This window comes from Prosopis cineraria, unplaced genomic scaffold, assembly GCF_029017545.1.
Source record: "Prosopis cineraria cultivar Desert tree isolate PC_DT_omini unplaced genomic scaffold, ASM2901754v1 PC8, whole genome shotgun sequence".
Classification (NCBI taxonomy): Eukaryota; Viridiplantae; Streptophyta; class Magnoliopsida; order Fabales; family Fabaceae; genus Prosopis; species Prosopis cineraria.
In genome coordinates, this window is record NW_026555339.1 from 27,506,972 (window position 1) to 27,579,060 (window position 72,089).

Sequence of the window (72,089 nt, forward strand, 5' to 3'; positions counted from 1 at the left end):
AATAGCCTACTGGTTCGATCGACAGTATTGGAGGACTGGATGGTTAGGGATCATGCATGCAATTTGTGGTGATCTTATATGATGTGATTATGTTACTAATTTTAATGCTTGTTTATAACTTAGCTTGTTAATCAATAATGTAGATTATCTTAGTTACTGAGATTTTTATCTCACCCCGTGGTTATCATTTTTTAGGTGCTACCAGTGAGATTGAGCTAGGGAGGGAATCGAGCAGGGGCTAGCATATCTGCTACACTCTTTGTAAAGCCCGATTTCAATTTGAGTGGTTTACATAAACTTATATGAATCATATTATATGTTGCCAACTAGGAATGCATATCATTGTAATTGGTTGCACTTGTTTCATACTATGTTGTTTTGTATTTTAGCCTAATATTGTATATGATGTGAATATGTGAGAATTTTTATGGTGATGGGCGAAAATGCTAATACAAGTGCAAGGAATATTTTATCTATGTGGTGACAATGTATTTGTGGTGTATTATGTGGCAATAGAGGCCAAATAGTTTATATTGTGTTGTTTTGATATTTTGGCCATATCGGGTGAAATAGCCATTGAGTGGCTAAATTTTATGTTTGGTATGTTCTTATGTGTTTGATTGGTCACTCAAGTATATTTTAGTCCATTGAACTTGGTTCAAGCCTCACAATGAGTTAATAGTATTAGTTATGAGTTTTAGGTACTTAGATGTTTGAAAATTTCTTTAAAAAACTGACTTTTGCATCCGAGTGTCTAAAATTCTCATACGGTGTCAAATCGTAACGAAACTTATATCATTAGTTAGCTTATTAAATAAATAAGCTTCACGTGAGAGCTTAAATTACTCCAATCGAACATCGGATGTGAAAATGATGCGTGTTTGAAGTTCGTTCAAAAATGCTGTCATGACAGCATTGGACATGTGCGCTGCAGTACACGGTACAATAAGCAAACTTGGCTTTTTGTGTTATATGCCATGGCGCATGGACCATAAGCCGCGGTGCAAAGACCAAAACACTCAAAAATGACATTTTTGGCCCTGTTTTGAAGTGGTTTGCTTCCTAAAACTTTTCCATGCTTCAAATACCTTTATAAATCATTAAGTTTGAGCTCAAACTATCAATTTAAAGGGTTTTTATAGGATCCCAATTATTCCACAATTATTTTTAAAAAGATTATTAGTTTTAACCCTTATACGGATAATGTGAGCTTAGGAGCAATCCTTACTCCTAATTATAATTGTTTATTGTGATTGTGTAGTGAATTTTGGTAATGTCAAGATGGACATTACAATTTCTAATTAAGCAAACACCAAATCTCTTGCCTTCAATTAACTTGAATAACATCATAATTTCTAAATTACCCATAATAGTTCTTACAATCAAATTCTTCTATTTGACATACCAATCATGCAATATCATTCTAGATGTACCCAAGTTATGCTTAAATACAATAACAAACCTCCTTAGCTTTAAGAGCCAAAAAGAAATTGGACAGAACATGAAGCTTCGATACTCAGCATTTAACCTTGCCTTTCTTTAAGGGCTCTCCTCATGGGTAAGCAAGACTCAAAACATGATTATTTCTCAATAATTATTTTATAAGAATGATTTTCATTTATTCGCCATAACAAAATATGGTGTTTGGTTACCTTTATGCTAAAACCTCTATCATTCTAGAGAGTAGGAAGTTTGACCTTCGGTGTAGCTTTTCCTTCATTAATAAACTTCAATTTCTATCTACACATAGAGGTTAACATGTCATCGTTAATGACTAATTGTCATTAATTAATCTTTAACTATGATTAAGGCCTAACCCTTCATTACACACGATTAAGCATATTCAGCACCAAAACTAATTTTCATTAGTCTATTTAACTTTCAATAAGCCCAATAATCACTACCACTAATTCTTATTAGGCTAAACTTATTTGATTTAGGGTTAATTCCAAACCCCTCTCTAATGACATTAAATGTTGCCAACCTCTAAAATCAAATATAAAAGCATTAAATAACCCAAAAACAACCCATTTAAATCACCTTGATAGCATAACTTAGCCATAAACTTAGATATTGCATCCCTAAGGCTATACGCTAGAAAAACAATGTGAAAAGAGGTAGGAGAAGGAGTAGTAAGGCTTACCTAAGGTTGTAAAAGCTTCAAAACACCTCCAAGGTAGCAGAGCCCAAACGTTTTCTCTCAACCTCACTCTCAAATTCTCTCTTGAAATGAAATCTAATTGTGTTTTATAAGTTTTGAAAATTCTAACGCCCTTACCACAATATGTAACCCAAAATAGGCAACTCCACTTAAGCCCAATTTATGAACTCAATTTGGCCCAACAGCCTATTGATTCCTATTTCTAACCTTTTAGAGGGTTTAATAAGCCTACATGACTATTCTGACTTGACTATTAACTCTACATTAACCTCATTCAACTAATTTATCACCTCATTAATTCATTTAAATTCTTAAATAGATTTCAGGATGTTGCAAAAATTGAGCAACTACAAGGTTAATGCTCGAAGGGAGAGGATGATTGGAAAGAAGATGACCAATGCTAGTAGATGACTTTAAGCTTCATGTCTTTCATTTTTTGGTGTCTACTCTTAGAATTGTTTTGTTTTGTAGACATATGGTATGGCAAAACACATATTTAAGCCAATACTTGTCTTGCATATGGCATAATGCATGTATATGGTAGACTAGTACATAGCTGCCTTTTCTTATGAATATTTGTAACTTGGAAATATGCTTAATCAAAGTACTTCATGATAGAGTATGATTGCCTTCTTGCATGTTGCATTAAATTAGTGATATGATTAGTTTATGGTATATTTTTATATGTTTTCCATGACAAAATCTTTCACAAAGAGAATGGCAATCAAATCTATTTAATAAAAAAACCTTGTTTACATATAAATAGGGTAATTGGTCTACAACTATCACATACAACCTCCTAAACATACTTGCTATTTGGAATTAATATACCTAATGTAACCATTAAATACAATCTCCTAAATAAATTTTCAAATTAAAAAGGCTTAGCTTAGAAGCAACATTGCCATTACTAACTTGAGTTTCTTCTTCGGTACATGAACATGGGTATGATGCCTTCTAACTTAGTATATATACCATCAATCTCTATATCAACCATGCAATAAGCACACTATTGTCATGTTGTCTATGATGCCTTCCAACTTAGTATATATACCATCAATCTCTACATTAACCTATGCAATAAGCACACTATTGTCATGTTTTTTGTGATATCTTCCATTCCTATCAATAGCTTATCAACATGATTAAGTAGCTCATTGATCACCTTCTAATTGGAATTAGTTACTTGCCTTTAAAATTAAACTAAATCTAACCCTAATGCAATATAAGGCCAACACTAGGTCATCTTCTAAGGAATGGTTTTAAGTCTAATTAAAGTTATCTAGTGAAATAAATCATCCAAAGTTTGAAGTTGATTATCTATTTGCTAACCTAATTATCTAAGTGAATTAAACTAGCAAACTAAATCTAATTATGAATAAAGTAGCTTCCTAATTAAAATAGGGACCTTAGAGTGTTGTTAATGGAAGATTTTTAGTCCTTTAATTGATTATAGCAGCTCACTTAACTCCTCTTCCTTATCTGAAAAATGTATTTCTAGCTTCACTAATTCAATTTCCTAAGTGTTATTACAAGCTTCCTAGGCAACCTCACTAGCTTAGATCTAAAATTAACCAAGGGTTTAGTTAAAATTCATTCCTAAAGGCCACTACCCAAAGCTGTACCTAAGCTCAAAAATATGAAAACTCAAGCAACTCATTAAGTATTCACCACACAATTACGTGCTAGGTTAATACAAGATATTCTCCAAGTGAAATCACATATTACCATACAAAAACACTAAGAGGTCGAAATTCTAGCAGGAAGAATTTGAAGTTCAACTAAACAATCTTGTTTCAACATTACAAATTATAAATAACTATAAAACTAAAGTCAAATTGAACCATAATTAACATTAGTCATAGTATTCTAATGAAGTTGAAACAAGATGAAGAAATAGTTAAGCTTAGCCACGTGAAAACTTCAAGACTCCTCTTCCATCAACTCTCCCCTAGTATTCCATGAAGAATCTAGATAGAAAACATCAAGAAAATCTTGCTTCCTCCATGAACACATGCTGGCCGTGAGGTTTGCTCTATGAATCTTGATAAATTGAGCTTCAATTCTTCCTCTAGATGCTTGGGTTGAGTTCAGCCATGATAGGGAAAGAGAATGGTGGAAGATTTAAGTGGATTTAATGGAGCAATGGTGGAGTCATGGGTGCTGGATAGGCTGGAGGTGTAGAGAGAAGGAGGAGAAAATGAAAAACACCAAGAACAAGAGAGAAAAAATGTAGAAGATGAAATGAAATGATGAATGATCTAAATTGGGAACTGAATGGCGTGAATAATGTGGTTTGGCATCAGCTAAATATCAATTAAAAAAATAGGAAAATAAATTAAAATGGAAATGGGAGCCTCGTCACACTTACAAGGTGTCACCCTCCTATTGGTTTGTTGATAATTCCATTGTATGCCTAATTTTTCATGTGTCATCCACATCATTAAGGCTGATTTAATCCCTCAAATGAATTAGAAATCATGCCCCAAGTGCTCAGCCATTGACCTCAAAGAGTGTTGATCTCAATTGCCTAATTGATACACAAGTCATATGCCACTTATGTCACATAAATCACATAATTCAATTAAATAGCATGTCACATAATGAAATCTAATTAATGTGAAAAACTAAATTTATAATTAGAAGGAAAATTTTATTAAAATAACTAACTTCTAGGCTGCATAAAATTATATAAGAATTTTCACACAAAAGCAAACTGAAAACTAGGTCAAACTAAGACACTTTAAAAAGTATTAACTTTTTATTTAATTACTCCCAAACTAAAATAAATTTTAAAAATATAATTCCACCACTCATCAACTGGACATAAAATGCACTTTATCAATTTTTCTTGTACATTTTCTCAAAAGTTTATTTTTTTAGACCAAAATGGCCATAGTGTACTAAACTTAAAAACTCAGGAAAAATTTTAAATCTAATGTAATGTGTGCTCTTTGAAGTGATAAATCATTAATAAAAGGGTCCTGATTGATAAATAAAAGTATGTAATAAATGTGTTCTATCACCTTCCTAGACCTCGCACCCATTTCATCATCAGGTTAAATAAAAAACCCACAACCCCGTCCTTGTAAATCACCCAAAATTTACAATGGAATATTGAATAAGAAAGTACAAAAAAGATCAAACACTCACATGGTAATATTTGAGCAACAATAAAATATCCTCCCTAGGTTCATCTTGCCCCATGCAATCCACTAAAGATCTTTAAGCCGATAGTGACAACATTGTTCAACCTTCATAATCGAGCTCTCTACCACATCGTCTTAAGAAAATGACCCTCTTCCTGCTTCTCATTGTTGAAGAACTCGTTAACTTAACCGTTATTGTTGAGGAGACAGGAAGCTGAGAAGCATTCAATTAGGTATGATCAAATTTCTAAAGAGGGTAGGGTTTACATGGCACAATAGATGACTAAGACACATAGATGGCATTTAATAAGGCTCACATGGCACTCAAAATATGTCCTCTGGCATGTGTTCAATGTCCATCTAGTTTGTTAACAAAGTAGGGTGACATTACTCTACTTTTTATGCCTAGTAAAAAGGGGCTCAGGCAGCCCATAAAAATCTTATTCTTTTTTTTTAGAGTCATATTCAAGGGCTTAGGAAGACAGTTATTTGTAGATAAGAACAAATATAGAATGGATTGTTATTAAAATAGGAACATCACTTTTTTTTCTTGAATAGAACTTGTTATTGATCCTTATTTGCAAATAATTTTTCCCTAACTCCTTGAATGTGACTTTCCTTTTTTGTTTTGGCAACTTGATCAATTGTCCAAGGAACCCAAACTATGTGCTTGGTAAGAGAGAAAAGTGAAACAAAAAAAAAGGTAAAATTACTTTCTTTTTTTTTTGGCTTGGCTAAGGAGAAAAAAATGGGAGGGGGAGGAAATTGAGAGTAAATAATATGTGGGACTTACATTCTTTTTCCAATTTTCTCTTTAAATAGTGGGAGATTTTGCAGAGATTTCAAATTTAACCAAACCTTTTCATTTCTCACCTATTGCCTCTCTCCCTTCTTATCCTAACTACCTCCCCCATTCTAAATTTTCAAGTCAATTTTCTCATAAATGCTCTATATTTGGTTGTAGATGTAGTTTGGAATTTCTAGATTATTATATATTTAATAATTCAGGAAATAAAATTTAAATTAGATAAAATATTTTATGCCAATAGTGGATAAAATAATTGGCAATTATGATTTTACTCAATTAGTAATATATAATAAAAATTATACAAATAATAGGGAGAATTTCAACTAAGGACTAAGGGAGAGAAATATTTACCAGTGGGTTCCACAAACATATGAAAATTCTTCATAGGTTTTTTGAATTGAACTGAAATAAAATTGGTGGCTGAGAAGGCTAAAATGTCCTTCTACAAAAGAAAGAAAAAATGATTGATAGCTGATATTGGTAAATTAACAAGTAAAGTTAAAGAATTAAGAACTAATAATTCTACATTTTGGACAAAATGATTGAACTAGTATGATTATTAATAAGTGAAGTGATGTAATTTACAACTGGTATTGATAAATTAATAAGTAAAATTTAAATAATTTATAGCTAATGATTTAACATTTCGGACAAAAAGATTAAAATAGTATAATTATTAACAAATGAAGTCAGGTAATTTACAACTAATATTGATAAATTAATAAGTAAAGTAAAAAATTAATAACTAATAATGGTGTTTTTTGGTCAAATTGAGTGAACAAGTCTTGTAAATCATTCATAAATTAAGTTAAGTAGTAAACAAGTTATGTTGGCAAATTAACAAATAAAATTATAAAAATAATAAGTAATGTTCTTAAGATTATGAAATCTTATGGAGTCATGAAACTAACTAGTTAAATATTTAACAAGTACTATTTACAATTAACAAGTATAAGTAAGCAATTGACAAGTAAAGTTTGTAAAAAACTGCCCAAAAGGGGGTGAATTGGGCTAATTAAAATTTAAAGTGAGAAATGCATAAAAAAGATTAGTAAAGAACAATATCACAAAATAAAATTGAGTGAAGGGAAGAGAAGTTTTGCATAGATATTTTATCTAATTTAGCTATAACCACTTGAGCCTACATTCAATACCTAAGGTACCCTTTAGATTTCTTACTACATCCATAAGATTGAACCGAGCTCTTGGTTGCCTCAATACAACATAGACTTCTTATTAAGTCTAAAACTCTCCTCCTTATGACAGTGATTATAAATCCCCTTAAGCTCCCGAGTTTAAGTTAGTCGCTTTCATATGAGAAATACAGAGAAGTATAGAGTGAATTCAATAATGAATCACTACTATAATGAAAACTCTCTCTTAGAGTGAACATACAATCAATGAAACTCTCAAAGTAATGATTGTATTAGTAAAAGGTTGGTAGACAATAAATGTGTTTATTTGGCTCAATCACTTCACTCATCTTCCATTTCATAAATGAGTTGTTTTTATAGTTGATTCTTAGAAATAAATTTGTCAGACTCAAAACTTAACCGTTAGAGTCTTCATCTTCACTACTCTATGATATACACTTTTTGAGGAAGTAAAATAGTGCTTTTTCAGTGGGCTTGTGTGTTGTTGGCGCCTTAAGAAAAATAAAAACTATATGCATTAAATGCTATGATAGAAAAGTAAAAAGATTACTTCTGGTAGGATAAACTTGATATATGTATGGGAAAAGATCAAAGAGATGACAAAGTATAATTCAAACCCGTTGTCAAGTTTAAAATAGTTTCAGGAAAGTAAAATGATGAACACGGTTAAGTGGAACTGAAAGAATTGAGGATTGAGTGAAATATGAATTGAAATACTTTGTTTTGGTATGTGAAAAATAGAGTAGAAAACTTTAAGTTCATACCATAAGGAAAGTTTTAATACCGGTATGAATATGAATATGAGATAGAGGAAGGTTTGAAACTCATTAAGGTATTAAGTAAATCACACCGTAATGAATATCATAAAAGACGATGTTTGTATAAGATTGATATGAGTAGGAAGTGTTCATGCTAAGATGAATGATGCAACATAGGGTCAAAGGGCAACATTTATATTAGTATGAACAAGTACAACTCATACACAGGCATCGGTATTAAGACAGTTGATACAAATATGAAGAACTTGAAGAAGCAAAATTGATATGACCATGAAGATAAGAGTATGAGATCCTTGATACTAATATTAGATAGTTCATACCATTATGAACAAGAAAAGCTGATAAAAAAAATTAAATGCACTATAACCACAACTGATCTTGTTCAAAACAATCGAAGTAAGTCAAATACTTATTTCAAGACACATAATGACATGGGATAAAGTTTGAGAAGAAAAGCAAAGATTTAAGGTTGTAGTCCCAATTTTCTTAAGTCTTCAAATATAAAATTTTCTGCAAAAAAAAATTCTCTATTTTGATATTATTAAAACTAGGGTTTAACGAAGTTAGGTAGTAGCCAAGTAATGTAGTTGAGTTTAGGCAATTCTAAAATGAACTTGTCACATCTATTACTAAAATATCACTTCAAATTTTTTAGAGTTAAGGTGCGATTTTAACCCTAAACTATTCTTAGAGAAGTAATGTTGTCCCTAAATTACTCATTGTAGCAATGTTCCACCCTAAACTAATTAAATTGGAACAATATTGCCTCACTGTTTTAAAATCATAAACTTTCATTAACTAGAAAGAGATAATGAAAAGTGGATCTCATTAGCTACAATTAACAGATGTTTATGATTTTTATAAAAATTAATTTTCTGTTAAAATTTAGAATACAAGTTGCAAATTCATCACAATGAAGTTTCAAAATTAAGGTATTGAGTTGTAAATTCTTAAATTTTGATACTTAAGACCTAACTTAAATTAATTGATCCTTTTGGGTCCTCTTTGTCATTCTCCCTTTAAATTTTAACATGACGTGATACATTTTATATTGTACTCCCTCTGGTTCAATTTATAAGTCATTTCTATCAACTTTGTCAATACCAATATAACGAAAGTACAAAAAATAAAATTTAGTAAAATTACAAACATAACCCTCAAAAAGTAAATAAACTATATCATGGGGTCATTTGTTTTAGCTTCTTTTACTAAGAAAGTTCTTTTTTTTATAAAAATAATCACTTTTAATAAGTTTTTAAGTATTTTTTAAAATTTTAAAAATAATCAGAATATGAAAAAAAATCAGAAACTAATTATTTAGAGAAGCTAATTAGAGCAGCTTTTGGAAATAAGTTACATGCTAGAAGAGAGAGAAAGAAGTCACAGACATGCCACTTTTCATGGAAGCACCAAAAAACATTCATCAGCATCTCTGCAATATCTTCGTTTTCTCTCTATCTCCTTCTCTCTCTTCTACACCTATTGCCATCTCGCAAGTGACTGCAATATCCGTTCCCTTAAGGAGAATAACTAGCAAACTTAGTCCTCCTTTACCCCTATCAAACCCTCTGCTCCTTCTCCTTTCCACCACCTTCTCTAAAACCAGCAGCAATAGCTTCAAATGTTCTGGTCTTACTAGTGCCAAGTAATCAAGCATATCTATGATTTCAAGAATAACCACTAGCTCCCTCTTGCTTGAATCAAAAGATATCATCTTCCTAATCATATCTATTGTCTATATTTTGGGTTTTGCTTATAATTTTGCCCAGTAGAGAGAAAGCACACTTGAGCAATTAATGACTTTGAAGATTTTAATGAATGGTTGCTCTTTTACAAATCCAAAAGCCATGCAATTCCCTGTGCTAAAAGCAGCTATGTGGGTTTTCTATCTTTCTTTTTTGCCTTTGAAGTTTGTACATCGAAAGAAGTCTGGAGAGAATGATAAAAAAACTAAAATATTTCTTAAAATTGTTGAAGAGATAGTGCAAATAATATGCCAAATACGAATATACATTTTAATACAAATGGATAGAAGAATCTAATTTAAGAAAAAAAGTGATTTTGTATGATTTTAAACACAAAATAATTTCTAATTTTTTTAAAATTTCTATAAAATAAATCATTTTTCATAAAATTTTTAAACTATATAAAAATCACTTAATTTTTAATCTTAAACAAATGGGTTCAATATTATTTTTTTGTCTCCCTCTCTTTCTCTTTAAGGATAATTTATACATTTTATTTGAAATAAAATATTATTGTTAATTTAATAATTTATAAAATGAATCAGTTCACTCTTTAGAATGTGACTAATAAAGTGGATAAGAGGGAGTATGATTTATTCCTCATGTATTTGAAAAAGGAAAAATGACAATTAAGGACCCCCTAAGGACATTAATTCCAGTTGGAGACCATCAAATTTAGAAATCCCATGGTCCTTAATTAAGATAAAAAAATAATCAAAATTATCAAAAATGCCCCTGAGGTCAAAACAAATGTACCCGTGTACATGAGAAAGCCCTATTTGTGCTCTATTTCAGTGTCTTCCTTAGTTGCTACTTCTCATCGTGGCTCGATCGTCTTCTTTGTCGTTCATCGAGTTCTCCATATCAGCTCCAGGGGTACGCAGTTGCTAGTGAAAGGTCCTCTTTATTGCTCCCATTTTTGTCAGTGGTGGTCCAGTGTGCATGCTCTGTGGTCGGTGCCCTCTCTTCTCTTATTCTAGGATTGATGCCTCTCTCTTCCTCCCTCCCTCCCTCCCTCTGTTCTTCGGTAGGGGCGAGACTGTTTCTGTGATTTTTGTTGATTCTGCATTTTTTTCTAGTGTCATTCCAGCAAGCCATAGCAATGTTCATTTGTGATCCCAAAATGGTTCCAAATTTCTTTAAATTTTTATGATATTCAAAGCTAATTGTTATTTTATTCTATGATTTTTCCATGAATTTGAGAAGAAAGACTGAGAAACCTTTTATTCATCAAGGCATCATGGTCTTTTTATATTTTAAAATCAATTTATTTTCCTCTATTCTTTTGCTAGCTGAGCACATATATTGGCAATGAACTGGAAATTTGTAACATTTAGTTCACTTGGTTCCTCTTGGTTTCTCTTTTGTTGGCCGAGCTCATATCTTGGTTCCTCTTGTTTGTGCTCTATGTCCATCTTATTGCATCACTTGGTTCCTCTTATTTTGCTATAAATTTTTAACATTGTTTGAGCTCAGATACAAGCTCAAATACTGCATGTTGAGCTCAGATATTCTGTTTATACAATAGAAGTTGCAACTCTTTGTTGATGAAGTATGATAAGCTAGGATAGATAATTAACTACTTATGATATTTGTTTATGCAACTCTTTGCCAAGCTAAACATTCTTTTGATGCTCGAGTTGCTCTGACCTAAATTGATTTATTTTTAGAACAATTATTGATGTTGAATTGATGGATGATATAACTGAGATTGATATATTTTAGCCAATCCTTTTAGGATCCCATTGGAAATAAATATTGTTTTAGTGATGTCAACTAAGCTATGGTTATTTAAATTCTTTGTACTATTTATGGAGGAAGAGGTTAGGGAGGCTGTGACTGTGACTTTCCTTAAACCTCCCCTATTATATGGAGAAAATTCAGATTTCATATTTAGTAAATTCAACAGTGTTATTATGTGTATTCATTAGTGATGTTAGATACATCCAATAGTAGTTTATTTTTTACCCTTATTGTTTGTGTGCAAGATAATGACTAAAACAAAAGGAAATTCTTTAAGGCAAAAAAGTTGTTATGGCTTAAGCAAGTTTAAAGAGGTGTATCATGGCAAGTATACAACCTAAGGAAATGATTTGAAGAAACTCAATGTAAAAGCAATTGCAGTATGGAAAAAGTTGTCATCAGAAAAACAAGATCACTATAAGCCTCTAGCTAAGGAGGAAAATGCTGGTGTAAAAGCTTATGAGGTATGTTATTTTTGATCTCAAGCATGAAAAATGTGATGAATTCAAGTAATGGTATTGACTTATTTTTCTTGGACAGATTCCATTTGAGACAAGGTGTTCTCCGACAAAGATAAAAGAAGTTTTTAATTATATCAAAATGTGAAAATCCTTGAGGGAAAGGTTAATAGAAGAGGTTTTGGTAAGCTTTTAAATATTAAATGTCACAAGTTGCCTAGAGATTTATGCAACAAAGTGATGAAGGCATTTGATCCTCCTACATCATCCCTTTTCATTAGAGGTCAAAGGAAAGTCATCAATGGCAAAGCAATTCATACCTTACTTGGCTTGCCTAATGATAGGAAGATGGTTGATATGAATGGGGATAAAAATAAGTTAAAGTCCTTAAACAAGGACTTTAAAAGAGTATCCTATAATGTAATAAAGGACAGGATACTCTCGGAAAAAGAAAATGATAGATTTTAGTTTCTCTTCGTTCTCTATTACTTAGGGAATTTTCTTTGTCCAAGTTCGAGTTCTAAGATAAGTGATAAACTATTGAAAGTCATGTCTGGATTAAATTTGGGAATTGTATTTTATGATTGGCCATCCTTTATACTATCTGAGCTTGGAAAGGAGGTAGCTGAATATAAAGCATGGAAGAAGAAGGATAGGCATAAAAAAACTGTTGGAGGATACTTATTTCTTCTTGTAGTATGTGGATGCATTAAGATATAACTTGTTATAAGTTAATTATTTTGAACAAAAATCTGTGGGTTATATGATATAGATGTAAATATGCAGATTTTCTACTTTCAAATGTTTCCATTGGAGCCAATTGAGGTGCCATTACAAAAAGATGCTTTAGAACATTGGATAGAGGAGAGAGCGATAGCACGAGTTCAACTTGAGAAGGCAAGTGATCATGGCATTTTATATCACCCTTCTTGAGGACATGACAGCTTCTCAGTAGAGCTTCTAAAAATGAATTCATTTTATGATCCAGTAAGGGCAAAATGATGGTTGTTAATTAGGAAAGTTATGTTTTATGTAATTTTAAACATATAATATTTTAAATGGTACAGGACATAAAAGAGATATATAGAGATGTTGTGACCTTTACATGCAGAATTATACAAAGACTCCTTGAGCTCCAAGGTAAAAGAAGAGGAAAGGAAGTTATTCAAAAGCATGATGGTGAAGAGGAAGAGGAGGAAGAGTTGGACATGATGGCAAAGAAGAAGGAGGAGAAGAGACAAGAGATGAAAATGAAGAGGATGGAGAATCCAGAGAAGATGAGAAGGAAGAAGAGGAAGGACAAGCAGAAGGAAATGAAAATGAAGAGGAAGGGGGATCCAGAGAAGATGAAAAAGAAGAAGAGGAAGGACAAGCAAAATGAGATGAAAATGAAGAGGAGGGAGAATCGAGTGCACAAGAAGAAGAAGTAGAAAAGCAAATTAGAAAACAAGGTTCTAAGGGTGAAATGACACTAAGAAGGTCATAACGAAAAATAGTCAGCACTATTCGTTGACCCTTTTTGGATGATAGAGGGAAGGCAAAAAGAGTACGTGAAGAAAGAGGACAATGCATAAAGAAAGAGGTTTATCAATACTGCATAAAGTCTATTCCACAAAATGAAGGACATGAGTTTGATATTCAACCTTACTAGTTAATATAGTCATAAGCGATTGGTTGATATAATTTTGTTTTCTTTAATAGGAAAATTGTGGAGATTGAATAGTATTATCTACAAGATATGAATGTAAGTATCTAGGTCCTAGACAATGGATCAATAGTTTGGTGAGAAAGTATGCTAGTTAAAATAGATCAAGTTATAGTAAAATTTTAATGTAACTATTATTTTTTATGTAGGTTGTTATATTGATTGGAAGACTTTTGGTCAATGAGCAAAAGGAAAAGGATCAAGTTATGCGGCGACACATTTTTTATCCAGATTTTGCGGTTTGTTTGACGATTTAATTCCTTTATTTTATTAGGTGCTTATAAGTTATAAGTATTTAATTTTCCAATTCAAGGAACCATAATTCACTAATAAAAAAGATAGGACTTGGATATCTATTTGAAGGACTTTATGCCAACTAACATCGGGTATAACATAGGAGATTATGATTTCATTTTTTTCCTATAGTGTTTGCATTGCATTGCATTGATTTTGCTATATTGTGGAGCCAAAAATAGCCACAATTTATATGCTAGGCTCGATACTACCATCTGATAAATAATCAAAGAAGAAAAAGAAGAATATAAAGAAAGCAAAGGAAGCTCTGTTACCTAAAGAGAAGGAAAAAATGGCATATTTTATGGTGTGCCTTTTTCTAGATAATGATATATAAAATTTCGTTGGTGAAAGCTTCTCATTTACTTTGTTATTATTCTCAAAAAAAAAAAAGGTTTGTAGAAATATTAATGAAACTAAAACCTGAACTTATTGATGACAATTATAACCTAGAGTTGACAGTGGTGCCTATAGAACAACAACTAATGACGTGAGTAAAAAAGTTGAAATTGTATACATGTAATTATGTGTATATTTCCTAACTAAGTGCTGACAGCTTTTATATTTTTTGTAGATCTAATTGTAGAACGTATGTCATATTTTGCCTTAGACAATGGAATAATATTGCATGAGAGGAATGGGGTGGCCTAACTATGCCTTCATTAACAATGGTAAGAACAAATGTTAAAGTTAAGATATAATTCTTATGTGTGACAATTTTGTGTCTTATGAGTTGACTTTATCTGATTGTGTGAGAACAATTGAGTGAAATGAAGAGTGAGGTATTGTATTGGCTGATGACTCATCCACACAACAAAGTGAGCTCTCAAGTCATGACGTCCATTTCGAATCCTGGGCATGCAAAATCCAAAAGATTGAAATCATAGTGTAGACAATTGTGATATGTAAATTACATCTTTATGTAATCAAGTATTTTTCTGTAGCTTCATGTATATGATACAACAATTAATTCAAAAAATCGTTGGCTACATGTACAAGAAATTTGACAAACCGTGCTTGATTTTCATTGACTCACATTACTTTCAAAATTGACATTCGATTTTTTCACAAGATATGTTATGGAATTTTCAAGTGAGGTTAATGGAACATAAATCGTGCCTAGTGACTTATCCTTACATAATGAATTTCCAATACACGTTAGGCTCTTTCAAAATATACATTCACCTTTTTCCCAAGTTAGGTTAGGACAATCCCAAGTGACTTTGCTAGAATCCAACTTGTGCCACGTCAGTTTTCATCAAATAATAAATTCCCAAGTCACGTTAGGAACTTTCACAACATATGTTAGTTGCTTTCGCAACTTATATTACCAAATTCCCAAAAGAGGTTGTTGGAACAAAACTTGGGCCAAATGGCTTATCCTTAAGCAGTGGATTCCCAAGTCACGTTAGGCTCTTTCAAAACATACATTCAGCTTTTTCTCAAGTTAGGTTAGGACATTTGTAAGTGACTTTGCTGGAACCCAATTTGTGTCACGTCAGTTTTTATCAAATAATAAATTCCCAAGTCACATTAGGAACTTTCACAACATATATTAGTTACTTTCCCAACTTATGTTACCAAATTTCTTAGTGAGGTTGCTGGAACAAAACTTGTGCCAAATGGCTTTTCCTTACGTAGTGAATTCCCAAGTCACGTTAGTCTCTTTCAAAACATCTGTTCAGCTTTTTCCCAAGGAAAAGTTAGGACATTCCCTAGTGACTTTGTTGGAACCCAACTTGTGGTGAGACTTATTCTTAAACAATAAATTCCTAAATCACTTTAAGCACGTTCACAACATACGTTAGTTACTTTTCTAAGGTAAGGTAGGTTAGGAAATTCTCAAATGAGGTTCCTGGAACCCAATCTGTGGTAAAACTTACCCTTAAACAAAAGGTTCCCAAGTCATGTTAGGACATTTCACATTATATTTTAGCTACTTTTCTAACTCAGGTTAAGGAATTCTCAGGTAAGATTGTTGGATCTCGATTTCTGATAAGTATCTTCTGATAAACAATGATACCCAAGTAGGGTTATTCATTTCACAACATATGGTATGAATTTCTCTTACTTCAGATATGAAATTCCCAACTAACATTATTAGACCCCATTATCTGACAAGTGTTTTAAATGTCTGAAATACTGTGAAAAAATTTAATCCCAAGTGAGGTTCTATATTGTTAGTAGTTACATTAGCAATATCCCTATGCTATGTTAGTGAATTCAGTAGTCTTATGTTATTACATCATTTACACTTATACAAATTTAGACCTAAAATTTTCATCAGCATTATATTATACTGATTTCAATGCATTTACATCATATTTGCATCCCTTTTTACACAAAAAATATTCTATCTACCTAAATGATACCTATGCAGTTTGCTTACCTAAAAAAATATAGACTGCAATCTCATTTACATAACTTATTACCTCCACAAGTACAAAAAAAATATGAAGTAGGTGTCTGTAAAAAAGGTCATTTAACAGTAACATACATAAAATAAATAAAAACTATATGCATTCCAATATGGTTTTCAACCCCTTTCAATCCTTACATTGGATTGGGATTCCTACATATATTCTTGGTATGTCTAGCTTGATTATATCTTGAGCAATGATACACCTTTTGATTCTGAAACTGTGACTCTGTTCGCTTGATAGGTGGTTACTCTGAGGGACATGTAGTTAGTGGTGGTTTCAAAAAGGTATTGTTTTCATAATCTTCATAATGTAGCTCGATTAACTGAGGCATGTCAATGATTTCCACCAAAATCATTGTGGAGCTGTAAAATTTTTCTTATGCCCGGATAGTGTAGCATCTTTCAACATATGAATACACATTACCATGAACTAATTTTATTGCTGTGCATGCATGTGCACAAGGAATTCCTATCATTTTCCATTCTTGACAAGAGCATTCTCGCAATGTTAGATTTACTTTCAAGTTATTGTTTTCTACCTTCACTAGTATCATATTCACACTATAATGTTTAGCCACCATAATTTCAGCTCTTAATACATTCTCCCTTAACTTCACTTCAACACGTGGTCCAACTCTATTTAACCAATCCACCATTTCTATCTTGTTATTATATAGCTTTCTCGCTAATTTTGTTCGGTGCTTATTTATCAATGCACATATATAATGTTTTCTCTCTTTCACAAGCCAAGCATTGAAAGATTTAGCATGGTTTGTTGTTATGTTGTCCCATTTTTTGCATGAAAATCTTGCTAAGGCCCAATGATCTATATCTCTATTTGTTTCTAACCATCTTGCCAATTGTAGGGAGAAAACCATCAAATAACCCACAGCAACATAAACTTCTGTTTCCAACCTTGCATCTGTAATATTATCCAACAACTTGAGTGCATCTTCCTTAGTTATACCATCAATCCTTTGCATGCCTCTATTAATTTTTGTAAATTTAAAGTTGTAATTTTCTTTGATATGATGATGAAAAAAGCATGTCAATTGCCATCAAATATTGCACGCACTGCACCAATAATAACATTATACCTGTCTGACACTATGGTCAATTGAACTCGATGTGTGATCTCTGTCACATTTTTAAAAAACCAAGCCTAATTATCATATGTTTCTCCACCCACTATTGCATGAGCCAAAGGGAATAAGTCATTATTTGCATCAATTGCAGAAGCTGCTAGCAAAGTCCCCTTATATAGACCACTTAAATGACTTCCATCAATAAACAAAATTGGACGAGCATCTTGAAGAAACCTTTTGATGTAGCATCCATATGCAATAAAAAGTTTATCAAATCTATAATTTGTCGAGGCAACCCACTTTGCAACTATGTCTGGGTCTATCTCCTTCAATTTCTCACAAAGCCATGGAATCAACATGTATGATTGTTATGGAAGCCTATATATTTCCTCCAAGGCTCTATTTTTTCCCCTCAAAGCTTGCCGACATGTGATATTTAACCCATACTCTTTGTACAGGTCTTGTCTAATCTCATTTAAAGTTTTTTCCACATTTCCCTTCACAGTATCAATGATGATTGATGATGTCAATCTTGAGCTAACCTTTTACTTTAATAGGAGGTTATCTTGAGTAGAATGCATGTGTTCTTTGTGCAATTTTTTGACACACAATATAGAGGTTGTCTTTCTAAGAGCATAAGCTGATATCTTTCATTTACAACCATTAATATTGCATTTGACAATAATCTTTTTAGGGCTGTTTCTCACAAATATGTAACCAAACCTATAAGCAAGGCTGTATTTATATAGTGCTTTTCTGAATACAATTGCATCATCAAATGTCTAGCCAATACCCATAAATAAATCCTTCCATTTTACCGAATTAACCTCAATCAATGATGCAAGAGCATTTTGTGTTGAACATGGCAAAGAGTGTGATATACTTTGAAGCTCTTGCCTATAGGGAGATCCTAGCAGTGACCATGGTAACAAATCCTCCATCCTACATTCACAATTACTCACAGGTCAATATAAATGGTGATTAAACTAATTAAACACACAAATAACTAAGAACAACTTACTTCACCGAATAATCCATTACTTCATGTATTTCATTATCATTTGTCTCAACATACACATGTGCTGACTCATTATTGTACTTTATCAAATGTTGTACTTTCTCATAATCTAACAAATTTATGTATGTATTTTCACTAAACTTCACTGTAAATTTCAAGTCAGCTGCACCACTTTCAACTTCTGTCACTAATGACACCATCCTCAACAACTTTTCATGATTTACGCCTTCTCTAATCAATTTAAAAATTAATCTCGCACCTTCATAGGTCATTTTTCCTTAGGAATCTTTTACAAAATGTCCATCAACATAAAGATAATAAAATACTTCTTTTGCTGAAGTACTTGTCATATGGGAAATAAACTTGGAACAATTACGAGCAACATACAAACTTAGTACTTCACAACTATCCATTCCATGATCTCAACCTCGACTACATAAATTTAGCTTCCATGTTACATTTTTCAACATTCACCCACTTTTCAACACAGATCAGAAAAATTCAGCATCCATGTTACATCTTTCTTGTTTTTCACTCCTAAACTTTTTCAATTGTGTGGTTTTCAGAAATCATTTATTGTGGATGTTTATATATATAGTCTATTAATCATTGAGAAGATTACTTTTTTCCTAAATATAAAAGAAAGAGAAATGGTGCAAGATAGTATTTGCAAAGAGTAAAACATTCTTTGTATACGTGCATGATAAAGGACATGTGTAAAAGAAGAAAACAAAACAATGGAAGAGAAATGGAAGAAGAAGATGCAGATTTCTTTTGCGTGCATGACTGAGGACAAAATATAAAAGAAGCAATGAATGTAATTACCTATTAGAAGATGATTATGCACTCTATTAATTTTTCCCTAACATTTTCAATGGATGAGAGAATATCTAATCAAAATTTTTCTCGTCGAAAAACAAGAAAAGAGAGCACACGATATGATATGAGCTTCTTTCCTGTTATGTTTCAGTATTTAGTGAGGAGGTAATTTTATAAAGTAAAATTTATTTTTTATCTCAATTAAAGATAATAAAATTTTTATTTTTTATCTTTCCTGTTATCGTCATTTTGCTTTAAAAAAATTATCTTTCCTTCTTGTTCATGCCAAGCACAAGTCCCTTGGCCACGCACGCATGACTCACCTTCCCGCTCCTCAGACAACCATAGCGGCGACACCGGAGAAGACTCTTCTCTCAGCCTCTCACTCTCTCAGGCGCTCGACTGTCTTGGCGACTAGAGAGTGAAGTCTAAGTAACCCACCAGTCTGACGGAACCCTCCAGTTCGACGCACTCCAGTCCGTCAGGTATGCTTCAAGCATTTAATTGGTTTCTGGGGTATGAAGTTTCTTGATTCCGGTAGGGTTTGGGATCGCTTCTAGTATTGTGTAAAGCAATATGTCTCATTAGAGGAAAGGACCTTTGGGTTCCTGCTCTTATTGTTTACTCGTTCTGATGTATTTTGGCTTTGGAGGAGCTTAATTATAAATTTTGATTAATTTGTCTAGAATGCCAAAGCTTTGATGCATTGGGGTTGGTTCAGTGGTCTGATATATGACAGATTGCACTTTAGAATAGCTGCTACCGGTTCAGCTGATTTATTGAGCCTGGTACTGTGTTTTCTTTTATTAGTTGCCCCATATTGAGGGCCTCTCATATAGAACTGGTACTCTGTTTATTCCATGTTCTAAAGTAAAGGCTGTATTGTAAATTTTGCATGATTAAAAAATTATACAATACAGTATCTGTATTTTAAAAATTTTACATAAATTTTGTATGATTAAAAAATTATACAATACATTATCTGTATTTTAAAAATTTTACACTGCATTTGTTCATTGCCAGATGTTGGAAAGTTGCTGACCTTCATGTAATCTAAAAGCAATCGATAAAGAAGTAAAGCAAAGTTCATTTCAGTTTAAAAGTAGAATTAATGCACTACACCGACAAATAACTTGGCTTGAGAGTACTATAGGCTCCCTCAAGTTCACACCTCATACAACAGTTAATAATCCAAACTCACAAAGCTCCTGGTTTTGGAGCTTCTGTCCCATGATTAAAAGTAACATGAGAAAAAACTACGTTATTTTTTAAAGAGTTAACAATGTGGTCCAAGCTTGAAAAGTTCTCCATTAAAAATTGAATTTAAGGCTCTAACATTCTATTTCTAGATGATGACAAGGAGGATCTGGATTGATAAATATTTTTATCTTCATCTTAAATTTAGACTTCAAAATTTGTTTTATTTATTTTCTAGATGATGATGCGGATATGTATTTGTTTTATTTATTTTGAATTTTAGAAGATTTTAATTAATTTATAATATTATAATATTGAACATTATTTTTTTTTTTTTTAAAAAAGAGTTCACAGGCTTGAGCTCTTTGAATAAGAGTCAGGCTTGCCAATTGTCATGGCTGATTTGTTTTTTGCATGGCCAAATTTAGCTCAATGGTGCCATGGTCACTGGGGCGAGTTTTGTTGCATTGCTTCTTTGCTAGTTTGGTTTATGAGCGTGAATTTAGTATGCATATTTTATAGCTTGGCCTTCTGCAAATCACCACTCGATTTACCCTTATTCTCACAAACAGTTGGGATGTATCCTTTACTGGTGAGATAGTTTCGATGTTATGTGCATGGATTTTACTGCAAAAGAACTTTTTCAGTTGTTATCCGTCAATGGAGTATTAATTTATAAATATTTTGGGCATGCTATATGCGTCTTTTCTATTTTATGATGCATTCTAATTTCAATTTATGATGTTAATATGTATATATATCTACATTTCAATCAATAGTCAGTGAGATAAGTTCATTAATTTGACGACTTGTGTCCATAAACTGTTTTTACTTTCATATGTTATTTTATTTTTAGTAACGTGTATCCTTTGTGTACACATTACATATTTTCTGACTCATTATTATGACTCAAGTAGAATTATCTAATCAATACATCTTTTGTTGAATGATTTTGCTATGCTTTTGAAATTCTAATACCAGGTCATGGTTTTTATATTGCACTATATTCTTCTCCATCCTTTCAACCCGACATATTCTGGTGCAATTCCCTATCTTGCCATGGTTTAAACTCACATTTTATCCGTTTTTTTCCTCCCTTTTGGTTGCAACAGAAAATTGGTGACAAAGATGAAGGTGGTAGCACTTATTAGTGGTGGAAAGGACAGTTGTTATGCCATGATGATGTGTATTAAATATGGCCATGAGGTTTTTTTTTTTTTTTAAATCTTTAGACATGAAAATCTTCTGTTTTACTCACTTGGTTTCTGGTCCTAATTATCATTACCCTTTTTTTTTTTTGGGTACCTGGTTCATTGCTGGTATTGCAATAGATTGTTGCACTGGCAAATTTGATGCCTGATGATGGGTCTGTGGACGAGCTTGATAGCTACATGTACCAAACTGTAAGCCTTATCTGCCTTTTCCTCTTGGCTTGTGACATAAAACGATTCTAAGGTTTGATACATTTAATAGAGTTGAAAGGATTCTATTTAAAAAAGAAAAGAAGAGAAAAACATTGAAAATGTAATTTTCTTCAGCATTTTGGGCGTCAAAAGACGTCTGGAAAAACTAGTGTCATGGATATCGTACACTCTTTGGAACAAGCAACCATTATTCCATAAAGGTAGATTATAGATAGTATTTTTCCATAACTCTCAGATAAGCTTAATTAGTGCTGTTCTATCTTCTTGTAATGTGTTATTAGCTTTGTTTTGGATATATAATTTGCAGAATGTGGGGTGGCCTAGAAAATATATAATACTGACAACAGGCTTAGGAGTTTTCTGGACCGAACTGAAGATTAGCAAGTGGAGATTTGGAAATTTTCCTGTGCTGTCTAGAAATTTTACTTATCCAACCATCTTTCTCTTTGATGTTATCGTCCTGATTGTACAATAAATTACATTAGCCTATTCTAGAAATAAAATTGAAATTCAATATTTTTAATTTCTTTTGACAATTACTCTTTTGTGTAAACTCAAGGCTAACACATATTCCCCCTTGCTCTTAAAAGATGAAAGATTAATATGACAGGAGGTCTTTGTATGACATGAAACTGGAAGGTAGTTTGTTTAGACTTCAGAAAACCCACAAGAGTTCAGCGTTAATCATGGTATTACAAGCCAACTTGGTTGTTGAACTGGTCAAGGCTTAGTAGTCTGGCGGGGGTCGAACTAGTCCTAAATAAATCAATATATTTTAGAATATATACCAGGTATTTTAAATAAGAAAGATAAGTAATGACAAAAATATATTAAAAACTTATTCCAAAATAAAAAAAGACAATTAAAAGGAGTAAAAATGGGAATTGGAAACATAATTTAAAATGTTAATAAATGTTTTATAATTTAAAAAAATAAAAAATAATTTTAAGATATAAGATATCTGTAATATTGTATAATGTATGTACTTATTTTACAATTTATTCTTTTGGTATAGATGTGCATATTTCTTGCCTATTATTCTTCCTTTTCTAATGCTTATCGAGTGGAGATATACATAGATAATAGCTTAGAAACAATTATTAATTTTTCTAAAAACATAAAAAATTCTTGTGGTAAGAGTCTAACTGATAAAGAAAATAGATGAAGTAGAGAAATTCCAATAAGAAATTATCAAGAAAGAAACTCACTTTATAACTCCTTAGTAGCCAAAAGGTTGGAGAATCTCCAATGGGTAAAACTGAGTTTGCTTCTAACATGACTAGCCTTCAGCGTAGCTAGCATATATAAAATGCTGATTACAATAACTGAATGTCTGAAACAGAATGAAATCTCCTAAAATAACTCAAACAGCTAGACATCACTAACTAACCACAACAGAGGTTATGGTCCCTTATTCTGCTCTTGAAATCTCTCTAACTGAACAATTCAAAATTCAAATGAATAACGATAAAAAATAATTTAATTCAGTTTTTTTTTCCTCCTAGAATAAGTCAGCATGGGTTTCTTATCAGCATGACCAGTTCGACTAGTTGACCCATTGGTTTTACTAGTTTTGCCTGGTTCAACATAAGATTGAGCTGCACTTCACTGGTTTGATATTTCCCCAGTTTGGTGACTGGCTTAGCGGTCTGACCAGCCAGTTCAGACAGGTTTTTAATACATTGATGTATATAATTGCAACTTTGTTCTAGTCTTTGGTCTAATGATAATCTGACAGGAATTTCACCTATTAAGGAAGCCTTTATGGCATCATCTCAAGATTTTGTGGACATTTGTTTGCTAGTTGTGTGTATTTTCCTCACATGTGTGACAATGACGATGGGCTACTCAATGTTTTCTTCAGGTTGGCCACCAAATAGTCATCAGCTATGCAGAATGCATGGGATTGCCATTGTTCCGAAGGCAAATAAAAGGATCCACAAGGCAAGTCTTATCATTGAAATGATGTGATTAAACTTGTTATTTTATTTTTAGGAAGATAGAATTGTTCAATTTTATTAGCAGAAGGAGGAGAACAACCTCTTTAACATATGATATAACCACCATGCATGATGCATATGTGAATCTGGGATCAATTTTCTTTGGGAAAATTAATTTGCAAGGCCTTATAGTTTTCCTCAATTTTGAATGTAGTCTCTATAGTTTATTATAGTTTGATCTATTAGATTTGTTATTTCCTAGAGGTTAAAATCTTTGAATTTTTCCTCTAAAAAAGTGAAATTAAGCACTTTTATATTTTTTTAAAATGTATAACTTTAGAATTAATTAAGTAATAGGTCATTTTTATCATTCAAAATGTATATAATTTGGTTATGTATTCTAAATAATTTTTATACATATAATCTTTTCATAAAAATTAATAAAAAATATAAACGTTGTATTAAATCAATCTTTTTGAGCCCAAAGTATTGAATCAAATTTTCTACAAACTTCAAAAGCGTTTTTGTTTTGAAAAAAATAATCATTTATTAATAATTCTAACGTTCATGGATTAACTTATCTAATGGATCAAGCTATAAAGGATTGATTCAAACAAAATAAACTATAGGGACTTAATTTAAAATTGAAGAAAATTATAAGGACTTGCAAATTAATTTCCCTATTTCTTTTAATGTTAGATTCCCGCATTGTGTAGGGGATTTGCTACATACCGCTATAATGATATTATCTTATTGTGTGTGTATTTGAACTACTGTGAAATATTACTTTTTGACATTTAGTTAAACTTTATAGTTTTACTTGGTTTTTATTTTATTAGTAAATTATTAAATAGTAAATAGCAATATAGGCTTTTCCTTTAAACTTTGAAAAACCAGATTGGCCATTGAACTACTATAGGGAGAACCTGATGTGGTGGTATTTATTTCTTTTAAATTTATATTTATTCAAATTTCTAAATATATATGTTGACAAACCCAATTGATGTGATGTCTAATGGATTAGGATTTTGTTATTATCTCAGTTCGAAGGTATTATTGCATAGGAGCTTTAATTATTTATTGTCATTATCTTTAAGACTGTATCTTGCAGTTTATTTCAACCTTCAGAGTATTTTTGTAGTCGTTGAGGAGGAGGAATGAGGATGGGTCTCATGTGAGAAAGAGTTCTGTGTCCTAAATTATATTAAATTGTACTTGGCTTCAAAGCCAGGTTAGAGGGTAACAAACAACAACAAACAATAACAAGCCTTTATCCCACTAGGCGGGGTTGGCTACATGGATTGCAATACACTAATATGCTCTATCATTTATCAAGTTTTTAGGAATATTATTAATTAAGAGATCGTGTTCAACAACTTCTAAAAGTGTTCTCTTAAGCCTTCCTCTACCTCTCTTAACAGGGTTCAAATTTATATGTTCCACTCTTCTCACCGGTGCCTCCCGCGATCTTCTATGTATATGTCCAAACCATCTTAAATGATTTTCTACCATTTTTTCCTCAATAGGTGCTACCTTCACTTTTTCGCGTATGTGCTTATTTCGAATTTTATCTTTACGTATATATCTGCACATTCATTGTAACATTCTCATCTTTGTCACTCCAACTTAATGCTTTTGCTGTCTCGTTAGAGCCCAACATTCATTACCATATAACATAGCCGGTCTGATAGCAATATGATAAAGCTTTCCTTTAAGTTTGTTAGGTACCTTACGATTGCAAATAACTCCTTTAGCTTTTTTCCAATTAAACCACCCAGCTTGAATTCTATATGAAATATCCCACTGATTTCATTATCATTTTGAATAATGGCTCCTAAATATCTAAATTTTTTCACTTGAGGTATAATTTGATTTTCTAATTTCACTTTCAAATTATTGTCGACTAGTTTCTTACCAAATTTACAATATAAATATTTCGTCTCACTCCTAATCAAAGGAAATCTTTCGATTCTAATGTCTTCCTCCATAACTCAAGTTTACAATTAACCTCTTCTCTTGTCTCTGCTATAAGAACTAAATCATCTGCGAAGAGCATATAATTGGGAATTTTCTTTTGAATATGTCCTGTCAAAACATTTAGGATCAAGTTAAATAGATAAGAACTCAACGATGATCCCTGATGTAGTCCAATCTTTATAGGAAAGTCCTTTGTTTGACCACTGGACGTTCTTATACTAGTTTTTACCCTCTCATGCATATCTTGTATGATTTTAATATAAGCAATCTGTACTCCCTTTTTTTTCAAGGCTTTTCAAAGCACTTATTTTGATATACGGTCATAAGTTTTTTCCAAATCAATGAAAACCATGTATAAATTTTTATCTTTACAACGATACTTTTTCATTAATTCTCGTAGTAGATAAATCGTCTCTATAGTCAATCTACCTGGCATAAAACCAAACTGATTCTCAAAAATACTTGTCTCCAATCTCAACCTGTGCTCAATTACTTTCTCCCATAATTACATTGTGTGGCTCATGAGTTTAATCCTTCTATAGTTAGTACAATTCTGAATATCTCTTTTATTTTTATAAATAGGAGTTAATGTACTTCTCCTCCACTCGTCAGGCATTTTCTTGGACCATAAAATTACATTAAATAACTTAGTTAACCATCTCACCCCTTCTTCATCTAAACATTTCCACACTTCAATAGATATACAATCAGGTCCGTTGGTTCTATCATTTGCCATTTTTTTAAGAGCTTCCTTTACCTCCTTATCACATATTATTCGATAGAATGACAAATTTTGTTCTCCTTTATGGGTTGCTAAATCCTCCAAGTTACTAGATGAACCTTCTCCATCATTGAAAAGTTTGGAAAAGTAAGTTTCTCATTTATTTTTAATTTCATCATCTGTAACTAAAATTTTTCTCTATTCATCCTTTATACACCTTATCTATTCTAGATCTCTTGATTTTCTTTCCTTACTCTTAGCAATCTTATAAGTGTTTCATTTTCCTTCCTTTATCTCAAGGTCTTTATAAAATTCTTCAAAAGCTTTAGAACGAGTTTTACTTACAGCTCTCTTAGTTTCCTTCTCAGCCATATAGTACCTCTCCCAATTTTCCTCATTGTTACATAAATGTATGGCTTTAAAACAGTTCTTCTTATATTTGATTTTGTCCTGTACACTATTATTCTACCACCAAGACTCATTATCTCTCGGATCAGAACCTTTTGATTCCCTCAAAACTACTTTTGCAACCTCCTTTGTTTTTTTAGCCATATGCTCTCATATGATGTTAACACTTCCCTGAGATTCCCAAATTCCTTTGTCCAAAAGATTCTGCTTGAAAATATCTTGCTTCTCACCTTTTAATTGCCACCACCTAATCCTTGGTGCTACTACTTGTCGACGTTTTTGAATTTTACTCATAATACACACATCAAAGACAAGGGCCCTATGTTATGTCGTTACAGCATCCCCGAGAATTACTTTGCAATTTTTGCAGAGTCTTCTATCTGTGTTCCTAACCAAAAGAAAATCAATCTGTGACCTTAAGGTTCCACTTTTGTAAGTGATGAGATGCTCATCTCTCTTCTTGAAACAAGTGTTGGCAATTTTAAACTCATATACCTATGAGAAATTAAGAAGAGTTTGTCCTTTATTGTTTAGCTCTCTAAAACCAAAACCACCATGCACCCTTGCATACGGACCAACCTCCCTTCCGACATGCCCATTAAAGTCTCCTCAAATAAAAATCTTTTCACTCTGTGGTATGTGTTGAATCAATCCCTCTAGATCCTCCTAAAATAATTCCTTAAGATTGGCTTCTGTCCTAACTTGAGGCGTATAAGTGCTAACAATATTAACAGTCTCATGTCCAACTATCATTTTTAAGGAAATAATTCTGTCTCCAATCCACTAACTTCTACAACGTACTTCTTTCACTTCTTATTAATAATGATGCCTACTCTATTGCGTGCGTTTACTTTTCCTGTACTTACTTTTCCTGTATATCAAAGTTTGAAACCTTGAATATCCCTAGCTTCTTCTCCATGCCATTTTGTTTCTTGCAGGCATAAGATATTGATTTTTCTTTAAATCATAACCCTTACAACCTCTACAGATTTACAATTCAATGTTCCAACATTTCAAGTACCAAATCTAATCTTGCTCTTATGGACTAACCTCTTTAGCCGCGCACGTCCAGAATGACGTAGTAGCCTTTGCTTATTTAACACTACATCCAGGCGCCGATGCAGTGGCTCTAACTCACTTATCACTATATTCGAGCTAGCAACGCATTACTTACGGGCAACGACTTAGCATTAACATTATAATGTCTATTGTTCATGTTCATGATAGATTCAACAAAGTTTTATGTTGGCTGTTAATGGCCTAACACAACCCTTCTCTTTTACCCGGGCTTGGGACTGACTATAAACATAGGCGGAGTTGAAGATTAGAGTTGACATTTAATATTGATGGAACCCTCTACTCTATTAAGCTTAAAAATAAGCAAAACCAGAAAATACACTGTAAATGTAACTAACAATTACTCTTGCTGAACAATAGAGTGGGATTACAATCAAAATAAAGACAGAAATTACACTGAGATGGCAATTATAGAGCATGAAACAACATAAACTATGCCCTCTGAGCAGCAACACGAACACTGGTCTCTCACAAATACAAACTGAAGTAGAAAGATAAAATGATGAAGAAAAGATGATCTTCTCCACCCCTAATCTGGCATTCGAGAGGCCAGAACTCTCCTCATTTGACCACAATTCTCCAATAGTCCCCTCCTCATCCCTCATCACAGAAGTACATATTTAAAGAGTCAAAAAGTAGTCGTTACCCATGCTGACACTACCCATACCCTAGGCTACACCTACCCTGACTTTTCTTTTATCATTTGAATCTTACAGTTATAAACCTTCAAATAAGCCTCTTGACTACTGGTCTTAGTCTTCTCTAAATCACCTCCCTGGCTAGATTGTCCACTGTAAGCCTTAGGAAATGACAAGAAAATCTTTTGGGAATCACCAGCTCTATCATTACCCTCCCCCTGAAGCTTCACCTTTTCCTCAAGGTGAGAATTAGAAAGTATTGGCAATTTCCTCCCCAAACAGCTCAGCTTCTCTTGTGTTCTTGAAGAATCTCTAGCCAATGGTATATCTGATTGCCACTGTTGTGAAACCACTCTTGCTGAGTTCTCTCCATTATAAGGTTTCTCGATAAAACTATATTTGTATGGACTTTGAATCCTTTGGGAACTTGGAACACAAAAAACCATGCTAGAATTTGGACCGCCAAGAACTGTGATATTATTAATATTGCAGCACTTCATCCCTTTTTCTGCACTAGTTGCCCTCTTTGTTGTAGCAAAATGTAGAATGTCTGAAGATGGTGTTGTATGACCCAAGTATATTCTTTTTATAGCTCCTCCACTTCCTTTTTGTTCAACAAGAGAATAATGTTCAGCCTCATGCTTAAACACTAAAGCTGAAATGTGACTTTTGCCTGGGTAGTTTTCACCTCTGCTACCTTCTTCCCAAGTGAAAAGAATCACAAGCTGCCAAACAAAAGTTTGCTGCAAATCTGGAAAATTTTCAGACTCATAAGCAGGGGGCCAAGTCTTCAATACTGAGATCAAGGATTCTGTGCCTAGAAAATTTTCTCGTCCCTGAAATTCCCTTGTTGCTGCCATTCTTGCTTTTGAGTGAGTGGTGACAGCGTCTAAGTGAAGCAATATAGAAATAGCACCTAGAAGCGAGGCCACCCTCTCTTTCTCTAATATTCTTCCCTTGTTATCTTCAGTTTCAGTCATTAACCGTAATTCTAGAGCCCTGATTTGCCTGTTCTGCTGGTCTCTACTGCTCAACCAAAACAGTCTTCTAGTGCCAATAGTTGTCTCCATCTGGCCCCTCGTTGCTGAATTGGTGCCACTTATGAGAGAAAATTTAGCCCTCTTGCCCCTCACTTCCAACTAGTGGGTAATTTCAACCATGAAAAAGCACACAAATAGAATATAGGTACACATGTTCACTTGGAGCCTTGTTAGTGCTTCAATGTGCTCAAATGAAAAAGCCCAGTAATTAGTCCTGAGCATCTTTTTGTACTTGGACAGAATGGAAGATGCTCTTGGCTTGCTCACTTTTGCTTTTCCTCTGCGAGAAAATTGCAGAGGTATTTGCTCTCTCCAACATGTGTCTTCAAAAATCTCAATAACCCAGAAATTTTCTCTAAACAAACCCAAACCCTTGAGCAGATAAGTGGGACGTGCAGAAACTATGGCGCTCGGCACCCAATCATGATAAAGAACAACCTTATGCCCACCGTTTCTTGCTGTGTTGACATCAAAGAGGTATGAAAATTTCTCTTGATGGTTTGATGCTGTATTGAATGAAGACTCTCTCGCTATCCTCTGATGGTGTGTTTTGGCAAGCAGTTTAGTGTAGGTATCTCTAGGGTTAAAAAATTGAATGGACATTTGGGCCTTGCTTATGTTAACTGGCCCATCAATATTTATTTTCTCATCAAATTGAGGGTGTCTTCCCTAACCAATGTGCATTTGGGCCTCAAGTATGTTGCAAACAGGTCCATTAATTTTTATCCTCTTGTCAAATTTAGGGCTTCTACCCCAACTAATTTGACCTACCCGATCCAAGGCCCATTTATTTTTTTCCCTACCTTGCTCGCTTTCTTCTTCAACTGATTGCAATGACTGGCCTAACAGTCGTTGGCTTCTCTTTTCTGCACCATATGTCTCTTCTCGAGCCTCCTTGCCATCATCATCTTCGGCCTTCACCCAGATGCTTCCATGCCCATAATTTTTCCAGTGCTGGGCTGGAGCCTTCTCAACATTCCATGCTCTCTTTATTTCCTCCTTTGTTTCTTCTGCTGCAGCATATGCTTGCTGGACATCTATGGGAATTTTTGGCATAGTTTTGACAGCATCCCAGACTTGAGATTCTACATGTTTCATGACTTTCATATCTTCTTTTGGGTTGTCAACAAAAGCACCTTCAAGCTTCTCTTTTTGTGAAAAAGGTGATGAATTTAACTGTTGTTTTGCACTAGACTCTTTCGCTCCTCCTCCTCCTTCAACCTCCATAACTCCCTCTGTTTCTTGCTCAACTGGTTTCTTCTCATCTTTTTTCTCACTTACAGCATCTTTCTCTGATTTCTTCTCTTCAACACGCATTTCCATTCTATCTAAAATCTTTGTGCACTTCTCTAATTTCTTCTGCATTTCCTCTGTTCTTTCCCCTATATTTTTCAACAATTTTGACATCTCAGCTGCTGTAACTACAAGTTCTTCTCGCAAGTTTGCCATTTTTTTTTTCCTCTCCCTCAAATCAACCGCTCTAATACCAAATGATGGAACCCTCTACTCTATTAAGCTTACAAATAAGCAAAACCAGAAAATACACTGTAAATGTAACTAACAATTACTCTTGCTGAACAATAGAGTGGGATTACAATCAAAATAAAGACAGAAATTACACTGAGATGGCAATTACAGAGCATGAAACAACATAAACTATACCCTCTGAGCAGCAACACAAACACTGGTCTCTCACAAATACAAATTGAAGTAGAAAGATAAAGTGATGAAGAAAAGATGATCTTCTCCACCCTTAATCTGGCATTCGAGAGGCCAAAACTCTCCTCACTTGACCACAATTCTCCAATAGTCCCCTCCTCATCCCTTATCACGGAAGTACATATTTAAAGAGTCAAAAAGTAGTCATTACCCCTGCTGACACTACCCATACCCTAGGCTACACCTAACGTGACTTTCTTTTATCATTTGAATCTTACAGTTATAAACCTTCAAATAAACCTCTTGACCACTGGTCTTAGTCTTCTCTAAATCACCTCCCTGGCTAGATTGTCCACTGTAAGCCTTAGGAAATGATAGGAAAATCTTTTGGGAATCACCAGCTCTATCAAATATCTTGTTTTTAGGGTTTAATATTGGACATTCAACCACTTCTCCATGGGAACTTGGCCCCTTTAGCATAGCTCTAACCTCCTTCTCAACCTGCTCCCAACATTTCCACCCTATCTCAGCCACAATTTTAATCGCATTCACACTTCCTAGTGACACAAGGGAGATATGACCTCGCCATCAGAATCAGATCCCCAAAATTGTTTGGAACCAAGAGTTGCATCTTCACCCTCCCCGTGTGGGCAGTCACAGCCTCTGTTGTCTCAGCATCTGTTATTGGTAGACGTATTGCTTTGCCGTCAGAAAGGGACAAATTATCTTCTTAATATCTTCTTTGACCTCTAACATGAGTTGAGTTGCTTTGCAATGATTTGATCATGTAGTAGCTTTTCCAGTATATTTTTTAACCCAGTACTTTGTCCTGTATATTTTTGCCTTTTCTGGTGTCTGCATCCTTGTCACTGTAAGCTGTATCTCAAAATTTGAACTTCTTTGGTCTCTTCTCTCGTTATCATCAGGTGCTCTCTAGCTTTGCATTGTTCCTGCTACTTGCTGTGCATCGTAGAGGCAGTTCTTTTCTCTAATTGGACATTTTTCCTACTGTGGTTTCATGGTCTGCTTTCAACTAGCTTGTTTATCAGCTGACTTTCCACCCCACCTGCTTAACTGTGTTTTTTTTTTTAACGGTTTTTCAGCATTTCCTTTTTATCACTTTCTTTTTAGTAGTGTTCTATTTGGTCTTTTCCAGTGACTCTAGGTCTTTATCCCATCATAGGTCTTTCTTGGCTCTGGTTTGACCTTCTTAGTGATGTTACAATTCAGATCTTGCCTATATACGCTTTTCCTTTTTTTTTTTTCCTTTGGCTGCACATTTTACCAGCAAAACTTTCTTGATGGCGTGAAATATTTCAGATTCTTTCAAACTGTGTTGTGACTCTTCCTGCGTTTTCTTGTTCATTTTTCTGTCTGCTTTCTGTTCAAAAAGTTAACATGATGCCTATAGAACTTTATCATCCAAGGGGAGTGTTGATCTCGCCCTACTATCAGCTAGTTCCTGTTATTAGCATGTCATGGCTATCAAATTCTTTTATCAGCGTGTCTCACTAGGGCCTTCTCTGTAACAAGATGAATATTGAATAATCTTTTGCTTGAGAGGCGTATTAAGAAATCCTATTATAGTGGATCCTAGTGGAATTGGACTTAGGAATTTACTATTATTTAGACTCGTTTATATTCATCAAGATATCTTTAGCAGTCCTGATTATCGATTATCATTATCTAGTTAGTCTCTATCTTTGAAGTATTATTATAAAAAGAAAAGGAAAAAAAAGAAGGGGGGGCCATGTGAATGTAAGTCTCCATTCACCATAATTATGTTTTTATCCTCAACTTTATAATATATAACATTTTACAATCAAGTTGATGATGCAAAACTAGATAAAATTTTTGCACAAGATAATTTTTATTTATTACAATTTTTCTCAAATATGTTTAGTATTTCTTAAAAAGCTTTTTTTAGTAATGCAGATCATCTGGCAGCTTCTGCCACATCATCTGTGCTTGAAAAGCTGGCTGGTTTAGTGGCATCTCAGAACTGAACTGGACCTGGGTCAGGTTAGCTGTTGAACCAGCCAATCTGGTCACATGTTAAGAACGCTACTATCATTCATGTTCTCATTGTATATGTAGTAAACTAATTCCAAAAGGGGGAAAAACAGGAAAGAAAAACTAGAACATTGTATCTTTGTCAGCTCATTCATCTTTTTTGGAGTCTGTATTCTGTATGACCAATTGTGGGTGGGCCGATAACGTTTAAATCAAAGATCTCTCTTCAACAATGCATCTAACTGCATTTTTCTTAAAGCAGAATGTTCTTGTCATAAAAAAGAAAAGCTGAATGTTCTTTAAATTTCATACTTCAAGTATCATGAAATATTTGGATTGATATAATTATATCGTGCTTAATCTAAAAATGGTATTTTTTGGATAGGCATCAGGAGCTTGGATACAGACCAACTCCGGGTGATGAAGTGGAAGACATGTTTATTTTGTTAAGTGAAGTAAAAAGACAGATACCCTCAGTTACAGCAGTTTCCTCCGGAGCCATTGCATCTGACTATCAGAGGTTGCGGGTGGAAAGTGTTTGTTCAAGGTTAGGCCTTGTTTCTCTGGCGTACTTGTGGAAACAAGATCAATCATTGCTTCTCCAGGAAATGGTAAATTGCGTTTTGGCAAATATAATTTTACACATGCATCATGTATTAATTTGTGTATTTAAATTTGCCTTATTCTTCGCATAACTGTAATTACAATTTTTTTTTTTGGGTGACCAGATTGCTAATGGAATTGTGGCTGTAACAGTGAAGGTATAACTTCTTGGTTAGCTTTGCTTCTAAAGTTTTAACTGTCCCTTCTTAAATAAGAGGCAATTACTGTGTTCTTCCCATTTTGGTCTTACTTGTCAGCTACTTAGGGAGATCTTAAATTCTTTTGATTTCATTGAATATTTTGTGCGATGTCAATTGACAATGTTCCAAGGTTATGCTGCATATAGTAACATCAAATTCATGCCAGTTTTACCCTGATATTGTGCTCGTTCAGCCTGTTCCAATTGGGTGCTTGGAACGTTTCCTTGAAGACCAACAACATGTCTGTTAGTTGCTGGTTGAGGTGGTCTGTTTTGCCTAGAATATAGTTTCTATTTACTTCTTACAAGCCTCAGCTTGCCTTTGTAATTTTTTTCTTAAAAAAAAAAAAAAAAAGGCATGCTGGTTTTGGCTTTGATCGTGTGGCAGCCACTTATACAAGTGATATACGGCCTAGAAAGAAAACAAAACCCTCCCCATCTAATTTTTTTTTTTATGTACTGTATGGAACTTTTATGTCATGTTGGGCTTTCCAACAAGCGGGGCCGTGTATGCAAACAGAAGCCAACGAAAATACCCAAGAACATGGGAGACAAGGGCAGAGTGGGGAAAACACAGTAAATAACAGTGCCTGACACTGTCAGTGTAGTGGAAGGGGGTAAAAAGGGAGCGGGGAGTGAAAGAGAAGGTAGTTAGTCGCATCATCTTAGTGGAAAGGGCCTGGTCTCTTGAAAACCAGGTTGTTGAGGGACACTTTCTTGTTTGACATTTGAGGTAGGAGTTAGTGTGTGAAGCTGATTAGTGAGTGTATTCTCTTATGCCTAGTGAATTTCTCTTCATTTTCCTGTTATTTGTATCTCTTAATATTTGTTATTGGTGTTGGTTCTATCATTTTGGTATCAGAGCGGGCTGTTCAAGGGTATCGTTTTTTACTAGAAGGGAGGGAAGAGTTGAGCATTTGGAACGAGTGGTGGAAGAAATGCAAAGGAAACAAGGGGAAACTACAAAGAAACTTACCAAATGTTGAGGCTTCCACGACGCTCATCCTATGATTGCTAGAGGAGTTGAAGAAGACGTTTGAAGTTACCAACCTGCCATTTCCTTTGCCACCTCCACCGCCACCAGAGGATGAGCTAAGGAATGGAACTCAAGATATAGGGTTCAATACTGATGACCCTTAAGATATAGGACAGAATGACAGCTTCAAGCACCACCATCTTGAACTTTGAACTCCCTATGTTTGACGGCGATGACCCATTGGGATGGATTTTCAGGGTGGAGCGATACTTCACTATGAATGGAGTTAGGGAAACAAAAAAGTTGGATGCTTTCGTGGTGAGTCTAGAGGGCAAGGGCTTATCGTGGTTCTAATGGCTTGAAACGAGCACCCTTGCACGTTCATGGCAGGTTTCATTGTAGGCAATTAGGGGGGGACATGAGCGTCTTTTGGCACTAAAGCAAGAAGCAATAGTGGCTGAATTTAGGGAGACATTTGAATTACTATTAGCCCCTTTAGCTGTCGTACCTGATGAGATGTTAATGGGGGCCTTCTTGAATGGCTTAAATGAAGAAATTAGGGCTGATGTACAACTGATGCATCCCAAGAGCCTAAAGGAACTCATGGACTATGCAAGATAGGTGGAGGATAGAAATAAAATTAAGGAAAAGGTACTGGAGGAGAAGAGAAGCAAGGGAATGAGGATGTGGGAGTTGATGGAGTGATCTGAAACCGTGGCTCCTAAGTTTAGTGCTATGGAGGCATCCAAGAGTTTGGGCTTTCCAACAGGGATGAAGACGTTGGGAGAGAATGCGAGTGAAGAGACAGGCTAAAGCAAGCAAGACACGCGAGCCCTAATGCGTCGTCAAGCAATAGCAATGGGATCGTGGCACCACATAAGCGTCTCTCAAAAGCTGAAATTAATAGGAGGCATGAATTAGGCTTGTGTTTGAAATGTGAGGAGAAGTTTGGCCCAAACCACAAGTGCAAAAATAAACAGTTTAGGCTCCTAATTTTAGATGAGGATGAAATTGGCCTAGAAGAAGAGGAAGTAGTAAACGAGCCCAAGGAACCTAATGAAGAGGGGGAGCTTGTGCCTATTGAATTATCAATGGCTATTGCAATGGGTCTTATGGGTAGGCGAACACTAAAACTGAAAGGGGAGACATGTGGAAGAAGCGTCTTCGTGTTAATCGACTGTGGTGCCATGCACAACTTCATGGCTGCAGTGTTGGTTGAGGAGCTCAAAATCTCAACCCAAATTGTTAAGAGGTATGCTGTCACAGTCGGCAATGGGCGGAAGGTGTTTTCGAACCTTAAGTGCTGGATAGTGGAATTGGAGATATAGGGAATGAACATAGAACAATCCTTTTACCCATTTAATTTGGTTAACATGGATCTTGGGCTGGGGGTTGAGTGGCTAGAGTCTCTAGGGGAAACACATGAATTGGTGATAGCTCTATATGAAAATCAAGGTGGGAAAACAATAGGTGTCTCAGGGGAGATTCTTCTCTATCGCAAGCTCAAGTTTCACTTCGGGTAGATTAAAAAATATATATATATATATTTGGGAGACTGGAGTGGGGTATATGATCGGGTTAGCAACCTTGTAGCAGCAAGATGAAGTTCAACCTATTGTACAAGGTGATGAGACTAAGATACTTGAAGAATTCCCTGTTGTGAGCGGACCCATTAAGGGATTGCCACCAAGATAACTCACGACCACTCCATAACCATCAAAGAAGGTTCATAGCCTACAAACACATGGTCATATAGTACGAACATGCCCAAAAGGTTGAAATTGATAAGTTTGTTGGAGAGATGCTGATGGCAGGGTTAATATAACCTAGCACAAGGTGCTATTCAAGCCTGGTGCTGTTGGTAAAGAAAAAAGATGTAGTTAGAGGTTCTGTGTTGATTATAGAGCCCTGAACCGCATCACTTTACCTGGCAAATCTTTGATTTCGGCTATTGATGAGTTACTTGATGAGTTGGGCGGAGCAACAATTTTCACCAAGCTAGATCTCAAGTTTGCATTAAAGAGGGAGATGAACCCAAGACAGCCTTCTGCACTCAGGACAGCCATTATGAGTTAAAGGTTATGCCATTTGGTTTAATGAATGCACCTTCTACTTTTCAATCTCTTATGAATGATATTTCTAGAGATTATCAGCAAAACTTTATGCTTGTATTCTTTGACGATATACTTGTGCATAGCAAAGATAGGAAATCTCATCAGGAACATCAAAGGAAGACCCTGGAGCTGCTGGAGCAACATCAATTACTAGTGAATCCAAAGAAATGTGTGTTAGGGCAAACCCATATCGAATATTTGGTTCACATCATTTTTTTCGATAGGAGTGAAAGTGGATCCCTCAAAAATCACAGCGATGCTATAGTGGCCAAAGCCAAAGCATTTGAGGGGGTTCCTTGGTCTCAAAAGGTACTATCACAAGTTTGTGAAGGGGCAGAGTTGAATAGCAGACCCACTGACTCACCTACTCAAAATGGACTCTCTTAAATGGGATGAAAAGGTCCATAAATCCTTTGAAGATCTCAAGGCTGCCATGACAACTTTGCCTGTTTTGGCAATGCCTGACTTCAACCAGCCTTTTGAAGTGGAAGCAGATGCTTCGAGGAAGGGAGTAGGGGCTGTTTTTGATGCAGAAAGGATGTCCTATAGCTTATTTAAGTCAGAAATTATCTGAAAAATGCCAGCAAAATTCTGCTTATGAGCGAGAATTAATGGCAATTGTGTTGGCGGTCAAAAAGTGGCAACACTACCTGTCCAGCCAGCCATTTATTATAAAACAGACCAAAAAGCCCTCAAATATGTCCTCGAACAGTCTTGGCACCTGATCTGAAGATGTGGGTGACAAAACTCATGGGATACAAATTCCAGATTCAATACAAGCCTGGTAGAGAAAGCCATGTGGCTGACACTTTCCAGACACAATGTAGATATGGAATTGAGGGCTGTGTCCATGTGTCAGTATGAGGGGGTTGATGAGCTGTTACTGAAATTTCAGAAGATTCACGTCTCTGCGAGATTATGCAGCAATTAATAGAAGGGAAGGAAGCACCAAAAGGGTATATTTTGAGGCAAGGGATAATTTATTTTGAAGGCTGGTGCTGACCAGAAATTCCCAGAAAATTCCAGCATTGAGTAGGGAGTTCCATGATTTACCTATGGGAGGCCACTTGGGGCATCTGAGAACTTACAGGTATCTTGCTGCTGTGGTAATTTGGGAAGGTTAGGGGAAATATATCCAAGAAAATGTGGGAAGATGTGAAGTTTGCCGACACAGTAAGTATGAAGTCCCTTCAGGCTTTTGCAACCTTTGCCCATTCCCCAAGAGTCATGGGAAGATATTAGTATTGATTTCATAGGTGGACTGCCTAAAAGTACCTGATTTGATATGATTCTAGTGATGGTTGATCATTTAACCAAGTATGGGCATTTCCTTCCCTAATTGCATCCATATAGTGCTAGAGCAGTGGCAGATTTAATGGTACCTGAGGTTATCAAAATGCACAGGTTTCCGAGCTCTATTGTGTCCAATAGAGACCATGTTTTCATAAGTCAGTTTTGGAAAGAACTCTTTAGCTTGGCTGGAACCACTCTCAAGTTTAGTTCTTCCTATCATCTTGAGACGAACAGGCAAACCGAGGTAGTCAATAGAACTCTAGAAACCTACTTGAGGTGCAAATACCCCCAAAAAGTGGGCTAAGATGTTACCTTGGGCTGAATTCTGGTATAATACTACTTATCAGAGTGCTGTTGAGACCACTCCTTTCAAAGTGCTATATGGAAGAGATCCATTGTCACTTTTAAAATGGAAGGATCAGCCTTCTTGTGTCCAGGCAGTGGATAAATTAATACAGGAAAGAAACTTGATTTTGGATGAACTCAAGAGACAATTAGAGAAGGCTCAAGTAAGATTAAGAATCAAGCAGACAAGCACTGAAGGGAAGTCCAATTTGAGGTAGGGGATCTTGCCTACCTCAACCTGAAACTGTATAGGTACAAATCTTTGGCCAAAAAGCTTAACGAGAAGCTGTCACCCGGATTTTATGGCCCTTATAAAATCTTAGAGAGGGTTGGAAAGGTGGCATATAGGCTGGAGATATCTGCAACAGCTCAGATACATAATGTATTCCATATATCTCAGCTGAAAAAGGCTCTAAAAACTTCAGTTACTGCTCAACCCCTCCCTAAGGGTCTCTCAGATGAGTTGGAGTTGCAATTCCAACCAGAAGAAGTCAAGGGCGTGAGGAGGACAAACAATGGAAAGCTGCAGATTTTAACTAAATGGAAAGATTTACTTGATAGATTTACTAAATGATAGAGCACAATGGCGTCTTGCAATCCATGTAGCCGACCCCACCTAGTGGGATAAAGGCTTGTTGTTATTGTTGTTGTTGTTGGAAAGATTTACTTGACAATGAGAACAGCTGGGAGGATGCAGAAGTGATTGAAGCACAATTTCCCCAATTTTACCCTGAGGACAAGGTGTTGCTTGCAGAGGAAGGGAATGATGGGCTTTCCTACAAGTGGGGCCATGTATACAAATGGAAGCCCAAAGGAAATACCCAAGAACAGGGGAGACAAGGGCAGAGTGGGGAAAACACAGTAAATAACAGTGCCTGACACCGTCAGGGTGGTGGAAGGGGGTAAAATGGGAGCAGGGAGTGCAAGAGATGGTAGGTAGTAGCATCATCTTGGTGGAAAGGGCCTGGTCTCTCGAAAACCAGGTTATTTGAGGGACTCTTTCTTGTTTGACTTTTGAGGTAGGAGTTAGTGTGTGAAGCTGATTAGTGAGTGTATTATCTACTTTTTCCCTTTGTAATGGAGGACGCCCAGTGAATTTCTCTTCATTTTCCTGTTATTTGTTTCTCTTAATATCTGTTATTGGTGCTGGTTCTATCATATCATAACTTTTATTCTGGACTTTGATTCTTCATATGCATTACTAGGTTGCTGCCATGGGTTTGGACCCTGGAAAGCATCTGGGCAAAGAAATAACCTTGTTGAATTCACATTTGCATAAATTGAAAGAGTATGTCAGAGTTCCCCACAAATTGTGAAATTCTTCTCTTTGAGGTCTCTATGTTTTTGTTTTGTGACTCCCATTTTGTTGTCCTTTGCAGGTTGTATGGAATTAATGTTTGTGGCGAAGGAGGAGAATATGAAACATTAACACTTGATTGCCCTCTCTTTATTGTAAGTTCATAGCACAATTCTCATGATTGAATGAAAGTACTTGAGCTATCTGGCTTTGTCTGTTACCCTTGTCTCGTCTATTGGAATTCACCATGCATTGTGGAGTCTAAGTTGTGAATCTAATGCTGTTATTAAGATATTAGTTGGAGGTTTCATTCTCAAATGCATTTGATCCTAGTGATTTTGAGAATTTGAACTTTTTTTTTATTTCCTCAAAAAAAAAAAAAATTGATATTGTTACTTGTTTTGTTTAAATTTATGTTAATTATGTTCTGCAAATTTCTTCTGTTAGCAACTTGATTTTTAAAATTTCAGAACGCTCGCATTATGCTTGATGAATATCAAGTTGTGATGCACTCTTCAGATTCCATTGCTCCAGTTGGAATTCTTCACCCCTTGGCATTCCATTTGGAAAATAAGGCAGATGCTCAGCCTTTAAGATCACAAGACAATGAACACGAGATGGAGAAACCAGGAAATGTATTTGAAGTGCATGATTGCCCAGAAAGATGTGAAGTCTCATGCAAGCCTGCAGATTGTGTTACTGGTCGCAGTAATGGCTCAAAGTATAAATTTCAATTTTCGAGAACAAAAAACAAGAGTACATTCTCCATGTGTTGCTGGTTGCAAGATTCATGCAGTGGTCTTAATTCGTTATCTTTTTCCATTTCATTTTTTTCAATGATTTCAGTAGCCCCGTCCACTTCCACTTTAATTTGTTTTTCTAATTAAAGTAATGTTCGCTCATTTCCTTGGAGCAGGTTTGCAGGAAGATCTTGAGGCTGTTCTGGGGAGAATTGAATCGCAATTAGGGAGTTTTGGTTTTGGCTGGGAGAACATCCTCTATGTTCATCTCTACATTGATGACATGAATCAGTTTTCTGTGGCAAATGATACCTATATGAAGTTCATAACACACGAAAATTGCTGTTTTGGTGTTCCATCCCGTAGTACAGTTGAAATGCCTCTACTACAAGTGGGTTTGGGCAGGGCATTAGTTGATGTTCTGGTGACAAGAGATGTAACTAAAAAGGTTTTACATGTGCAGAGCATTTCCTGTTGGGCACCTAGCTGCATTGGGCCATACAGCCAGGTAATAATTCCCAGTGGGTTGGCATGTATTACTAAAACAGCAAGAATGAACGTGTTTATTCCGTTGTGGCGTGTTTTTGTTGAAATTGAATATTAGGACAACTGAAATAGTTGAAGTTTAACAGCTGTTGAAATATTCTGGCTCTGGGCCTAAATGTGGCACTTATTTTCCTGTCCAGTTGTCAAACTGCTGAAGCATCATGATTCATTTGGAGAGATTAGAGAACGCAAATCTGTGTGAGATACTGTGTGTGAAGTTTTCCTTGTAGTTTCCATTGACCCCTAAATATTAGGACTGATACTTTTATTTTAGCTGGACTCTGCTTAATTTAAGTTAGATAAATGTCTTCCTTATTTATTATTTAAATCTTTTAACATTGATTTTTTTTTTGCCTGCATCTCTGACTATTTTTAGGGTGACATGACTTGAAAGTTAAAACTATTTTGTAGATGCTCTTGTTTATATAACCAAAAAAATAAAAATTGAATTGCAATTTATCATTTAAATAATGTAAATGCACTGAAAAGTGATGGCTTGTCTTTGCTTGTCTCCTTCATGTTTTATTGAGTGATTTATATTATCGTTCTTTCTAATCTTTTGCTCAGGCAACCTTGCATGAGGGTATACTTCACATGGCTGGGCAACTGGGACTTGACCCTCCTACAATGAATCTTTGCAGTGGAGGCCCAGGTGCTGAACTGGAACAAGCACTTAGAAACAGTGAGGCCGTGGCAAAGTGCTTTAAATGTTCAATTTTAACGTCTGTAATCACATTTGTTATTTACTGTTCTAAACGTGTCTCATCGTTGGAGAGACGTGAAATTATGGAGAAACAGGAGACTTTCCTCAGGGAGATGAAGATTTCTCCTCCAAGGGAAGGAAATATGAATAAAGGATTAGATCCTATTTTTCTATATGTCCTTGTTCCTGATCTTCCCAAGAGGTACATAATCTTGTCACTCACTGGTTTGTTGGATAAAAGTGTCCATATGGTTTCCCTTTGGTGCTTAGCACATGGTCTTTTTTAGTGAGAACCTGTTATCCGATGAGCAAAGAGACTGGTCATCACTTTTGGATTTTGTTACTGTTTATTGTTTTGAGCTTTTCATGAATTGTGTTTTGAGGATTTCTTACCCTGTTGCTAGTTGTGGATTCTTCTCATCCTAATAATTTATTTATTATTATTTTACTTAAAAAGAAAGCTGTGTGTGATTTAAGGGTTGTCTTTTTCGGTTTCTTGTACCAGCTTGGTGTTCTCAATATCATTGAATTTTATAGTTTGAAACTTGGTGTAATCTGTGTCTTGTTTTTTATTACTCCCGTTTTTAGGAAGTGGGTCTGGGGAATGGACTGCCACTTAATTCTTGCACCGTCCAATTCTTGTGCTATTGACATCACATAATCCATGCGTTTAGTTGGTTCTACTCTGGCTTTGCAGGGCCTGTGTAGAAGTAAAGCCTATTCTTTATGTTGAAGATGACACAGAAGCTACAATTGAGAATGTTAGTGAAGGATCTCGTTTAAATACAGAGAGCTATTGGGGTTTCAAGCATGAGCGGTGGCATGATTCTTGCATTCAGAAATGTGTCGTTCATGGAAAGATATGTGCACTTGTATTGTCTATTACAAGTGAGCTGGCTGTGAAGATATGTTCCAAGTCCCTTCCGATTGATAATGTTAATGACGGTCAATTTTCTGTCTCCAAGGCAAATATGGAGAAAATTTCGAAGTTCTTAATCTATCTACTTGACAAAGCAATGACAGACAGTGCTTTTGCCTGGGAGGATATAACGGTCAGTTAAACTTCGATTATTTCATTGTCCTGACCAGGATCATACTTTGAAGTTGAACATTCTGTTTACTTATTGAATTATACTTGCTCCCTCAAATCTTTTCTATTTTGTTGAATATAAATACATGGATAATGTATCAGGAAAAAAGAAAAAAAAAAGTATACGGATAATGTGATAATTAGGTGCAAGTAGTTACTTTACATTTAAAAGATCTGTTTCATTCTTCACTTGACAATTGTAATATACACCATAGGAATAGGTGATTAGCAGAAGAGCACCAGAAAACTATGTGATGGGAAAACCACATTTCAACCCCCCCCCCCAACTTGGGCTTGATAACGAAATTAGTGCGTGCTTTACATGATAATAATTCCCCTGAACCATAAACCCATTCCCTATTTCCCATGCTTGCCGGTACAGTTGTTTAGTGGTGAAACTTTCTGTTTAATCTTTCTGCTTGTTTTTTATATTTTTGTTTAGGGTTATCTTTTCAAGCTTAGCTTGCTTTTCATTAAAAAAAAAAATTAAGGGTCATTTTGTCCTTGAACTTTTCTCTTAGGGTTTGCAAGTGCCTTGAACTTGACATTGGATCATTTCTGTTTCTGAATATTTGAAATGTGCTGCCTCTTCACCCCACCATTAATGTGTCATAATGTTTGTTTATAGTAGAATGGGTCCCACCATTTTTTATATTTTTTTATATTAAAATGTTGGGTTAAAGGTTACCTTTGCCCATGAGTTCAAGATACCTATAGACCCTAAGGGAAAAGTTTAGGGGCAAAAGTGAACCCTAACCCAATATTCTATTAAAAAAATAATAATAAATTGTGGGACCTACTTCACCAGAAACAGACGTTCTAATATGTTAACAATGGGGTGACAAGGCAGCGCATTTCAAAGGTTTAGGAACAAAAATATTAGGATAAAGTTTTGGGGAACAATTGACCCTCAACTCCCAAAATAAAAAAAAAAAAAACCAAAGTAAAAACACGAGATACTACTTTAGGAGGTATTTTGTCCTTTTAAAGTTCACACGCCAGGTTTGCAATGAGGCCTTACGTTAAGGAGATATCTGCTTTATTCTACTTGCTCCTCTCCTGTTAGATTCAAGTCGTCCTCTTACAATCCAACATATCCTTGCTTGTGCAGAATTTGCGATTCTACATCCCATCAAGCCTTGAGGTACCCATGGAGGAATTGACAGCCTTCTTCAACAATGCACTTTCAGAACTTGCCAAAATAAATCACAAGGTCATTATTGTAAGTGGCGAGGAGCCAATGTTCAACATAGTTCCTGTGATAGGTGCTGGAAGGTTTGCTTCATCAATGGATGATGTTGTAACCTGTGAATTACTAGCTAGGAGGAAATCCTGAGTCCATCAAAGTGTTATGCGTCTTATTGTTTCAATTGAGAGGGCCTTACCAAAGAGCCTTGGGTCTAGTGGTATCAAGCTGTGCCTATGTGGCACTGAGTTCCGGCTTCGATCCTGTGCCTCTTCAGGCACTACGCTTGCCCGTAAAATAAAAAAAAATTGGGAGGGGCTTGGACTGGAAAGCAAGAGGTGTTGTTTGGTATGTGGTTTTCCAGCTCCCTTGTAGACTCTATTGTCTTGCTGGCAGGCTTTCCCTTTCTTTTTGCTGCCTTTAATTTAAAGTTTATCTAAGGATGTTATGTTATGGCTTGAAAGAAGCATTAGGTCACATGAACGAATATGCTTGCATCTATGATGGAATATATTTAATTATTTTTGTTGAATTCACTGAGTAGAAATATAAAGCATTTTTATGTGGAAGGTTTTGAAAGATCAAGAGCAAAATATGAGCAAAGTGTAAGGATTTAAAGTTGTGTTTTCCCTATTTTTTAGGTCCTTGTCTATAATATTTTTTATTAGCTAATGGTATTCCTCCAAAAAATTAGAAACACCAATTTAATGTTTTAATATTTTAATACTTTGCAACTTTATATTAAAAAATGAAGAAAATGAATATCCAACTTAACATAGAGATTTTTTCCCCCTCATCTATCTATTATTCTCTTGTTAAGTAATTTTTTGTAGTACATTAATGGGATGATTGATATCTTCCAAATAAACGTTTTGCTGGCATATTAATCCTGATTTGTCATGTTTATAATTGTACCCTGACACTACAGCATATAGTGTGAGATCCTAATTTTCACATATGCAATTTAAAATAATATTAGAATATAATTTGTTAATTAAAATGAGGCTTAAGGTAACTTAATTTGCGTCTCTGAGGTATACAAGCATCTAAGATTATGATTTAACAAAATAGAATATGAAATTGGAGAAAAATCTTGATCAACATAAATTGATTTTAATTATGTTCTTAAAGCACTGAATTATTTTTTCATAAGGAAGAAGTATAAAATTAATTGTAAGAAAATATTTATTACTGTTTATTTGATTTTAATGAATTTATTTCATGGTTATTGAAATTTATCACGAAATTATTTGAGTAAAAAGAACTTTACTAGAGATGGGTTATATATTAAGTGGAATTTAATGAAAGTATGTAAATTGTTTCCATTTAAGAAATTATAATTATATAAATATTAAAGAAATTGTGTTTGAACACAATTCAAAAACTCAATCTTGTCCTTTAGATTTTTGAATAAAAAATAATATATATATATATATATATATTTTTTACACTGTGTTTGGGAATTTTTTTTTTTTTAGAGGGGAGTGGAATGAGATGGAATGATTAGAAGACTTGAACCATTGTTTAAGAATACCTTTTAAAGAGGGATGGAATGGTAAGGAAGGGCTTTTAAAGCTCTCTTTTGCCATCCACAACTTAATTTTTTTTGTCCCCCTAAATTGGAGGGCAAAGGATGGAGTGCTCTGATGAAATTATTTTAATTATTAATTTACGCTCAGCCTCTTATTTTAATAAAAAATATATCATTTATTATTTTCATTCTTCATATGTCTTTGGCCTACCCACCATCTCTCACTGCTGCCTCTCAACTCCGCAATTTTCCTCTCCTATGATAGCGAACATGTATGTTGCTTCATTTTTTCTTTACTTGCTTTATCTTTTTTCTTTGAATGCTATTTTGTCCCTTTCTTCCATGTTTGAATATTCTTTTTTTCTCCCCCTTGCACCATTCTATTGCTTGCTTTCTTTGATTATTGGCATGGATTGCATTTTAGGAAGAATGAACTTAATAAACCAAGCTTGGCATCACGAGAATGAATTGTACCTACAACTACATCAAAGGATAAGGAAAAAAAAAAAAAGGTAAAATGATGAATGAAGACTTGGGCATAGAGATGTTTGCTAAGTCATTAAATAGCATGATTGAAGTTTTCACAAAATGGTTTGAAAATTTTTCAAAATATGGCATGGAAATGGTTAAGAGTCAACAAGCATGTCCTATATTAGAAAGTGAAGTTTAGGCTCTTTTAGAAGGATTGCAGCTAGAAAGAGCCATGTTAACCAAGGCTTATGTGCATATAGTACAAAATATTGATGCTCAAAGAACACTAATTGGATGCCCACTAGATATGTGTAAGGAGATTGTAATAGTTTGCGCAAGGAGATTGTAATGGTTTTGATGTCTTTTAAGAATAATGATAGTGCATTCTAATTTATATATTTATGTTTAAAACCAAGTCATTTTTCTTCTTAATTGTTGGATGCCTTGTGTTCGTGGTTGAACAATAAATATCAGGCATGCCAGAAATGCTGAGTCTTAATAGATAATAAAAAGTATCTCAAGTTCCCTTACCACAGTTCGCTTGGATGTAAAAAGGTAGAAGGCTATGGTAGAACAAGTGTATAATTTGATTGAAGTGTAAAAATTATAGACTAAAAACTAAGAACTGAAAAAGGGCTAATGAATGTAAAATATACAAATCTTGATCGGGTGTTGACTAGCCTTCTCTGTTTTTCTTCTTTCTATTTACAGTGTTAGATAGCAGAAACTTTTCCTTTGAGACTTAGCATGTTCCACCGAAGAATCGGGGATCCCACAAAACTTATGGCACAGTCTCTTTATTTTGTTAACCAGCCCGTTTTACCGAACTACTTGGGCATATATTTCAGCGTTACTTAGGATCGTGTCTTCATACCAATGGTATGATATTTGAAGTTGATAAGATTTCGGCATGTTTATTTTTTGTGGACTTTATTGAGTTTCGGGGCTGGCCTCTTTTATTTATATTGGGCCTAACACTTCGATTGCTCAGCCCAACTAACTTTATAACCTATTTGAATGACATTTCATATTTAGCCCAAATAATACCCGCCGCGTGCCAATGGCTGGTAACGTAAGCCATATGGCATGTTTGAAAAGATCAAAATGTCGCTTCACTTCTGAGTGCCTTCTACCGATATAAACTCATTTCCAGATTCTGGTCACTTCTCTTGCTTTCTTTGCTGTTTCTTGAACTTCAAGTCTTCAGTTTGCTACATTCCTCTTACTCTAACCCTCAAATGGCCTCATGCACTTTTGTTGTTTCTTCTGCCGTCGCACCTTCTTCTACTTCCACCAGTAGTCTGCTAGATTCTCTAGTGACTATCCGAAAGCCGATAAACCAACTAGGCGAGCTCGTAATGGTATGTATTTCATCATCTAGAAAACCCTTTTTTTCCTTTAGACTGATTTCCTACTCTAATAATCGTTTACTTCTTTTCAGGAGGATTCGTCATTCCACGAATCAGTAGCTTTTTGGTAAGTTTCTCATTTCTCATGTTTAGGCCTTCTATTTTATTAAAAGGTGTTCTAACTGTGCTTCCTTTTTGTCCAGCACTTTGCCTTGGAGGTTCCAAGTCTCCAACAAGAGCGACGTTGGGTATCTGACGATTTCTCCTAACTTGTTTGAAGTCACCGCTCCTATGCAACCCAATCCATGGCCATTAACCTCTCTTCATAACTTGGTCTTGGCTCGGAAGACCTCGCCCTTCCCTGAGTCGTCCTGTAGAAAGTTCAGGGTGAGGCGTTTGAAATCAGATCACGTGCCTCAGTAAAAGAAGATGGGTCTATACGACCTGATTCAGCTATCTCTGGCTAACATTGACATCCTTGTGGACCTTTTAATAGCCCTCCTCAGCTTTTGGGCTCCAAGCTGCAATGCCTTTATCTTCGAGCTCAATTTCATGTCCTTCACACTATAGGACGTCTTCATGTTCCTAGGGCTGCCCATTACCGGGGAGGAGAACTTCTACACAATCCCCGAGAAGCACGACTCCTACACCGCCCTTCCTGCTGACTTGGAGAGGGAGATTAAGGTCGTGAGCTCCTATACAATGATTATGGAGCTGTTCTCCAAGAAGCTAGCCTTTGAGCCCGTCATCGCCACAGAGCACCTGGTCTTTATATGGATCCTAGCCCTAAGGGGAGGGAAGCCCGTGCAGTTGCATTTGAGGATCGCCCAGTCCCTGCTCTGTGGCAACTAAATAGCCTTGGGGACTATGTTTCTATGCCATCTCTACGACAACATGAGGGAGTCGTTAATCAAGAAGCCCTTCAACAACTTCTATAGGCCCATCTGGTTTTTAAAGTTGTGGACGACGGCCTACTTCCCCAACCTTCAACGGGAGCCATTCCTAGATGATTCCCGCCTAACCACCCCTTCACTTATCTCTTGGGTGGTCATCCGTTGATGGAGTTGAAGAACTTCTTCGAGTTCTTCTGTCAGTAAAGCTAGTCCTTAGGGAGGACCTTAAAAGTTTTTAATATCCTCAACCGCCGCCTTCCCACCGGTACAAGTACATGGTGGAGAAGAAGAACAAGCTTGCCAACCCTCTAAGGGATGAGGTCTTTCTTTCAACCACCACTCCTCGAAAGATGTAGCTACTGTACACTAGCTCTTACTCCAAGTCTTTCAGAGTATACTTGGAGTCTTATCATCCTCAACTAGTGGTGGGCCAGTTTGGACTAAGCCAATAGATCCCTCATGGCCTGTCCCCCCAAATCAGCATGGAGCTACTGGACAGAGAGGCTATCGATCATATAGCCATTTCACTTACCACCCAGAGGTAGTGCAAGGTGGAACTTGTGATAGAGATGCCTGCCTCCGTTTCAACAAATGGTGGCCCTAACGCTTTAAGCATATAATATAGAGCCACATTAGTATGTATTCCCACGCATTTGTCTTAGTTTTATCCTTCTTACTTTGTTTCCTCAGACTAAACCTGCTTTGTTTTTTTTTAGGCCATAGTTGGACATAATCCCATGCTCTGATGACCTTTTTGAGGGGTAACATTGATGCCCTCACCACTTTTGAGACCCCGATGGTGACCGTGGTCCAGGGGATAGAGCAAGACGATGCTTCCTCCCAATTTTTTATTCCCCCAGTCTTTAAAAAACTTGGGGCCAAGAAAGGCTCCTCCAATCATCCCGATTGAGGAAATATTCCAAACAAGAGGAAACAAGCTCCGTCTCCCCTCTCCTGAGGCTAAGAGAAGAAAGAAGACGACGGCCCCACCGATTGACCAACATGCTTTCACCCCCTCTAAATCGGCCCCACACCTTAAAAATAAAGGTGCACACATAAGCGTCAACAGACAATGATCCTGTCAGTAGACTCTAATAATAGCAGAGTAAGTCCGATTCAATAAAGGGAGAAAGAGACCCAACGCCCCAATCTCTAAATGGTTCCTTTTCAAGTCGCCATCACTCTTGAGCTTATACCTATAGACCTAGTTGAAGTTGCTCAAGAGGTGGCCTAGGAGGTGACAGAATGTGATGAAGGTCCGAGAGCTGTCCTGTCTACTATAGCCCTAGGCGGTTCAGAAGATGTTGGGGCTGCTCTTGATCAAGGGGAAGCTACTGCTGCCACTTCAGGTGACAAGCTGGAGCTTAGGGCCTAAGACCCTACTGCTACCGTGGGCCCCTAGATGGTCTCCCCACGTAGTATGATCCTTCCCTCTCACTTGTCAAATATCCAAGAGGGTAGGAGCTCTGAGGAATTGTAGGCGAAGTTTGTGAGTAATGCTCTGACCACTCTAGTCTCTGCTCAATGTGGCTCAACGCAGGGTCAAGCTGGTTCTTCCACTCTGACGGATCGTGTGGAGAAAGCTCTGCTCTCGGGGGCACAGTTTGCATGCACTCCTCCCTCTTCCACAAGTAAAGACAAAGTACTTATGGACCTAATTCAGGTATAGTCTTATTTTCTTTTTCTTTTCATTCCTGCTAATTTTGTCTTAGTCTTTTTCTGATGTTATTTTATTTTCTTCAATTGGCTACACTAGAAGCGGTTCCTACAAACGCCCTCTTCTCTTACATTCACGTCCCTGAAATGAACGTTATATTAGATGCTTGGAGGGTCGTCCAGTTTCAACTCAGCCGTGATCCCTTCCTCATCCCTAAACAAAATTTTGAGGAAATGATTCGGGCTCTCGAGGTGATGGCGAAGGCAGTCTCCATCTCTGAGTTGGCGCTCCTACAAGCTCAAGTCCTGGCATGTTATGGCATTATTAGCCAGTAGCACAAAGAACTCTCCCTCTCGTCCGAATATTTGAAGAACAACTGGGCAGTGAGGGATGAATATTTAGCCTCTAAGACCCAGCCGACTGTTGCTACTGATCGAGTTCAGGAGATTACCCCTCGCGTTGATCACCTTCAGGCATTATGGGCTAAGGTGGCGAACTTGAGGCGCCAGCTCGTAGTGGCTAAAGAAGAGTTGGCGAAGGCTAAAGCTGAAGATGGTCCAACAGAACCCGAGCTAAAGATTGCTACTAAGGTTCTGGATGAGGCACGGACCATTTTAGATGCTAAGCTTCAGGCTAAGCTTGAGTTTGAAACGGTCCTCACACGTCACCAGACCCTTTCTGCAGATCTGGACTTAGCTTTGTCAATGTGGGAAGTTAAGTGCAACCTTTGTAAATAATATACCTTTGTACATATGTATATTTTATTCACTTTTTTTATTATTATTTATTCTTTATTTCTTGTGACATGACTCAGACGTAATAATAAAGAACAAACCTTTCTTTTTTCTTTCTTTGACTCCTGTATGCATGGAGGCCACTCTAAGCCTCAGGTCCTTTATCACTTTCTTATTATAATGACGGCCAGTATTTCTTCAAACATTTCTTGTTTATGGCCTGTTTGTGTGGAATCCCGTCGACGCTAGCTAACACATACATGTTCCCTTTAAGTACTTTTTCTACCTTGAACGGTCCTTTTCAATTAGGCAAAAATTTATCAAGTGTCCGGTCTTTAGAACCAAGTGGTAACACAAGTTTCCACACGATCTCGCTCGCACAAAAGTGTTTTCGTCTTATCCTCTTATTGTATATTCTTGACACTTCTTTGTTCTAGGTGATCATATGATCGAGTGCTTAAGTGAATTTCATCTAAACTTGTTCATCATGGCTTCATTATAGTCATCAAATGATCTTCCTAGACTGCTCAAAACGCGTAGCGAGGGAACTGCTATTTTTATAAGAAAAACGGCCTTGTGCCTATATGTTAACACATACGGGGCTCATTCCTATAGCTTCTCTTTTAGATGTGCGGTATGCCTATAGTGTCTCGAGCAATCATTCGTGCCATTCTCGAGGATTCTCTTCAATTGTTTTCCTTAGAATTTCGAGGATAATCTTATTGAAAGCTTTGGCCTGTCCATTTGCCTGAGGGTAATATGGTAAGGATGCCAATAACTTAATCTCACTTTCTTCGGTGAAGGTCTTGAATTCACTTTTGGTGAACATTATCCCCTGGTCTGTTGTAATCATCTAAGGAATCCCAAACCAAAACACGATTTATTCACGTACGAAGTTATGATATTGCCTTATTCTACTTTCTTTATAGAAATCGCCTCAGCCCACTTAGTGAAATAATCTGTGGCCACCAAGATGAATGAGTGGCCTTAGATGAGGCCAAATAGATTTTCCCTATTATACTATGGCCCATCCTCGAAAAGGCTATGGTTTGATGATCGGATGTATGTCTAATGCTGGCACTGGTTGTGTTGGCCCATAAGTCTGACATTTCTTACACCTTCTAGCGTATTCGATGCAATCTTTTGTCATTGATGGCCAATAGTATCCATGCTTGTGCACTAGCCATTGCATCTTTAGCCCCGACTGATGAGCCCTACAGATTCCCTCATGTACCTATCTTAAAATCTCCATATAATCAATGAAGGCCAAACACCTAAGCAATAACCTATTAAGGCCCTTTCTATATAATCATCTCTAATTAAAATAAAGTATCGAGCGTGTATCCTTGTTCTGTAAGGGTAACATTAACTGGGATCTTACAAAGAACTCTTAAAATCATCTCTCCAATCTCAGGCTAACCCTTGCGAGACTGTACTGCACTGTACTGTCAAACCACACTGAATGACCGAGGGTTCTTTTTGTTCCACCACAATTACTTTTTGGTGAGTTCAGGTGACAACCTTAGCCTTGAAGCTATTTGAGCCAGTTCATTGGCTTCCTAGTTTTGAGCTCGAGCAACGTGAATCAACGTTACTACTTCAAACTCCTCTAGAATCTGGGAAGCCCTGGCATAATACATCACTAAAGCTAGGCTCATGCACTTGTACTCGCCAGTTAACTATTTGATGACTAACTGAGAATCCCTCTTTATCACCACATCTACGGGCCTTCATTTCTTGAAGAATCTCAAGCCCTGTGAGCAGTGCTTCGTATTTTGCTTGGTTGTTAGTACATTCAAAATTTAATTGAAGAGATAGTATCATTTTTATCCCCATAAGAGAGGTTATCACTATATCGGCCTTAGATACCTGTTTAGTGTTGGATCCATCGAACTTAAGCACCTAGGGCCCCAGATCTATTGAGAACATCAGTAATTCCTACTCATCTTCAGAGGGCTCGGCTGAGGGATGATCAGCTAGGAAGTCTACTAATGCTTGGCCCTTTACTAATTTTTGAGACAAAAGTATTAAAGAAAATTCTGCCAAGGCCAAACTCCATTTTCCTATACGGCCCATCATGATTGGCCGATTAAGCATGTATTTAATCATATCAAAATGAGAAACCACATACACAACTACGTTTATTATGTAGTACCTTAACCTGGTATAAGTATAATATAGCGCCAAATACACTATTTCCATATCTGAGTATTTAGTCTCAGTGGAAGTTAAACACCTACTTAAATAATAGACCACCTGCTCATATCCCCTATCAACATTTTGGGCTAACATACAACCTATGGATGTGGCGATAGAAGCTAAATACAATAGAAATAGGGTGTTCTCCTTCGAGGCTGCTAGGACTGGAGGTTTTGTCAAGTGTTCTTTAATCTTATCAAAGGCTGCCTGATAATGTCCGGTCCAGGTGAATTCCTTGACATCTTTAAGTTTCAAGAGTTCAAAAAACTCCATCATCTTCCCTGCAAGGTTCGGGATAAAATGTCTGAGATAATTGACCTACCCCAGGAACCTTTAAAGTTATTTCTTATTTCTTGGCACCTTTACCTCCAAGATGGCCCGTGCTTTATTTCGATCTACTTCAATTCCCTTCTGTGGACCATGAATCTAAGAAAGTTACCTGCAGTTACACCAAAAGCATACTTTGGTGGATTTAACTTAAGGCCGACCTCCCTCATTTGGAGGAAACTCATCCTCAAATGTTCAATATGATCATGTGCCTTCTTAGATTTTATCATTATATCATCTATGTATACTTCTAGATGCTTTCCTATCTTATCGTAAATTCATATCCCGTTGATAGGTGGCCTTGACCTTTTTCAAACCAAAGGGCATAACTACCCGTTCAAATGTTCCAATAGAGCCCGGATACTTGAAAGCAATTTTGTGAATGTCTTCTTTTGCAATAAATATTTGATTGTATCCGGAGAAGCAATCCATAAATGATAATAAAGTGTTTTCGGCCCTAGCATCTATTAACCTGTTTGCAATAGGCATTGCATACAGGTCTTTAGGTGTGGTTGTGTTTATGTTTCATAAATCTACGTAAACTCATAGTTTCCCATTCTTCTTGATTATTGGGACTATGTTTGAGAGCCACTGAGCATACCTGTAGGGTCGTATAAATTCAGCCCGTAGGAGGTGTTTGATCTCCTTCTTTACTTGTAGCTCTACTTCTACGAAAATTCTCCTGAGAGTTATTGGTGCGGTCTATAGTTTGGCTTTATATGAAGCCTATGTTCGACCAGCTACCTAGCTAGTCTTAGCATTTCATCATTGTCCCATGCAAAGCAGTCCATGAATTCTAGCAGTGTTAACTTGATGGCATGCCTCTTTTCTTTATCTAGCAGTAAGCTAATGAATGTCATCCTTTGCTCTTATGGGGATCCAAGGTTTACTTCTTCTAGTGGATCTTGGATTTTTAGGGCTATGTCTTTGATTTTTAGAGGTGCAGGGTCTAGCTCGTGCAGTTATGATACCTTCTAGGTCTTATCTTCATATACAACTTCGATCCCATAGATCTTGAGTCCGTAGTCTTCTAATTTCTCTTGTAGATTGTGCAACTATAACTTTTGGATGGCCGCGAGTGCTACGACCTTTCCTTTGTTTGTTTTAATCATCAATCAGTTCTATGATGGGCTCGTGCCTCTGTGAGGTTAGAGGCACTATAGCGTCCATTGTTGTTCTATGTAAACGGGCCCACGTTAGCGTCGTAATACCTCGCATCCACGAAGTTAGTAGCTGTTGTGAATGGCTTGTCTTCAGCCTAGACTACTTCTACCTCCTCTCCTTTCTATATAAGGAGTATTTGGTGCAATAAAGAGGGTACACATTTACTAGTATGAATTCAATTCCATCCTAGGAAGGCTTGATATTATGCTGTGGTGCTGATCACGGAAAAGGTCATCAGTGACGACTTGGTCTCGACATCAACTTGTAATAGTAGTACGCCGAGGACCTTAGATGTGGTCTCGGTAAACCTTACAATTGATACCTTAGTCGGTATTAAATCGTGCTCCTCTCGCCCCATCTTGATCATCATGCGGGCTAATAGAATGTTCACCGCTGAGCCATTGTCAATGAGGACCCTAGTCATTGGTCTCCCATCGAAATGTGCCTTGATGTATGAAGGCTTCAGGTGCTGAGTCATCTTCGCGTTGGGTTTCTCTAGGATAGCCTGCTTTGGTTTTCCTTCTATTACTTGTAAAGTAATTTGGCAGACGGGCTCTATAATCTCTTCTTTCTGTGCTTGCTAGTCTCCTGTTGGATGTCAGGGCTAGCCTATAACTCAATTTTTTACTGTTTAAGGTACCTCTGTGTAGCTCATTTTCGTTGAAGACATCGCTTCTGGGTTCTTATCAAGGCAGCTGGGAACTTCTTGTGCCTCACTACTCTTCATTTCAGAAGTATCACATTGCTAGGCAGTGTAACGAACCTACCCAAGCCCTTAACGGCTTTTAGTTTTGAAGGAAGCTCTGTGCTATTTTCTGACGGCATTAACGGTGGTAACGGTAGGCTATAAGGGCCTACATACTAGCCTGTTGGAGTCCTAGTGAATGGTTCGCCTGATCCAGGGGGTGCTAAGTACTTTACAAAGAAGTTGAATTTACCAGATAGTTTTTGTAAGCAGTCCTAAACCACCTTAGATCCATCTGGTTCTGTCATCACTAATCTCCCTAGGCCAACATCCCATCCTGAGGGTCATTTGCCATTTTTCTTCCTTTTCTGCTAATTGTCTCTATTCTGGGTTTCCTCTAAGTGGTCCCAAACTACTTTGGAGCCATCCGGGCTTTTCATGTTCTGCCCCTCCAGGCCTATGTCTCATTTAGAAGACCTGTTCTTACTAGACCAACTCGTAGGCTTCCCCAGGCGATCCGATACTGTCTTAGAGTTTCTTTGAGTCTCTTCACCCCTGTTCCAAACGTTCCAAGGTTCCCATCCTTATACTTACCATCACTTTTCTTGAGCCTTCGTTTGTCAAAGGTTATCTCCACCATGTTAACCGTAGTAAATAGGGGAAATGAGTCCTCGTCTACTACCATGGATTCTTCCTTAGGGAATTTTAGAACTCCCTTATTGATCTGGTCCTGTACGATGTTCTTGAATCCCCAGCACACCTTAGTGCTGTGGCTCCACGAGTGATTATACTTACAATATTCCTTCCCTCTCTATTCTTCCTTCGAAGGAATCTTATGATTCATGGGCAGGGAGATGAAGTTTTTCTTGAGGAGAAAATCAAAAATTTCCTCTGTTTTAGTAGTATCAAAGGTGTATTAGACTGCGTTCGGTTTTTTGGGCAATTTTTCGGTCTTCCTAACTAGAGCTGGTCATATGTAATTACCAGCATTCTTCAGTTTTGCCACCGCTACATCTAAATCCCCAAAATAGTTCCTAGTTGTAGTCCATCGACGATGGTCCTCTTCCTTGAGTAGTTCTTCATAACCCCATACCTTGACTGCAAGTTCATAGAAATCTCGAAATTCCATCCCCTAAAATTTCTTTCGAAGCTCTATATCCAGTCCTGCCTATGCCAGTTTAACAAACTTAGTTTCTGGAAGCGGCAAGTGGCACCTGCTCCTTAGACGTTTGAACCTCATCAAGTATTGGTCTGCTGTCTCTCCAGCCCGTTGTGTGAGCTTGCAGAGTTCTGTTATGCTGACTTCTAGCTCTGCTTTATAGAACTGGATGTGGAACTTCTGCTCCATCTCTATCTAGCTGATGATTGAGTTACGAGGCATTGACGTATACCATGTGAATGCTGAGCTCGTAAGAGTATTTGGAAACAACCTTAGCTTTAAGTTAGCAAAGTTCTCATAATTAGCAATCTGGCCATACTGGATTGTGAACCTCCCAATGTGCTCTAAGGTTGACTGTGTCCCATCTCTTGAGAACAATGTGAAGTCAAGGATCTTGTATCCCGAGGGCATGGGTTATCCCTGTCTATATACTCCAGATAAGGTTTGAGAAGGTAGGGCGGCTAATTAGCCTCAGCCCTGGTCCATATATATCTTGAATAGCATCCCTCAGGGCCTCCATGTTCACCAGTTGGTTTTAAGGCTCAATCAAACGTTCTGGGATTACCACAATGTCCCCCAGGCCACTCGTGCTAGGATCCTGCAGATAATATGAAGAATTAATTAAAGGATGAGTGTATGCAAATACTTAGTGGTTAGGGATGTCTCTTATAAGTGTGTGGCCCCAATAGCTAGCACCTATATTGACTCTAGCTACCCTCTAAGTGGCCTTACACTTGAGCTTGCTTTTAGATGGGTGCCTCTTAATGATGCGGCTATATTCTTCATGCCTTCATGCAGAGCCTGCATCATGATCTGTTGTTGTTCCTGCTCCCTGCGTCCTGATGTTTCTAGGGATATTGTAAAGAACCTTTGGTTCTCTTCCAGCTGCTTATCCATCCGGTCTTGAATTCCCTACAGCACTCTGCCATAGGTCCGTTGGATATGATCAGTGGGTTGGGTTGGCCACTTCTTGACTTGGAGCTAAAGGTCATGTTGCTGCTACCTGTTGTCACCGGCACTACGTGCTCACGATATTCAGCTGCTCCAGCATCATGATCCCTTCTGGTTCATGAGAACCAGCACTTGTTTTATCAGTCCTTTTGTCTTTTCGCATCCTTGCTATCTTTATTACACAGGTCCCATCAGGTGTGCCACAAATTGTTCGTGGTTGAATAATAAATACTAGGCATACTAGAGACGTTGAATCTTAATAGATAACAAAAGGGTCTCAAGATTCCTTACTACAGTTCGCTCGGATGTAAAAAGATAGAAGACTTTGGTAGAATAAGTGTGTAATTTGATTAAAGTGTAAAAATTACAGACTAAAAATTAAGAACTGAAAAAGGGCTAATGAATATAAAATATGCGAGTCTTGATCGAGTGTTGACTAACCTTCTCTGTTTTTCTTCTTTCTATTTATAAAGTTGGATAGCAAAAGCTTTTCCTTTGAGACTCAACACGTTTCACCGAAGAATTAGGGATCCCGCAAAACTTATGGTACGATCTCTCTATTTTGTTAACTAGCCCGTTTTACCCAACTCTTGGGCATAAATTTCGGTATTACTTAAGATCGTGTCTTCGTGCCAATGGTCTGATATTTGAAGCTGATGCGATTTCAGCATGTTTATTTTGGGCTTGACACTTTGACTACTCAGTCCAACTAGCTTCGTAACCTATTTGAGTGACATTTCATATTTAGCCCAAACACCTTATTTTGACCATTAATGTTAATTTTTACTATTTTCTGTTGGACAAATATTATAATTTTATAATTATTTAATAAACATTATTATTTTCTTTAAATTTAGTCATACGGGTAATATGGGAAGAAAAAAGTTTTAATCCTTTCTGTTCCATTTATTTTATAATAACTCCCAAACAATGATCATACAAGAACATTTTTTCTTATTATAAAATTCTCAAACAATGAAAAATTTTGTTTCATTCTACTCTGCTCCACTACATCCTGTTCCATTCCATTAATGATTATTCAATTCCATTCAATCTTAAACTCTAAACATAACGTTAAGGATTGTTGTTTAAAAAAAAAGAAGATTTTGGGGGGGGGGGGGGACAGAGAGGCATCATGATGCTAAACGTGGGTGTTGGCTCACTTTGCTCTTCCTTCAAATATATATATAGAAAAGACGAGAGGGAATGAAGGATAAAAAAATTTTTTTTTAATTATATTTTATATATAGTTGGGGTAATTTTAACAAGATGTGTTTATTAGTTGGCACAATGAATTATGTCATATTCTCTCGGAGCCAGATCCTTTCAGATTCCTCTCCCTCAGCATTCCTCAGTGGCAGCAAGATCTCCACCCTTCAATCCATATATAATGCCATATATCTTGCCACATTATTTCATATTAAAATAATATAATTTTAAAAAATATTTTTTTTTTTATGTTCAGCCCAAGAACTCTAAATTAAATGCTCAAGAATTTATTGTGAAGATTAAATTTGTTGGTTAAAAAATAATTTTTTATATCTTATTTCACTGCTTCTTTATATATATATATATAATAGGATAATGATTTAAATTATGTTTTATTTTTAAATTTGTAGGGATTTATAGTTTAGCTTATTCAAACTCTGACTAGATCTAATTAATAAATATTTATTTTAAATAAATTTGTAAAGTAATTTTTTAGGATAAATTTTGAAAATAAAAATAAAAAAATCAATTTAAATTATTATCCTAATATATGCATATACAAAAAGTAGTAATTATTTTTAAAAAAATTAAATTATTTTAATATGAGATGAAGACATGACACATTTGATATGGATTGGGGGGAGGGGGGGGCAAGATCTTGCTGTCGCCGGGGGACGCTAAGGGAGAGGAATGTGAGAGGATCCGGATCTCTATTTTCTCTATTTCTCCAGAAGTCCAGCGAGAGTCGAATCCCACCATCATCCCTCCTCCTTCATCCTTCCAATCGCAGGCCGCCGAGGGTGTATTCGAATCCTTCCCTTCTTCCTCTGTTTGTGCGTTGCTGTGCGGGATGTTGCTGTAGGTCCTCTCATTCCTTTCCCTGTTCCTGCTTTATTGTCGATTCCTTCTTCTTCTCCCTTCCTCGGCGTCATTTAAGTTGATTTTTCTAACTGAATTTTTTCCACCCAATTCTCCATCACCAACACCTAAATGGATCTCCTTCAGAACTATGGAGATCAAAACGATGATGGCGCGGCTGAATCTGATAACCACGACCAACAAAACCCTAATTCCTCCCCGGAATCCTCCCCGCCCCGCCTTCTTCCTGCCAAATCTGCCGCCCCCAAGGTTGATGACACTATGCTTGCCGTCACCGTCGCTCAATTCAACCAAAGCCTCACAAAACCCATTGACCCCAACCAGCATGTTGTCCCCTTCAACCCCACCTACGACCAGCTATGGGCACCTCTTTATGGCCCTGCGCATCCATATGCCAAAGATGGCATTGCCCAAGGCATGCGCAATCACAAGTTAGGTTTTGTAGAGGATGCCTCTATTGAGCCCTTTGTCTTTGATGAGCAGTATAATACTTTCTACAAGTTTGGCTATGCTGCTGACCCGTCAGCCTCTGCTGGGTATAATTATGTTGGGGACTTGGAGTCACTTCAGAAGAATGATGCAATTTCAGTTTACAACATACCGCAGCATGAACAGAAGAAAAGGAAGCTTGAAAAGAAGAAAGAATCAAAGGACAATGAGGATGTAGAGGGAGATGATGTTGACATGACTGAGGTTGATAACCCAGCCACTGATACATGGTTACTGAAGAATAAGAAGAGCCCATGGGCGGGTAAAAAGGAAGGGCTGCAAACTGAATTAACTGAGGAGCAGAAGAAATATGCTGAAGAGTATGCCAAGAAGAAAGGAGAAGAAAAGAGTGGATTTGGAGGTGAGAAAGGTGAGGTTGTCAAAGATAAGAGTACTTTTCACGGGAAGGAGGAAAGAGATTACCAGGGTAGGTCTTGGATTGCACCTCCAAAGGATGCAAAGGCTAGTAACGATCATTGTTATATTCCCAAAAGGCTTGTGCATACATGGAGTGGGCATACCAAGGGCGTATCTGCTATTCGGTTCTTCCCTAAGTATGGGCATTTGATTTTGTCGGCAAGCATGGATACAAAGGTGAAGATTTGGGATGTGTTCCATTCTGGTAAATGCATGAGAACGTATATGGGTCATTCTAAAGCAGTCAGGGACATTTGTTTTAGTAATGATGGGACAAAGTTTTTGAGTGCTGGTTATGATAAAAATATCAAGTATTGGGATACGGAGACAGGTCAAGTGATATCAACTTTCTCAACTGGGAAAATCCCTTATGTGGTCAAGCTTAATCCTGATGAAGATAAGCAAAATGTTTTGTTGGCTGGTATGAGTGACAAAAAGATTGTTCAGTGGGATATGAATACTGGGCAAATAACACAAGAGTATGATCAGCATTTGGGGGCTGTGAATACCATCACATTTGTTGATAACAACAGGAGATTTGTTACTTCTAGCGATGACAAGTCTCTCCGAGTATGGGAATTTGGTATTCCTGTGGTTATTAAGTACATTAGTGAACCACACATGCATTCTATGCCATCCATTTCCCTTCATCCTAACTCCAATTGGCTTGCTGCACAAAGCTTGGATAATCAAATCCTTATATATAGCACTAGGGAGAAGTTTCAACTTAACAAGAAAAAGAGGTTTGCCGGACACATTGTTGCCGGATATGCGTGTCAGGTGAATTTTTCCCCAGATGGGCGCTTTGTCATATCTGGAGATGGGGAGGGTAAGTGTTGGTTCTGGGATTGGAAGAGTTGCAAAGTATTCAGGACTCTTAAGTGTCATGAAGGTGTTTGCATTGGATGTGAGTGGCACCCTTTGGAACAAAGTAAGGTAGCAACATGTGGCTGGGATGGATTGATAAAATATTGGTAAGTAAATTTTCTTGCTTAGTCATATTTGATTAAGGAGTCTTGTCTAGTGCATTTCCATTTGTGCTATGTTATTGTTGTTCTGTGTTTGCTGAACTGATGTGAGGATGTGCCAACTACACTGTGGCCAACTTGATGGATTTTTCATAGATGTAATTTCTTGATTGGATGCTGATATCCTTTAATATTTAAATTTCTACCATCGTCATTCTTTATGATTATGATCAGACAGACTAAATAGATGAATGTGTGTATTTTATTAACTCTTTAAAATATGAATATGGGTGTATTTATAAAGGTTAATGTGTTATATTTTGGTTTGTAGGGACTAGTTTCTCTTGGAGTCAGTTTGCAGAAGCAGAGTAGACAGGATCAGCTGGAGATGAGAGGGAAGAAACAGCTAATTACATTGTATTCAAATGTTAGCATCATGTATTTTAGTTTCCAAATTTTGTAGTGCTTGGTGTTATAGAAGTAGATTTCTTTTCAAGATGCTTACTTTGGACTGGAATTTTATATTACGAAAAAGCATATGTGCTGTAACTTATGTCCTTACTTTCATTTTCTCAATTAAAAGTTTACAGTATCAGTAACATTATAAGTAGGTGATTTTAGCAGCTCAATATGACGTTGGGTTTTTTGAATTTTTTTTTTTATCTATTGTAATTTTATTGAAATGCCCAATAGAAAAGATGAGGACGTGTGTCTAATTTTAGTGCTTTATATCGGCCCTTGTGAGGGATAGTTAGATTAGAGTGACATTTGGCATACCTATATCGACGCGGAATGTACCTCCTATGGGAAATGCACTTCCGGATGTAGTCGGTAAATATTTGTGCTGACAAATCAATAAAACATTGTTAAGTTAGCCCCAGCTTTGATAGCTCATGGCTAATGTTTTACAGTTATAGATGATTATATAGCTTGCTTTTTACAGCCTGTTCACTGGCGTAGGTTCTTGATTGTCTTGTATAAATCTTTTAACGAAATAATATATTGCGATTCATCTCAGATGTTACTTGCTGTTAACTGTTGCAAGTCTTATTTTGTCCTCTAGCCTTGAAAACCCCAGTTTGTTGTTTAAGATCTGAAAAATCTTGATTGGATTTCTGAGAATCATAGTCGTTTTAAGCATTGTAATATTATTTATCACCGAACTTCCTTGTACAAAATGCCTTCACTTGCTTATTAAAGAGCTACTTTCATTCTTGCTTGCCTAGGAATTGTTTAGGGAAATCATCTGTAGCTAATTGTAACTTTATGCAAATTTAGTTCACATATTGTCAAAAAGTGATGAAGAATAAGGGTGCTCTTGCATGTTTGTGGAATTCATTAACATGTACATTGGACGATAAGTTGATTTGTGTGTGACTTTGGTTTTCTTCAGAAGCCATACTTTTTGAACAAAGAAGCAGGCCCTTCCCTTAACTTGTATTGATTACATTGCTTCACTTCACAAGTTTGACAAAGGGAGCCTTTGGTTGGTGGAAGTTCTCTCAATAGGAAACTCATCTCTTTCTCTCTCTGCCACAGCAGTGGAATCTTTCTCATCATTGAGGTGTGGAATTTGAATCTCATGAGGAAGCTAGATGATGGGTAATGCAATGTTTGTAGGTGGAAATCTGTTTTCTAAAAAGGAAATGAGAATGTACTTATTCTATTTTCTTTTCTAGAAAATGCTTTTCTGCGTACAGGATAAAATGGAAGTTGGTTTTGTAGATTTTGAAGGAATTGGGTTGCAGTTGGGCACCAAGATATTTGCAATGTGTCACACAAGCCAAATGTCAACTTTTCACTTGTGTTGCGTTTATGAGGAGGGGCATTCATATATTTGATGAGATGATTCAGCTTTTTAACTGGATGGTGTTTTAATTGGCCAGAAGTCTCCACTGCCTTCTATATGCCGATTTCGAGCTCGAGCACTCAAGTTTGACTGAATGGTGTTTTTATTTACAGTTTTATTTTACTTCTTTGTTGTTTTAGTTCCAATAATATTTCTCTCGTCAGACCTACGTACCCTCCCTGAAAGTGTCTGGGAACCGGATCCTCTGAAAGCCGGGATTTCTCAGCGTTTCTAGGCGGCTAAATCCTGAATGTCTTAATGATCAATATCACACAATGCACACATCAAATTGCTCTTAAAAATGGCGTGAATAGTTTGTTTTTAAATAGTAATCAAATCACATTTTGAATGATTTTTTTTAATGAAAAACTGGATATTTATTATGAAAACAAGGACAGAGAGATAACAAGCCTATTAAACAAAGCAAAAATCATTTTTAATCCTCCTCCTCCATCTCAAGGAGTAACAAAAGTTGAAAGATGATCAAAGATTTTACAAATAGAGTTATGAATATGACTTATTTTGGATGATTATATGTAGGGGCAGAATTATCAAATTTTGGCTAAACGGGCCTATTTTATTTATAAAAATAAGTTTAATTATAAATTTAAGCTTGATTTTTTTATTTTGTTAAATAGATTAGGCTAAAATTTAAACGGGTTTGGTTGGAGGCCACTACAGGCATGTTTATTTATTTTAATATTTTAATAAAATTTAATTTAATTTAATTATAATATGTTATATACAAATTTACTTATATTTATATAAAGGAAGAAATAATATTTACTCATATAACCTCTTCCGTACCCCCATTTATAACTTCAACAATAAATCTACAAGGTCTGGACACATCATTCAGTATTTCAAGGCCAACCTATCAAAGGGATGAGGAAGATTAAAGATCTACACCATCTCAAAGATTTTTAAATGAGCCTTGTAAAACTAGTGTGGTTGTAACTGACTTTTAAATTGATATAACTTTCTTCCTTTGGTATTAAGACTCTAAAACTTGAAGAGTTTATGAATTTATACTAGATCCTATGGAGCAAAGCTAGAGGGATAGATCATGGTTTCATATAAAAACCATATAGTTTTACATTTAATTTTAAAACATCCATAATGTTTTCATCCATAAGACTTACAGTCCTATTTGGATAACGGTTAAAATAGATCGGTCTTGCATGCAAGCTAGCTTCTACAGTATTTAACAATGAGTCAGAGAATAATTCATGTTGTGTATCTCTAATGCAAAGGAGACAAGAAATGTTTAATCTTTCCCTAATTAGTGGTTTAATGTCAACTTGGACACATCCAATATGTAAAAAATATAACTTTTTCAGTGGTGTTTAGTGGACTCGTCAAATAGAAGAAAAAAAAAAATTATTCCTTTGAAGAGTTAACAAGAATTACATCGATTTGATAATATAATCAGATTTGGAGAAAAATTTTCCTTCAAGTTTATAAAAGGAAATAATATTTACTTATATAAATATAATATAAAAATATAAAAAAGTAGGCCTAATAAGCCTACAAGCCGTTTTTTAAGTAAATAAACCTGGCTTGTTTATTTAAACATGTTTGATTGCAAGCTTTTTAGTCTTTTTATTAAATAGATTAAGTCAGTGAGGCCCTAATCATATGTGACCTACAATGAAAAAAATTAGCGGTGAACTAGTTTCTTGGCTAGTCCAATTAGGAGTTTTAAAAGTCATGTGATATGTGCATTGTGGGATTTTGATCACTTGAATGTTTAGGATTTGGCTGCCAGGAGACGCTGAGAAACCTTGATTATGAGGGAGTTTGGTTCCCCTTGAGATTATTGGGGTGGGGCATTTTATTTGTTTTTCACGTTACTTCCATTAATTTTTAATTTTACTGAGATGCAAAAACGTGTGCAATCAAGGGAGCCAATAAGCAGTGAATCATTCTTAGTCTCGAAAAAACCGGCAAATGGAGCAAAATGTTATAAATTAAAAAAAAATCCCAAATGCTATACTTTTAAAATGATTTACCAGGATATGAAAAATTGGCTTCTGTTAAGCTAAGTACACTGATATGAAAAATGGCCTATGCAAAACCGAGTTTTAATTTATTTTTTAATATATGTTGAAGTTTGTTTTGTGACATACCTATGCCCACCTTACAAATCTCTCTCAAATTTTTTATAATTGCTCTCCCCCCCTTTTTTAAACTAGTTTCGGTCACCCTTACTTCCAAAAATTTTTATTTTTAATATTATATTTATCAAAATAAAAAATGTATAAATTTTTTTAAAAATTAATGTTAAATCTACACTGCCCAAATATATATAGATAATTAATTTATAAAAATTCTACAAACTTTTAATATTTAATTGGACTATCTAGATTAAATTTGTATGGTCTAAATTAATGATAAAATAGATTTTTTAAAATTTTTAAATTTTCATTTTAATAAGAAAATAAGAATCTTAAATTTGGACGATCTAGATCTCTACAAGTATTAAAACCAATTCTTGTTTCCCCTTATTCTAGCTCCAAACAAGTAGGGCCAAAATATTTAGTTCATGTAGTCCATAAAGATCGCTGGTGCATTTGTTAGTTCGAAGGGCATAACAAGAAACTTTTAGTGCCCGTATCTTGTTCTAAAAGTAGTTTTCGGCACATCATCCATTTTCACTCTCAACTAGTGATAGCTGAATTTCAAATCAATCTTAGAGAATGTTACTGCTATAGCCAATTGATCTAACAGGTCATCAACTCGAGGTAATGGATACTTGTTCTTAATTATCACCTTATTTAGTTATCGATAATTTATACACAATCTCATACTACCATCTTTTTTATTGACAAACAGAATAGGCGAACCTTAAGGTGATACACTTGGTCTAATCAACTGCTTCTCTAGCAATTCCTCTAACTACTTCTTAAGTTCATTCAGCTCTGTTGGAGACATCCGATACAGAGCCTTAGAGATTGGCTTGGTACTAGGTTCCAAGCCGATAGAGAACTCTATATCTCTCTTTAGTAGCAAATATGTCACTTCATCTGGGAACACCTTAGGAAACTTGTTCACAACTCCAATCTTGTCTATTGCATCATCATACACACCATGCACTGAAAAGAACACTATAAAGGCTTGGCATCCTTCCCTCACTAATTTCTCAACTTATATCGTTGACAAGAACTTGGAGGTCTCTGGAGTAGTCATAGACACAAGTTATGCAATTTTATCATTCACTATGGTTGCCGTGTACACCGGTAATGAGACCATCTTCTTATTACAGTCTAAAGTAGCTCTATTAGCAAACAACCAATCGATGCCAATTATTACATCAATTCCAGTCATGGGCAAGCAAATCAAGTCAACACTTGTGACTATCTCACTAAATTTCAATTATACTTTCAAGCAAGCCCGGCTAGTTTTCACAGAGGCTCCACTCGATGTAGACACATTCATCAAGAAGGGCATTTCAATCACATGCAAACACAAGCTTTTCACACTCATCAGAAATAAATGAGTGAGTGGTATCAGAATCAAACAAAGAAATAATATCATGATTACCAACATGAATCATACCTCGGATGAGCTTCGAGGAAGCTTCAACCTCCTTTTTAGGCATAGCAAACACACGATCAGGAATAGTAGACCTCTAATCAGTGTTAGGAACATTCTCTGGGTAATATCTCTCTGGACATACCTCATATGAGCTTTGGGAAAGCTTTAATCTCTTCTTTAGACATAGCAAACACACAACCAAGAATAGCAGATCTCTTGTTGGTGTTAGGAACGTTCTTTGGGAAATATCAAGCAATTTGCCCTACCTTGTGGCACTTGAAACATGTCCAACACTCCCTAATATGGTGTCTCCCATACTTGTTACACTATGGGCCTTGAGTTAGTCTAGCTATAATAGGAGCAGAATCTTATCTGGATGCTTGACTTTGCCCACTCATACTCCTTAGGGCAATACTCCTAATCCGGTAACCCTTTTACTAAGAACCTCTCTGAAATCTCTTCTTCTTATTGTCATTGCTGCCCAATCCAGAATTACTGGAGCTAAATCTAGCTCTCTTGCTCACACCTCTGGTGGGACCCATATATATAGAGAAACGGCCCCTACCATCTCTCCTCTGGCTGTCCTCAGCCTCACAACCCCTTCTGACCATTACTTTCAACTTATTGCGCATGTCATTGAAGGAGATGATATTGAAAGGTACTAGTTACTGTTAGTAATCAAGCTGTTTCTTCTCAAGTAATTGCTTGGCCTTCTAGTACTCATCATCGTGATTTCTCAAGTAAGTTAAGTATTTGGACAACTCATTGAATTTGGTGATAACTTCTTCTTCATTCATGTTCCCTTGTTGTAATTGGTGGAACTCAGCCTCTTTCTTAGCTCTAAACAAGGTAGGGAAATAGTAGGAAAAGAACTTCCTCTTGAACTCGCTCTATGTTAATGATGACCTATCAACTAGTCTAACACTCTCCTACTATTGCTTGGCAACATCCTCAAGTAGGGATGTGGCAAGTAATACTTTTTTCTTTGACGTACAAGTCATAATAGAAAAGATCATCTTCAACCAATCTATTTACTTCTCAGCAGCTCTATTCTCCATTGAACCCTCAAATGATGGAGGATTCAACTGGATGAACTTCTTTAAAGCCAAATCAATAGATCTTTCTTGCTCTTTTCCCCTAGGCCTTACTGGTTCTGGCCTCCTTGGTCCACTCGCTTTATAGTAATCTTTCTTAGATTGGCCAAGTGTCTCATTGTTATATCTCATTTCATCATGACTGCCTTCAACCCTCTTTACAGTCTTGCTAGACTCTCCTAGTCTTTATCAATCCTTTGCTTGATCCTCCTCATCATACTTCTTAGTTCGAGCAATATGTTCTCATTGCCAACAGTAGGTCCCGATTGCTCTCTAGCTTGTTCCAAGCCTTGACCCATCTCAACTTGCTCACTTGAAACTATATTCTCTTCTCACACCAAGACTTCTTGCTCTTGTCTTGATACATTTGTCAAGATGTTACTGGCTGTATTTCTTGTTTGTACCATTCTTCCCTCATAAGAATGGAATTTATCTTACAAAAAGAAAAAGAATTAGCACTACTTAATATGGAAAATAAGATGTGTATAATGTTAATTGCCAACTTTCTATATGCACATGCACAATTCACAAGCAAACTTAACTCCAAGTACACGAATCCATAGACCAGTTCTCAAAATCAAAGAAACTGATATCAAGTTATAATGTCCTTACCTAATAAACACCAATAACTCTAAAATCAAGTAATCATAGGTCTAACCAAATATAGATTATCAAGTTTTCATGATTCATGAATGGAGGAACTAAGTTTCCAAAGTTTAAATGGAAGAAGTGCATAAATACTTGGGGGAAGCAAATTTCAAATCATTTGATAATAGATCCTAGCACTTTTAACAATTTAAAGCTCTCCTAAATGCTAACTTTATGCTTAAAACATGATTTCAAAGTAATGCGAAAGCTTGAAAATCAAGTAGGACCTAAAACAATTAAGTACGAGTTCAAAATAGTGAAAATTGTGCAGAAACTGTGACATGCACTGCAATTAAGTGTTAATGCACTGTGGCTCACTTGTCTTTATGCCATGCACTGTAGTGTGAGGCACCATGCGCCATGGCATATTGCATGCTATTTGACAACAAACAGCTGCTATCATTTGACAGTAGTGGGAGCGAACTTTTGACAAGTCCTAAATTTCCATCTGATGTCTGATAAAGTGGTTTTGATGTCTACACGGAGCTTTCTCCTAGCTCTAGCTAATGGTACAATGTTCACACTCAAGTTCATTTTCTACAAAGAGTTGGACATCAAAATCTATTTTATCACTTTTTCACATAAAATACACAACAATGGTGTCCCAACTCATACTAAGTGCTGAAAGCCTACACCAATCATTCGACCACACTTGATGGACTCTAGAGGACCCATGTAATGCACCATACTCGACCAAAAACACGTATAATACAAAATCACCACTCAATCCCAAATTTCATAAAATATAAGGGGGAGAAAATTCTTGCACAAATCATTCATTTTCATTCCAAATTAATCAAAATACACATATTCCTACTTGCACAAGTTTTTTTAGCCTTATCCAAGGGTTTACAATCAAAACTCACTAACCTAGGGTACAAAATACATAAGAGTGACACAAAACTAATGTAAGTAGTACAAAAATATTCATATGAATCCTCGTTAGCAAATTAATGAAGTTCATGCACATAAAACAATAAATTGAGGCACACAAAAAGTATTACTCTATAATCCAATGCCTCGGCATGTTTTCCCCGATCTTGATTTGATGAGTTAGGCCTTAAAAATATTGAGAATTAGGAGATGAGTACAACCACTCAGTAATCAAGTTTTACTAAATCTATATAGTTGCATATCAATTGAACACATATGCATATAGGCAATGAACACACTAAATTAACACATATGGTAAACATAGCCACGATTCACAATACTAATAACCATATAACTAGGCCTAAAGCACATATAACCACATTAATAATAATGCACATCATGGGATTGATATAATACCAACCATACACCCCTAATACATGCCAGACCACAATAATAACAACCATGTGGCCACATCTAAAGGCATTATCGAATGTCAGCCTTATATCCTTCTGTTACCTTCAATAGAAAATTGGTCTCTATTTCATAGCTACGTCCTTCACGAATTAATCCAACCTTTCACTTGTTAGGAGCTACCAGGCTACGGTTAACTCACTCAATTATGTAACTCAGTTTCTCCTAATACTAACAACTAGGTGGTGTCATACCCGTAATGAACTAGTGGAGACTAGTTAGGTTTAAGTCATTCATAGAACAAGTGGGACAATTTCATATTAATCATGGGACAAGGACTACCTCCCAATTTTAATGGTCAATGCTAAGACAAGTTCTCAATTCTAACAGTTACTGCCAATACCACATGGGTTTACCAACCACTCTTCTCCCTAGGTGAACTCTTGCCAATGATTATGCGATGCATGTATACCATATATTTATGCAACTCAATCATCAATCACATAACATGGATTTACATATCCATAATCACATATTCAACTCACTTCACATGCCAAATACCATATTTTATCAATTTCACAATGACAAACCATTATCCAAATCATTTCTTACTATATGCAAACATGTATAAAGTTCTCCATTTTTCCAAAATCAGTTCTCACCAATTCATCAATTTATCATAATTTCAAACATGCCAAATTTGCATCAAGAGTTTAGAAATATCAATCATGTTTCAAATCAACCAATTTAACAATTAATCAATTAATAGTCAACTATATAAACTAGGTTTTTCCTAGTTACCTCAAACCTTTAAGAGGTTAAAGGTTCACCCCTCATAACAAACACTTTTAAAGCTCCTTTCAAGCTTGAATGGTCCAAAAATGAATTTCTCTGCAATCATATAACAATATTATCATCATTATCCCATTTATAACAAATTCCAATACCATAACTCCACATTCTCTATTTAATCAATCCCATGATTTACTAACCATTCATACCCAATGGGTTTACTAAGCTTCATTGACCCACACTATTATTAATTAGTTATTAAACCATCCTTAATGACCTACCAACAGTTTCAACCACCTCATTTATGTTGAATTTTGCATATGAGTGGCTCCTCTCAACCAATGACCAATGAGAAAATCATTAACGTAGGGTTTAAATACCTCAAACAACTCCCATTATATCTATTTTAATCAATGAGTTTGGACCCATAGCTCTTATGGACCAAAAATCAACCTCCCAACTCAAACCATAACTTAACTCTTGTAAAAAATGGAAGCAGAAGGAAGAAAGAAGCACATATACTCACCTTGTAAGTTTGGGAAGCTTTAAAATACCCCTAATGGAATCTCAAGTCATACCGTATAAGGGCATTAGACTTGCTCTTTGTTTCCTCCCTCCCTCCTCTTCTGATTTCGCATGTAGACACGAATCATATTTATCTAATTTTTGACGATGCACTGCGGTGCACATAGCCTCCCACCACAGCACGTGGCACAAAGAGGCCTAATGTATGCTAATATGCCTCTATACGCCGTGGCAAATTGCCCACATCCCGCGGCATGTGACATAAAGGGCTTCTCTTTACTTTTTTCCTCTTCTTTCCTTACCTGAATGGCCCAACTTCACTTTAAACCTACATCTAGAGCTGAAATCACAATTAAACACATAATTTAGACCCCTCTAGCCACACACCTTATCAATTTACTAATCATACTTATTAAGTTAATTAATCATGCTCAAATTTCTCAGATGTTACAGCTATGACCATGACTGGTTAGTTACCCTTGTAGACTGTATGTCTACATTTGTCTTCATGGCATAAGCTGCATTTGATTATTTATCTTCGTAGACTATGTGTTTACATTAGTGAATTGTTTTGATAAATCCTCTAAAATATATAAATTTTTAGTTAATTGGTGATCTCTTACATAATGGTTTTTAATTTGGTAAATATTATTATTCTTATTTATTTATTTAATCATTTTGACTTGTCAAGATTAAATTTAAAAACTACTTTGTCATTATATATTTAAATGTTTTTGTTATTGAAGATATAT

At 35.9% G+C, this 72,089-nt stretch overlaps 2 protein-coding genes across 5 annotated transcripts; both read left to right on the forward strand.

Moving 5' to 3' along the window:
- Window positions 1–19,638: 19,638 nt before the first annotated feature.
- Window positions 19,639–45,105, forward strand: LOC129318672 (diphthine--ammonia ligase). 3 transcript variants are annotated; one of them, XM_054963565.1, is made up of 13 exons: window positions 19,639–19,825; window positions 21,650–21,743; window positions 21,869–21,940; window positions 23,826–23,905; window positions 33,820–34,045; window positions 34,163–34,195; window positions 40,170–40,252; window positions 40,344–40,416; window positions 40,732–41,059; window positions 41,178–41,509; window positions 42,115–42,452; window positions 42,948–43,302; window positions 44,452–45,105. In XM_054963565.1, exons 2-13 carry the CDS (start codon window positions 21,666–21,668, stop codon window positions 44,674–44,676), a joined length of 2,223 nt encoding a protein of 740 aa, XP_054819540.1. In that variant the 5' UTR covers window positions 19,639–19,825; window positions 21,650–21,665; the 3' UTR covers window positions 44,677–45,105. The 3 variants fall into 3 exon arrangements, with proteins under 3 accessions (XP_054819540.1, XP_054819541.1, XP_054819542.1); XM_054963566.1 differs by lacking the exons at window positions 19,639–19,825; window positions 21,650–21,743; window positions 21,869–21,940; window positions 23,826–23,905 and adding exons at window positions 30,313–30,925; window positions 33,357–33,443; XM_054963567.1 differs by lacking the exons at window positions 19,639–19,825; window positions 21,650–21,743; window positions 21,869–21,940; window positions 23,826–23,905 and adding an exon at window positions 30,313–30,925.
- A 14,399-nt stretch (window positions 45,106–59,504) lies between these two features.
- LOC129318637 (uncharacterized) lies at window positions 59,505–62,258 on the forward strand. 2 transcript variants are annotated; one of them, XM_054963515.1, is made up of 2 exons: window positions 59,505–61,614; window positions 61,940–62,258. In XM_054963515.1, exons 1-2 carry the CDS (start codon window positions 59,846–59,848, stop codon window positions 61,944–61,946), a joined length of 1,776 nt encoding a protein of 591 aa, XP_054819490.1. In that variant the 5' UTR covers window positions 59,505–59,845; the 3' UTR covers window positions 61,947–62,258. The 2 variants fall into 2 exon arrangements, with proteins under 2 accessions (XP_054819490.1, XP_054819491.1); XM_054963516.1 differs by lacking the exon at window positions 61,940–62,258 and having other exon boundaries at window positions 59,505–61,618.
- The last annotated feature ends 9,831 nt before the right edge of the window (window positions 62,259–72,089 follow it).

What these genes read in the sequence shown, in the direction of transcription:
- LOC129318637 (XM_054963515.1), top strand. Translation starts at nt 59,846, where the DNA reads ATGGATCTCCTTCAGAACTATGGAGATCAAAACGATGATGGCGCGGCT.
- LOC129318672 (XM_054963565.1), top strand. Translation starts at nt 21,666, where the DNA reads ATGAAGGTGGTAGCACTTATTAGTGGTGGAAAGGACAGTTGTTATGCC. An exon ending in ATAGCTACATGTACCAAACT is followed by an intron (nt 21,941 to 23,825) that starts GTAAGCCTTATC and finishes TGTTTTCTTCAG; the next exon opens with GTTGGCCACCAAATAGTCAT. An exon ending in GCATTGGGCCATACAGCCAG is followed by an intron (nt 41,510 to 42,114) that starts GTAATAATTCCC and finishes TCTTTTGCTCAG; the next exon opens with GCAACCTTGCATGAGGGTAT.